Here is a 72,089-nt window from a genome sequence, read left to right on the forward strand (position 1 = left end):
GATGTTTGTGTAATAATCTTGATGTTCTTGATACTATGATTAATTATATGAATGATATTGTATTTTGATTGTGTCTAGAGCCCTAGGGTTATATCGTGAAATTCGTATTCTGATGTTCTTGGTTTATTTGGGTGGGTTATGCATGATCGGGTGTTGAGTCTAGCCTAGGACTTGTGATCAGGACTTTGCATATAGATTTCTTGATGTTCTTGTGGTTCCGGATGCTCTTGAACCGTTATTTGATTACTGTTAGTTCCTGGCATGTTTAGGAATCGTGTTCGAACTTATTTGGTGTGATTCTTGATTTAATTTCGTTAATTGAATACGTGGTGTTGTCGTTATGTGTTTAAATATGTTTGGATATGGTTTCGGGTTCCACGAGAGATCCCGGAACCAAAAGTTTCCTGTGTATCAGTGGAGGGTAGGTGGGGGGACTGACCACCCGCCACCTACCCGCTGCCCGTAGACACTGTTCCAGCGGGTAGCCGACGGGCGGTGGTCTGCCCGCCGGCCACCCGCTGAAATAGTACCCGGCCGCCTACGGGTGGTCCTCCACCCGCCACCTACCCGCTGGAAACCCGGCGTGGTTCGTAGTATTTTTCCGCATTTGATGTTTCCCCGTGTCCCGTTGTACCCCGTTTGTCGTGTATGAGTCTCGTTTGGTGTTTTAGGCATCGTTCTAGGATTTTGTGTGTGATACGTGTCGTTGTTGTTGTGTATTGCCTGTTATGTGATTATGTGTTTATTGATTGATGATGATGAGTATCGTGGTCATTGTGCAATGGCCAGTGTGACTGATGATGATGATTATGATGATGAGATTGTGATTGGTGGAAAATAAACTGTTGGCGGTTGGAACCACTTGTACCCGGTCATTGTACTAAAGGTACAGGCCATAGCGGTGACTTTGCTAAAGGCACACACCCACCTTAGACTTGCTTGCCGTTGAGCATGGGTCATGTTATAAGTGATGCGGTATCATGTTAGAGCTATATGCGCTAACCCCTTGATATTGGCACTAGAGGTGCGGATTATTGAATGGCACTGTGGCACCATCTTGATATGTTGGTGGTTGAAAGGTGGTTTGACGGTGGGGGCATGTAGTTCACTACTACAGAAAATAGCTTGAACTTCGGCTAAATGACCCCATTTAACGTCGGCTAACCTACGACATCGACTAAAGAGACGTTGTAAGAAAATAAACGATGTCGGTTATTTAACCGACGTCGTATGTTTTTTAAAATTAAGAAATAAATATACGACGTCAGCTAAAAGCCTATTAGCCGACGTCGTATATATATATATATTTTTAAAAAGTACATACTTACGACGTCGGCTAATATTGTAACACCCCGTGTTACGGCCTCTAAACCAATTAATTATTTAATCATTTACCCAAAAGAAAGAATTAAATTTCATTAATTAATTAAGAAGAGTCCACCATAAGTCCATGGACCCTTATCCCTATAACCAATCCCTTAGTCCTATAGGAAATAGAATTAGCAAACCCATACCATTTAGACCCTAATTGGGACTCTTAGATATATAAATAGGGACATAGGAGGCACCTAGAACTCACACCACAATAACTTTCACCACACAAGAATTTCCAAGAATTCCCATAGGAGAAATCAAGAAAGAAGAAATCTTAAAGAAAGACCCTTCATAGCCAAGGAATTTAATTATGGCTAAGAGGTAACCCATGTCTCAACAAAACCTATTTTCTTTGCTATAATCTTCTTCTTTGGCTTCCTCTATATGCTTGTGTCTTGATATGATAATTGTGATGTGATCTCGATGATTGATGAGATGATTCTATGTATGATCTTGATAATCTTGATGATGATAAGAGGATCTTGATAATTGTGTGTTGATTCTTGGTAAATCTTGATGTCCTTGATTTTAAAGATAAAGTATGATTTTGTGATTTAAATATGATTAGAGCCCTAGGTTGAATTGGGAATTTGTATTGTAATGTTCTTGATATATATATTTGGGTGGGAATTCGCATGCTCGGGTGTTGTTTATGTTTAGAAGTCATGATGGGATGTGTTCTATGTGATTCTTGCTTTTGATCCATTAATTGTCAACGTGGTGTCGTTATTTGCGTTTAAAAGTGTCTAAGCATGGTTTCGGGTTCCACGGAGGATCCCGGGACGTTTATGTTGATAAAGAGTCAGTGGGGGGTAGGTGGGGGCAGGGGGACCCGCCACCTACCCGCTGCCCAAAGAAGACGCCGCCGGCAGCGGGCAGCCGACGGGCAAGCAACTGCCCGCCGGGCACCCGCTGCCCGGAGGATTATCGCCGGCGGGTGGCCCCCCACCCACCGGCTACCCGCTAGTCGTCGCCCACCTCAGGACTTTGGCTTCCCCTTTTGATGTTCCCCAACCCCCGTGGTGTCCCAACGGACTCCGTTTGTCGTGCATGAGTCTAGTTTGATGTTTCGGGTACCATTCGTAGGATAAAAGAGTCTTATGTATTGCATGCTAGTTGAATCGGTAACCCGTTGGCCTAGGAGGAAGATGCATGAACCCCTTAGGACTATTCTTAGTAAGTGGATGATCACGCATAACTTTATTTATACGCCTTCCCCCTTCCCAATGTGCTAATATGTGCTACTATGTGTTATGTGAGCATGATACCCCAATTTGGTTGCGATCAAATTGGTTATTCCTGAGCTGCGGTTCAGAAGTTGGCTGCGGTCAAATTGGTTACTCATGAGCTGCGGTTCATTCTCCTGGCTGCGGTCAGTGATTCACTTCTTGGGCTGGAGTCCACATGGGCCTCGTGTGCTATGGTCCACCGACTGGATGCGCCAGGCGGTGTGTAGGGCCACTAGCCCGAGGAAGGCCATAGCCCACCGAATGAGTGATTAGGCGGTGTGTAGGGCTCTAGTCGGCTGCGATCCACCGAGTGTATGGCCCAGCAGTGTGTAGGGTCGTAATCCCCGAAGATCATTGCCCACCGAATGAGTCCCTCAGGCGGTGTGCAGGGCTTTGATCGGCTACGACCCACCGACTGAGCTCGTCAAGCGGTATGTAGGGTCGCAGTCCCCAAAAGAGGATCACAGTCCACCGACTGAGCGCGTTAGCGGTGTGTAGGGCTGTGATCCGCCGTTGAAACTATCGACAGTTTATACGGTTGGTTGCAATCAACCCCTTCATGCTGCGGTATGAGGTAGGGTGCTGCGGGGCCGTGTTAGAGCTATATGCGCTAACCCTCATGTTCGGGGCATGCGATTGGTCCCGTGGCGCCACCAAAGTGTGCTTGTGTGACATGAATATGGATTGAATAATGATGTGTATGATTTGAAAGTGAACTGTGACCTTAGATACGTGTTCTTTATGATATTATCTCTATATAACTGATTATCCTTGTTTAACGTGCTCATTCCTACTTGTTGAGTCTATTCCTGATTTTAAAGCTAGAGTCTCCTAAGTATATATCTTCCTGCTTCAAAATGGTTTTCGTATATATATATATATATATATATATATATATATATATATATATATATATATATATATATATAGGGTGCGGATCCCATGAGACCCCTATACTAAAATGAGATGGTGAGATGACATCTCATCCAATAGTACATTTGTAATGGATGGATGAGATTGATTTAGGAATGTAATGTAAAATAGGGAATATTATTAATAGGAGGGTTTAAAAGTAATTGTATTAATGTGTTAATTTTGGTTATAATGTGATTAGAATCTTTTCCATAATTAAATATCACAAGTATAATAGAAATGATTAGTTGTCAACTATGCACAGAAGTTGTTGGAGCCCAACCGTGAGCAGTAAGAGGGTGTTCCGGACGTAACTTCAATCGACGAACATGTCTCAAACCACAGGTAAGAGATTTGCAGACTCAATTTTTGTAATGTGTTTTGTACAGTGGTCTGTGCAGCCAGGTTGTACGCGTGTGCTTCGTTTTGTTTGTTCGGTGTGGGAATTGTTATGTGTTGGTGGATGTATTTATATTAATATGCGAGGGGAAGACGCAGCATTTAGCGGGTTTGTGTGTGTTTTTACTGGAGTGGGTGGGATTTGGTTTGTGGGTGAATTTAGGTTTGTGCGTTCGTTTAATGCGGCGTGTGCACCTTACCCATCCGAATTAGAATGGTTATGCTTGAATTTAAGTAATTGGTTTGTAAAATTAGTATTATAATGGGTGTGCGTGAAATCATGTGATGCATTAATTCCCAATATAGTAGAGTTTATGGCTGTTATTTGGATAGTGCATGCAAGTAGGTCTGTGTGTTTTTGTAACGTCGGTCTGTGCGTTAGTTCACGTCGGTATGTGTGTTTTTATTATTGTATTACATGGCATTCGGTGGACGACCAGAGGGTGTATTTCTACAAGGTGCGTTGTCATGACGTGCAATAAAATGATTTTGATTAAATGTGACTTTCTTCAAAGGTATGGCAAGTATTTTTATAATAATGGATGGCAGTCAGTAAACGGGGAATCGGGTTTGTGCGTTAGTTCCCTACGGCATGTGCGTAAGTGTATTATATGCGGTCTGTGCGTTATCACGAATAAGATATACAGTTCATTACAATTATCTAATGCAATGATTGTGTTGATTGTATGCAAGTGAATATTATATTATTCATAACATCTTATGGACTAATGTATTGGTGTGTTACTTATAGACAACGTTGAAAAATATGTTGAGGAGAGGGATTGTGCTACGGAGGTACCACCGGGTAGCACGATGGTTTAGATACCAGAGTGTGATCCATGTCTGAAACCATTTGAAGGACAAGTATTTGAGTCATTAGATGCCGGGATTGATTTCTATATACACTACGCGGCAAACGCCGGATTTGATGTGCGGCGCAGTTCTGATGAAAAGAACAAATACGGAACAATATTGAGAAAGCGATTGGTGTGCTCTCGAGAAGGTTTTAAGGGGCCGACTGGTATAGCAGCATGTACAATTGAAGGACCAAAACAACAAAAGCGGCAACATACGACTAACAGAGTAGGGTGTCGGGCGATGATCGCATTCAAACTGTGTATCGGGGGGGGGGGGGGGGGGGGGGATACGAAGTAAAAGGTTTCAAAGAAGAACACACGCACAGTTTGTGCAAGGATAGATATAAACCGTTCATGAAAGTGAATAGGAAGCTAGACATTGGACACCAACAATTCATAACAAACTGTCTGAAAGTCAACATCGGATCAAGTAAGAGTTTTGATCTATACGCAGAGATGGTTGGTGGTGTCGCTAATGTGGGAGCTACTAAACAAGATTTCAAGAATTACAAGAGAGAGATGTTGGAATTCATGAGGGAGGGAGATGCACAAATGGTAATATCAAAGTACCTTGCAAAGAAAGCAGATGATAAAAATATGTTCTTCGAATACGAAATGAATGAGCAAGACAACTTGGCCCGACTGTTTTGGGCGGATGGTGTGGCACGGAAAAATTACGGAGCATTCGGTGATGTCGTGTCATTTGATGCTACGTATCAAACAAACAGGTATGTACCGGTTTAATGGTTTGTCATTAAGAATATGAATCAAATAAAACATTAATTAATATTAAGCAGATGACAAACGGGTTGGAAGTCTGAAATTAATACGGTGTGTGCGTGACTATTTTGAGGCTTGTGCATTATGCTGGTTCAGCATTTAAAAACACGTCATCAGTGTAATGAGTTATTTATGTTGGTGGCAGGTACAAGCTCGTTTTTGTTCCATTCACAGGCGTAGACAATCATAAGAGATGTGTAACATTTGGCGTAGGAATGATCGATAGGGAAGACGTGGAGTCATACCGTTGGATCCTACAGAAGTTCAAGGATGCAATGGGAAGTATACCCCCGTTGACCGTAACTGATCAGGATCCGGCGATGAAGGTGGCAATTGCAACGGAGTTCCCCAGAACACAGCATCGTTATTGCATGTGGCATATCATGACAAAGGTGGGTGATAAAGTTGGTACTGAGATGGCACAAAATGGTGAATTCCGGCGTGCACTAAATGCTGTTGTATGGAATGAAAAATCAACAATCGACGAATTTGAGAGTACATGGGATGCAGTTATTGGTAAATACGGGCTAAGCGACAACAGGTGGCTGAAGCGTATGTATGAAGACCGTGCGTCATGGGTGCCTGCATTCTTCGATAATGTGTTCATGGCAGGCCTTTTGAGGACGACTTCACGTTCTGAATCGGAGAATAGAGTATTCCAAAGAAATAGTAATAAGCACCTATGTCTGGTTGATTTTTGGAACAGATTCGAGACTGCAGTAAAGACACAGCGTAACACACACCTTGAACTAAGCGCAGCGTGCGAGGGACAAACCCCACCTTTGAAGACCTCATTGCGTATAGAGCGAGAAGCAGCATCGGGGTACACATTGAAGGTTTTTTACGAAGTGCAGGAAGAAATCTATGCCGGTTGTTATACATGTCGAGTGCGATCAATAACAGAAGATGAGACATCAAAGACATATGTTGTTGTGGACGGGAACAAAGAGACATACACGGTCATACTTGAATATGGAAGCAACACCACGACATGCACCTGCCGATTATACACAAGGATTGGACTGTTATGCCGACATGTTTTTGTTGTTTTGAAGAATGAACAGATAATTCAAATACCTCCACAACACATTACTCCCAGATGGACCCGCGAAGCAGGAATATACACAAATCCCGATACAACCAACGAGAGAGAGGAAGGCGAAGAGAGTACACCACAAAACAACAAAGATGAAAGTAACCTAATTAATGCATTCTACAAATATTTAGCCATGGCACGAGGGAGGGCCGACAAACTTCGACAACTGACTGATGTGATAGAAGATTTTCAAGGGCAAATGCGCGAGGATGGACAGGAAGGGAGTACAGTAAACGGGAAACAGGCGGTTATGGAAACATATTGTGGTGTGCCAGCCCCAAACACAATCGTAGTGCACCTCCCAACGGTGGCAAATACGAAAGGGTCTGGGAAGCGAATGAAATCAGTGAAGGAGCTGGCAATGGCGGAGCAAGTAAAGAAAAAACGAACGTGCAAAACTTGTGGTTTGGAGACCGGGCATAATAGTAGGAGCTGCTCACAAAAGCAGTGATGATTATATGTGGTTAGAATTGAACGCACAAAAAGGGAAAAATATTTTAAATAATGATTTTTATCCAGAACATATGGTTATGTTTGATATTCGCGTTGTGTACACGAAAGTGTGAGTTAAATTTGTTGAGAGTGAAATGTGAACAAATGATAGCGAATTGGATAATGGACAGGATGACGCACAAGCGTAATAAGTAGCACGCACCAACAAGTATGGGATTACAGTATGGCGCACACACCTCACACCAAGAACGCACACTGCATCACAATATGCAATGTGACGTAAGTAAAAGCTAAGGTGTATTCGATCGATATGATACGAATTAAATGGCGAATACTTAGTGTATGAAAATACAAAGCAGCCAATATATATATATATATATATATATATATATATATATATATATATATATATATATATATATATATATATATATATATAATGAATCAAAAAAAATGAAAACAATCATCCAAAAGTACAATTTTGTAACAGAAATACGCACAAACGTCACACCACAAACGCACGCACATGAAAATGAAAACCGAGCAATATTTAGACACCCGCATTATCTGGGACGGAACTGTTTTAGTACGATGAATAAATTAGTACTGAGTAACGACTAATGCGGGCAACGTACATGGGTAATAGTTGCTGCAATGAATGCATTGATACTTAATTATGTAATCGTGTGGACAAATAGAAGCTTAATCATGTGGGAAATTAGTGCAGATGGAGGTTTGTGCATGAAAGCAAAATAGCATAACACAAAAATGACACTTAAAAACAAAAAAATAGCACGAGTCTAACAACTGTATTCGGCATTGTTCATCTAACAAACGGCATACAGTCTAATAAACCAGAAAAACTGTAGAACGTTGTCAAAAGCAGGAATAAGTGCAGAGATTAAACATAAAGTGTCTGTAGCAACGGACGATGTTTCACCGATCAATGGGTCCAGACCCCAAGGCAGCGTTGATATTTGAAACACGATGTGAGTTACCATGAAAAAGTAGAATGTCATACATGAAGCGAACGCGAAGGGAGGCCAACGCCCGTGCATCACCTCTACGTAGACCGCAATCCCACGAAGCATACGATTGCCCAACATACGACTCAAGGTGTCGCATTGCAAACACACCGCAATCCAACTTGTTTTTTCGCATCACGCCAAGGGATACGAACCCTACGAGGAATTAATTCAGTTACCTTCATATATAGAGCGGAAACCCCGACATCGTCAAAAACACAGAGAGCAAATCATGCTGCAAAAATAACTAAATGTTAACAAATTATACACAACAAGTGGTAGACAGCCAAGTACAAAAGAGCAAATGCTACTTGTAACGTACCAGGACCATGGGGGTGACGCCATATTTAGCTAAAGACAGATCATCAGCGGAGGAATTATCAATGATATCAAACCTCACGCACTGGCATAACACTTAAAACGCACCAACCAAATAGCAAATACAGAATTACGCACAGACGTCACTCTAAGAATGCATACACCAATTCCTAGTACAAGATACGGTGAACAATATATATTATAATAAATGAGAACATGACAAGCCAATCAAGATTAAAGATACCTTGCATACCAAAAAAAAAAAAACAAAAAAAAAATATATTTCGGATACCTAAAACAAAACAAACATTAATGAACCCCATCAAATATGACCAACAAAACGCATACACTTCAAATATAAGATTACGCACAAGCCTAGAACGTATAACGCATCAACGAATTAGTAATCACTTTATTACGCACAAACCTCATACGAATAACGCACACTACTTACTACTACCATATGCTTCACAATATTCGCAGAAATGCTCAGTTGCAAAGGACAGATGATACAGTCGAATGAAAATTCAAAACAAAAACAAGAGCCAATTACAACAAATATAGCAAATACAGAATTACGCACAAACGTCACTCTAAGAATGCACACACCATTTCCTAGTAAAGGATACGGTGAACAGTATTATAATAAATGAGAACATGCCAATCGAAACACGATTAAAGATACCTTGCATACCAAACAAAAAAAAAAACACAAACACACAAAATAAAGTTCGGATACTTAAAACAAAACAAACATTAATAAACCCCAACAAATATGTCCAACGAAACGCACACACTTCAAAATAAGATTACGCATGTGATACCCCGTAATTTTTTTATAATATTATGTTGATTTAATACCCTCCGAAATTAATTTGAATGATCCAAAATTATGTTAGCCTACTATTAAATTATTTTATTATATATTATGTGACCCAAAAATATTTTTGAAATTATTTAATTAATATATTTTTCAATGATATATACTTATGCTTATAAATAAACATATATTATTTATATGCAAACATATGATATATATGTTAATGTGTTACGGATGTACATATATATTAAATATGTTAGTACACACTGTTTTGCTATATATAATAAGTATGTAATCTAATCCTCCTCATAATCATCCTAATCCCATTTAATATGTTTCTTTCTGTTACACAACTCTAATCCCATATATACCTATAATCCTAATCTTGCTATAACTCTAATCTGATTATGTATTTTTCTTATCCTAAATATTTTCCTCTATCAATTCTCACCAATCATCTTCTCGCCAAATAGAATAAAGAATAAAAACAAATTAAACGTTAGTCTCCTCCTTCATCAACACAGTCCGGTCCTCCATCATCATCATCATCATCAATTATAGCTCGTAGACGAGGGTCGATGAGTATAGGTGTTTCGGATGTGCACTGAGTATTTCAACTTTTAATTAGCCCGGGTAAGATTTATGTTCACTAAAATCCTTTTACCCCAAATCAAAAATTGATTTTTCTAATTGTTTATGTGATTCATGATTTTGAAAAAAATTGATGATATTTAGTGTTGTAAGTTATTTGATTATATCATGTAGATAGATATATGAGTTTACTCAGTTTAGATGTGTTGAAAACCCTGCATATGTGATATGGTGATTTTGTGGTGATTAAAAAGGAAAAATTTTTACTCAATCTGATTATTGCCTGTGAAAATTCTGACTGGCGCAGCTGGAAAGAAAAATTCGTGAAAAATGCTTCCTAAACTTGTTTTTGCTTGAATGTTTTAATAGAGAACTTAGACTTGTTATAATTGATGTTTGTAAAAAGTTTGGGTTAAAAATATGTTTCGATATTTCCAGAAAAATTTCGTAAAGTGGAGGCAGTGTGCTGCCAGTTCAATTTCTGTCTGGCGCAGTGTTGGGAAATAATTCGGGAAAAATACTTTTAGACCTTGGATTGATTTGAGACTTTTTGTGTATAATCTAGACTCAATGTACCTTGTATCTGGAAAATTTCATCTGAAAATGTGTTACCAATATATTTCTATAAATTTTGCAATTCATGTCATACCTTCGGAAAATTTCTGTCAGTTCCTTATTTGAGGTGTTGAGAATTTGTTTGCTTGAGAAATATCAGTAATGTTGTCAATTTTATAAAGATTGAGGATAAAGGAAATTTATTCTTAAGACTTGTGTAGTATCCTGTTGTGAAATTCTGGATACTTGGGTTATGACCCAGTTTGTTGTGGAGTGAGCGGTTGAATATACCGACTCACTAGGGAGCTTAAAAACTCTCTGTTGTTTTGTGGAGTGAGCAGTAGAAACATATCCTGTCTCACTAGGACTTTTAGTCCTGTTGTTTTGAGGAGTGGTTAGCGGAGTCTACCACTTGGTTATTTACCCTGTTGAGTAGTAGTCAGTAGAAACGTATCCTGACTACTAGGACTAGTTACTACCCATTGGGCTTGGAAACCCATTGGGGGTGTGCACACTTAAGGTATTAGTTCTGTTCCACTTTATTGGGATTTTTGCGCAGTGTTCAGTAGATTTATTACTGTTCACTAGGGCTTATTGAATAAGACCCTGCCCATTATTTGGTTGGTTTAAATGGAATTTTTGAGTAGTGTTCAGTAAAGAGAATTACTGTTCACTAGGGCTTAAATAATTAAGACCCTGCCCATTATTTGAGATTGAATGGGATTTTGTGTAGTGTCCAGTAGAGTGATTACTGTTCACTAGGGCTTGATGAAACAAGACCCTGCCCATTTTGTTGGAATTGGTGTTCCTCCATGTTGGAATAAATATATTACTTTTGAAAGGTTCCTAAAATATCCATTGTGAGAACTACTGATTTGGTATTAAAAATTATGAGTATTGTTGGGAAATTATGGTTGTTGGAAATTCTGAGTATTTCATATTTGAGTTATGTTCTATATGATTATGCTCTATTGATGATAAAAGATTAAATGTTTAAAGGGTCTATGCTTTATGCCAATTATCTGCTCCTATGTACTATGTGCAAAATGTTTTACGGGGTGAAGTAGATCTTACAAGCTTAATGCTGAATTTGTGTGATTCTTTGTTTTCTGTTCTTTAATTGTTTTTGCAGGAACTCTTGCATGAGCATTGGGCATGAGAATGAGCGAACCACCTAGATATATCATGTATTAGTTAGACATTTGAATTGTTAGTTGTTTTTGTACTAATACATATTTTGGGTTGTTTATTGAAGTTGTATTATTAGCCTTAGCGTTTGGGTATAAGAGAGATACCTGAGCGTGGCGGTAACACCCATTTCTTTTGGTTAGTTAATGCTTCCGCTATGTAATTAGTGAATTTTTCAATTAAGAAAGTATAATTGTAAGGAAAATTTGGTATTGAAAATGGGGGTGTTACAACGCACAAGCCTAAAACATATAACGCATCAACGAATTAGTAATCACTTTATTACGCACAAACCTCATACGAATAACGCACACCACTTACTACTACCATATGCTACACAATATCCGGTGAAAATGCTCAGTGGCAAACGACAGATGAAACACTCGAATGCAAATTCAAAACAAAAACAATAGCCAATTACAGCAAATTATGCAGAATCATTCAACCATTTAAGCTTGATATATACAAATTAAATAATAAATTACTCAAACGGGTGGACAAAAATTGAATATAATATAAAATAAGAAAAAACATGAATAAAACACAGTGAACAACAGCCGAAAGTTTAGAAAATAAGAAAACAAAATAAACAACCTGCCAATTAATTCGTTTATAAAAAATAGATAATATAATGCCGCCCCTCCAATTAACGTTGCTATTCATCCTACTATATCCACTTCTACACCGCCACCACACCGCCACACCACACCATTATCTCCCACCGCCGTCGACAACCCATCCCACCGCAAAAAACCCAAAGGCCGGGTACATACCTACCTGGCGAACAAATTAAAAACCCTACTACCCCAACACCGCCACGCCGCACCACCACAACCACAAACCATCCCCTGCATCCCACCCCCCCCCCCCCTCCCGGAAAACCCCACACGGGCCAAAATCCCACCGGAAAACCCCACCCGGACCAAAATCCCACCGGAAAACCCCACTAGAAAACTAGATACCCACCCAAACCCCCGACCACCATCGACAACCCATCCACCGCAAAAAAAAAAACCAAACCAACCCCTGCATGCCCCCACCCCACCCGTTCGAAAACCCCATCCCCCATCCCCCGGAAAACCCCACCCAGACCAAAACCCCACCGGAAAACCAGATACCCACCCAAAAAATACAAGGAAGTCGAAATACCTTGAGTAGACTTGGAAGAAGTACCCCTCCGACGCTTAACATTCCTGCTAGAAAAACCCGCCATGTTCACCACCCACTTGTGCGACTAGAACAGACCGGAAAACGAGAGGACGACACCACTGGGACACCGCTACCGTCGGATTTGGAGAAGCCCTTGAGAGACGCAGGAGGAGAGAGGTGACAGACTCTGGAAGTGAATCGACAAAAGAAATACGAAGAGTCCAATCGCAATTAAAAATCTTTAATTGGTATCATCCCATAAATAACACACGTATAAACCCCCCAAGCACGCTATAATTATGGAATCTGAAATAATAACACAAGCAAAAGACCACAATGTCCCTACCTCCTTTACTAAACATCAGAAAATGGGATTCAAAAACAAAAGATCCAAACCGTTAAAAAATAAAAATAAACGAACCAGATTACATCTCACCGTCTCATCAAAATATGAGTCTCATTGGACCCAATATATATATATATATATATATATATATATATATATATATATATATATATATATATATATATATATATATATATATATATATATATATATATATATATATATATATATATATATATATATATATATATATATACCTATATTGTATTTCAACGCGTTGGAGTGGGTTACTACCATCATTCGCTGAACAGATATATTTGGCTTTCAGGCACAGATAATTAGCTTCCGGAGCACGCTAGAAGATCTTGGATTAGATAGATAGTTTTCCTTTCGGCCTGCGTGCCATGATGATGTTTCAAGGATATTTAGTTAGTTTAGCCTGTGCATCTGAGTTCTCCAGCTCAGATGTGGCATAGCACCCCGCACTCTTATGTTTAGTAATGCTCTGTTTTGGGATTTAATAAGAATTTACCTTCATTATATAAGCTTTAAAAGTTTCGAAATTTTGGGGTGTTACAAATAGCCTATTAGCCGACGTCGTATATTTATTTCTTAATTTAAAAAAACATACGGCGTCAGTTAATAGAAAATTAACCGACGTCGTATAATTTTTTTTTAAAAAATTATATACATACGACGTCGGCTAATAAGCTATTAGCCGACGCCGTATGTATATATTTTTTAAAAATTATACGACGTCGGCTAATAGGCTATTAGCTGATGTCATATATATATATATATATATATATATATATATATATATATATATATATATATATATATATATATATATATATATATATATATATATATATATATATATATATATATATATATATATATATATTGTAACACCCCGTGTTACGGCCTTCAATCTCGGATTAATTATTTAATTAATCCCGTTAATAATAATTAAATATGATTTAATTCGGTTAGGTTTCCTTTAATTAATTAATAAAGGTCCACCAAGAACAGTGGACCCTTGCCTAAATTAGAGTCCTAAGCCTATTAGGAATAAAGAAAGTAAACCCTTTACTATTCAGATTCTAATTAGGAATCCTAGACTTAGTTATCTATTAGGAATAAAGGAAGTAGGCCTTTTACTATTCAGACTACGATAAGGATTCCCTTTAATTAATTAATATGGTCCACTATGGACCATGGACCCTTATCCCTAAAATAAGCCCTTAGTTCTATAAGGAATAGAATTAGTAAACACATACCATTCAGACCCTAATTAGGAGTCTTAAATATATAAATAGGGACATAGGAGGCACCTAGATCTTTCACCACCATAATCTCTCACCACACAAGAAGTTCCAAGAATCCCCTTAGGAGAAATCAAGAAAGAAGAAGGCTTAAAGAAAGACCCTTCATGCCAAGGAATTAATTAAGGCTAAGAGGTAACCCATGTCTCAACAAAACCTATTTCCGTAGCTATGATTTCCCCCATAGGATTTCCCCATATTATTGTGTATTGATGATTTGTGATGTTATTATTGATGACTGATGGGATAATTCCATGGGTGATCTTGATATAAGGAGATTCTTGATAATTATGGTGTTAGGAGATTCTTGATAATTATGGTGTTCTTAACGATTATGTGGAGTTCTTGATAATTATATGTTGTTCTTGATAATTATATGTTGTTCTGGATAATTATATGTTGCTCTTGATAATTGTATGGCGTTCTTGATACTTATGTGTTATTTGTACCAGATCTTGTAATTAGAAGACGAATCGTATTCTCGTTGGCATAAAAGTGATTAGAACCCTAGGTTGTATCGTATGGAATTATTCTTGGTATATTGGGTGGGAATTCGCATGATTGGGTGTTTATTATGTTTAGAAAAGCATGATAGGTTATGTGCCGATTGTTTCCTGATTTTGATCCGTTAATTGTCTACGTGCGTTATCAATTGCGTTTGAAAGTGTCCAAGCATGGATTCGGGTTCTACAAAGGTTCCCGGGGCGTTTCTTGATGAAAAGAGTCAGTGGGGGTAGGTGGGGGTAGGGGACCCGCCACCTACCCGCGGCCTCCTTGGGCAACGCCGGCAGCGGGCAGCCGGCGGGCAGCTGGCGGGTGATCCCTCACCCACTGGCTACCCGCTGGTTTGCACCCCAATTGGGGATTTCGGCTTCCCCGTTTGATGTTTCCTCGACCCCCGAGGTGTCCCAACGGACTCCGTGTATCGTGCCTATGTCTAGTTTGATGTTTCGGGTACCGTTCGTAGGTTGTATGAGTCTTATATATTGCATGCTAGTTGAATTGGTATCCCGTTGACCTAGGTGAAAGGAGTATGAACCCCTTAGGACCATTCTTAGTATGTGAAGGATCACGCATAGGTTTTGTTATACGTTTTCTCCCCCTTCCCAATGTGTTAATGTGGGTTGCATGTACTTGCTATGTGTTATGTGTGCATGTAACCCCGAGTTGGTTAAGATCAATCGGGCTATACGGGCAGTCGGGTGGGCTGAGAACCATACCGGCTGTTAACCAGGCTGGTAGAGACCGGTCAGGTATATAAATATTATATAGGACAAAGGTCCACTATACGGGCAGTTGGATGGGCTGAGAACCATACCAGCTGTTAACCAGGCTGGTAGAGACCGGTCAGGTATATAAATATTATATAGGACAAAGGTCCACTATACGGGCAGTTGAATGGGCTGAGAACCATCCCAACTGTTAACCAGGCTGGTAAAGACCGGTCAGGTATATAAATATTATGTAGGACAAAGGTCCATCAGTCGGTTGCGATCGGCTCCTCCGTAATGTGAGACGGGGCAGGGTGCTGCGGGGCCGTGTCAGAGCTATATGCGCTGACCCTCATGTATGGGCATGCGATTGGTCCTGTGGCGCCAACAAAGTATGCTATGTGATGAGATATGGAGGAGTTGTGTTTATGAGTATATTGGGGGATGTGACTAAGGGATTTATGTTGGGGATTGTTTATGTTGGGTTATGATTATTAATTATGCTCAGCTTTATCTGTCTTGCCTGTTGTGGATTGTATACGCCTATTATAACTGTTGCTTGTGTCTAGCCTTATCTGTGGAGTCATTCCTGGTTTTAAAAGCTAGAGTCTCGTAGGATATATCTTCATGCTTCAAAATGGTTTTCGTATATCTATATATATATATATCTCTATACGTATTGTTTTTCAACGCGTTGGAGTGGGTTACCAGCATCTCTCGCTGAACAGATATATTTGGCTTTCAGGCACAAAAGATTAAGTCACTGGAGTGCGCTAGAGCTTGGAACATAGAAGTAGTTAGTTTCCCTTTCGGCCTGCGTGCCATGTTTATGCATTCATATCATTGAGACATTAGTTAGTTAGCCTGTGCACCTGAGTTCTCTAGCTCAGGTGTGGCATAGCACCCCGTACACTCGTACTCTGTTTGGGATTTAATGAGATTTCACCTTTATTTTATAAGTTTTAAATATCTCGAAAATCTGGGGTGTTATAGTTGGTATCAGAGCCTAAGTTTGACCCTAGGATAAGACTCTTAAGACCGGACTTTAGGACATTAGGCTTGAACTCTAGGCATTAAGGAACCTAGGATTCAGGAATCTTAGGACACACGGTGAGATTGTGAAACCTACACATAACCTCCCCTCACTTTATCTCTCTCTAAAAGAACTCCCCCTACGCTTACCACACCAAGGTAAGGGTGCAACACACTGTCTCATCATTACAATAAATATTGACCCTGAAAACCAGCAGCATGGCGCCAATAAGTAGACAGTCAGGGATCCCACACTCCTCGAAGAATGAATCCGAACCTTCAACAAAATCCTCGGCTAGGAGAATGCCCAGAGGAACGCCATGTAGAGATAACCTCGTTCTACTTCAAGACACGAGGTTGATCTTTGATAGGTCCACAAAGAACTTATGGGCAACAACCGGGGGTTCAACTAAGAGAACCTAGGGGCACGGCTACAAGGACGACTCCACCCCGCACCCGCCATACTCATGGACCTCATGAACCGAGTATTCCGACCCCACCTGGATGACTTCGTCATTGTATTCATTGACGACATCCTAGGCTACTCCCGAAACAAGGAAGGACATGAAGGACACCTCCGCATAACCTTACAAACTCTAAGAAAGCACCAGCTATACGCTAAGTTCTCCAAATGCGAATTCTGGAAAGACAGCGTGACCTTCCTGGGCCACGTAATAACCAAAGAAGGAATTAAGGTGGACCCCACCAAAGCCCAGGCCGTTAAGGAATGGTCCACACCAAACTCACTTTCAGAGGTCCGAAGCTTCCTGGGCTTGGCTGGCTACTACAGGAGGTTTGTACCCGACTTTACCAAGATAGCCCAACCTCGCATTAAACTCATGAAAAAGGAGACCCCTTTCCAATGGGACGACAACTGCGTCGCAGCCTTTCAGGAATTGAAGGATAAGTTAAACACGGCACCATACTAGCCATCCCCTCCGGGGTGGAAGGGTTCGAGGTCTTCGGGGACGCGTCCAAAAAGGGGTTGCGGTGCGTGCTAATGCAAAAAGGCAAGGTAATAGCATACGCATCTAGGCAACTAAACACCCACGAAGAAAATACCCCACCCATGACCTCGAGCTAGCCGCCATCGTATTCGCACTGAAAATTTGGAGGCATTACCTATACGGAGTGCAATGAAAGATTTACACAGATGCATAGAAAGCATCATACAACTAGAGCCTCCTGGCAATAAGGGCCTCACCTTGGAACAAGGACCTTGATGGTTTAAGGCACCATAAGAAGTACATGTAACACACAAAATCGCCAAAACACCATGCGACGTCAAAGGGCAGTCAATCAAATGCATTCCAAGGAAGAGAAACGCATCACCAAGCACTTGGTCACCAAAGGATTGAACAAAGAACGAGCGACAAGCCGAACTCCAAGAAAGTCCAAGAAGGCTTGTCATCAATCAAGCAAGGAAAGGACAAAGTTGGCTTATAACCAACTTCCCGGTGAAGGTGACGAGGTTGCTAATTGGGAACCGGACCCGACCTACTGAACGGAAAGAACATGCGAGAGTCTTGACTCATCTATAACTCATACTTAAGGATCAATAAAACTATACGATGGGTCATCCTATGTATTCAGGTACCTTTTTATTGTGCACATGGGCATGGGGCTTGTCGGGACTTGAATCGGTGCATTCTTGGGATTTTTCCCGAAGAAATTCACTCTTCCTAGTCACCTTCCCGCGGGTCCCCAACGAGACCTTGATGGGACCCTAACGGGTCGTGGACGGGACCTTGACGGGTCCCCAACAAGAGCTTGGCAGGCGGACAACCGCCCACCTTGCGCCCACTGGTATAATGTGCTGATTTCTTAACTCCTCACTTTATTGATTCATGGCACACTTGTGTGCCTCGATTGATGAACGCGAGTCTTGGGTAAAGAACCATGGGTCGCCCAAACATGGTGTCATCGGTAAAAGGCCTTGACACGCAAGACACCATCGGAAAAGCACAACCAATTGCATTACACGTGGGGTTGAAGTTGAACTCTACGATGCAACCGACTAGGGATGATTGGCATAAAGGATTGTGCAAACCAAGGAGGCGAGTTGGGAACTCGTGCTAAGGACTCACGAAGAACTTAAAAGTCAAAATGCTAAGGATGGACCGGGACTCCTTCAAACCATGGATATCGTTCAAGCAAATCAGAGGACTCCTTACAAGTTGTATGGAATCAAGAACTACGTAGTCCGTGGTGCTAGGCAAAATGTAAAAAGCACATTTGTGCCAAGATCTCAAGGGTCATTAAGGACCCACAAGGAAATGAGATGACTCGTAAAGTCACCGAGTCATTCCACAACGAGGTTAGGTAACCAACTGCGCTTCAAAAAGGAAAAGAGCATGCAAGGACACCCTCGCCATTAAAAGTAACACAAAAAGGCACAACTAATCGAACCTCGGGGAAGACATGAAGTCTTACTAAGAATTTCATTCACTAAAAAGGAGATAAAATTCAATAAGATGGGAAAATCAACCCAAAGTTTACCGACTCCCAAGAAACTTTGGGAAGAATTTGGGAAGTACGCCCTAAGAGATTGACTTGGTTGACCAAACTTGGTCAAGACCTTGGACGCATTAAAGAAGTAAGTGTTAAATCATCACGGGAGATTCCCTCAAGATAGGGGAGAAGGATGAAACCTTAGCCTGGGAAGCAAGGTCTAACAAGGATCTTAAAGTCAAGCAAGTGCCAACAGCAAGGAAGAAGGATCATCAGTTCATCAATACGTCGTGATCAAAACGTCAAACCAGAATAGTCACTTGAAGATCGAGGACCGTTAACCCATCCTAGCCGAATTTCCTTCCCTCCATCGGAAAATCGGCCCCCTCCTTATTTCAAAACCCTTTCTACCTTTCAACCACACTCTTAATCCCCTATTTTAACGATTCCATACAAGGTGGCAACCTCACACCCTATGTTGCAACCTTGAAAACTTTGATCCTAATTCCTAAATTCACTTTGTCCTCAGGTTTGAAACCCACCCTCTTAGCCCTTTAAACCTAATCGTTCCCAAAAACCCAGTACGCATAAACATACAATTATACAGTTTCCCCGTAGAATGCTTTCGCTATAGGACCACCGTATTACTTTGGACTCGTTACCCCCGCAATGATTCCCAAGCTTCGGGTACGAAGCTTCTCGTAAGGGGGGGGGGGGGGAGTGTAACACCCCGTGTTACGGCCTTCAATCCCGGATTAATTATTTAATTAATCCCGTTAATAATAATTAAATATGATTTAATTCGGTTAGGTTTCCTTTAATTAATTAATAAAGGTCCACCATGAACCGTGGACCCTTGCCTAAATTAGAGTCCTAAGCCTATTAGGAATAAAGAAAGTAAACCTTTTACTATTCAGATTCTAATTAGGAATCCTAGACCTAGTTATCTATTAGGAATAAAGGAAGTAGGCATTTTACTATTCAGACTACGATTAGGATTCCCTTTAATTAATTAATATGGTCCACTATGGACCATGGACCCTTATCCCTAAAATAAGCCCTTAGTTCTATAAGGAATAGAATTAGTAAACCCATACCATTCAGACCCTAATTAGGAGTCTTAAATATATAAATAGGGACATAGGAGGCACCTAGATCTTTCACCACCATAATCTCTCACCACACAAGAAGTTCCAAGAATCCCCTTAGGAGAAATCAAGAAAGAAGAAGGCTTAAAGAAAGACCCTTCATGCCAAGGAATTAATTAAGGCTAAGAGGTAACCCATGTCTCAACAAAACCTATTTCCGTAGCTATGATTTCCCCCATAGGATTTCCCCATATTATTGTGTATTGATGATTTGTGATGTTATTATTGATGACTGATGGGATAATTCCATGGGTGATCTTGATATAAGGAGATTCTTGATAATTATGGTGTTCTTAACGATTATGTGGAGTTCTTGATAATTATATGTTGTTCTTGATAATTATATGTTGTTCTTGATAATTATATGTTGCTCTTGATAATTGTATGGCGTTCTTGATACTTATGTGTTATTTGTACCGGATCTTGTAATTAGAAGACGAATCGTATTCTCGTTGGCATAAAAGTGATTAGAACCCTAGGTTGTATCGTATGGAATTATTCTTGGTATATTGGGGGGGGGGGGGGGAATTCGCATGATTGGGTGTTTGTTATGTTTAGAAAAGCATGATAGGTTATGTGCCGATTGTTTCCTGATTTTGATCCGTTAATTGTCTACGTGCGTTATCAATTGCGTTTCAAAGTGTCCAAGCATGGTTTCGGGTTCCACAAAGGTTCCCGGGGCGTTTCTTGATGAAAAGAGTCAGTGGGGGGTAGGTGGGCGTAGGGGACCCGCCACCTACCCGCGGCCTCCTTGGGCAACGCCGGCAGCGGGCAGCTGGCGGGTGATCCCTCACCCACTGGCTACCCGCTGGTTTGCACCCCAATTGGGGATTTCGGCTTCCCCGTTTGATGTTTCCCCGACCCCCGAGGTGTCCCAACGGACTCCGTCTATCGTGCCTATGTCTAGTTTGATGTTTCGGGTACCGTTCGTAGGTTGTATGAGTCTTATATATTGCATGCTAGTTGAATTGGTATCCCGTTGACCTAGGTGAAAGGAGTATGAACCCCTTAGGACCATTTTTAGTATGCGAAGGATCATGCATAGGTTTTGTTATACGTTTTCTCCCCCTTTCCAATGTGTTAATGTGGGTTGCATGTACTTGCTATGTGTTATGTGTGCATGTAACCCCGAGTTGGTTAAGATCAATCGGGCTATACGGGCAGTCGGGTGGGCTGAGAACCATACCGGCTGTTAACCAGGCTGGTAGAGACCGGTCAGGTATATAAATATTATATAGGACAAAGGTCCACTATACGGGCAGTCGGATGGGCTGAGAACCATACCGGCTGTTAACCAGGCTGGTAGAGACCGGTCAGGTATATAAATATTATATAGGACAAAGGTCCACTATACGGGCAGTTGAATGGGCTGAGAACCATCCCAACTGTTAACCAGGCTGGTAAAGACCGGTCAGGTATATAAATATTATGTAGGACAAAGGTCCATCAGTCGGTTGCGATCGGCTCCTCCGTAATGTGAGACGGAGCAGGGTGCTGCGGGGCCGTGTCAGAGCTATATGCGCTGACCCTCATGTATGGGCATGCGATTGGTCCTGTGGCGCCAACAAAGTATGCTATGTGATGAGATATGGAGGAGTTGTGTTTATGAGTATATTGGGGGATGTGACTAAGGGATTTATGCTGGGGATTGTTTATGTTGGGTTATGATTATTAATTATGCTCAGCTTTATCTGTCTTGCCTGTTGTGGATTGTATACGCCTGTTATAACTGTTGCTTGTGTCTAGCCTTATCTGTCGAGTCATTCCCGGTTTTAAAAGCTAGAGTCTCGTAGGATATATCTTCATGCTTCAAAATGGTTTTCGTATATCTATATATATATCTCTATACGTATTGTATTTCAACGCGTTGGAGTGGGTTACCAGCATCTCTCGCTGAACAGATATATTTGGCTTTCAGGCACAGAAGATTAAGTCACTGGAGTGCGCTAAAGCTTGGAACATAGAAGTAGTTATTTTCCCTTTCGGCCTGCGTGCCATGTTTATGCATTCATATCATTGAGACATTAGTTAGTTAGCCTGTGCACCTGAGTTCTCTAGCTCAGGTGTGGCATAGCACCCCGTACACTCGTACTCTGTTTGGGATTTAATGAGATTTCACCTTTATTTTATAAGTTTTAAATATCTCGAAAATCTGGGGTGTTACACACACACACACACACACACACACATATATATATATATATATATATATATATATATATATATATATATATATATATATATATATATATATATATATTTAAAATTATACGATGTCGGCTAATAGGCTATTAGCTGACGTCGTATGTATATATATATTTTTTATATTAAAAATGTTTTATGATTTCTAGCTCAACCTGCTGTATCAATCAGAACCTGTGCAGCTAGTTACATTCAACATCAACATCAACATCATCTAATTCAACAAAACTACTAATTAACATCAAACCAATAAACACAAACTAATTTTAAACATAAAGTATCAATTGAACAACGTTTTATTAACCCATTCATCAATAAGAAACTTAGACCATTTGTTTCTAACATCATCAATCTCTTCTTTGTTGTAGGGCAATCTTCCTTGTCTTTCCATGTTAGCCATATTATTATTATTATTATTATTATTATTATTATTATTATTATTATTATTATTATTATTATTATTATTATTATTATTGTTATTCATATTGTATTAGAATAAGTCAATAGTTTACTAGTATGACTAGCCTATTGTGTAGGAGTAGTTTACGTTAAACATATCTACTTAGTATTCTATTGTAACTGTTTTTCCTGAACTAATCAACGAATATCATTCGCATCTGGTATCAGCCAACCAGGTTAGACTCTCTCTCCAAATCCTTTCCCCACCACCGTAAACCACCATCTCTACCCGCCATGGCCAGTGAGTCGTCTGAGAGGACCGTCACCGCCGCCGGTGCTGCGTCGCCGGCGACCGCCTCCAATCCACTGTCCGGGGCACATCACTTTGTGTCCATAAAGTTGACAATGCGCAACTTTCTCTTTTGGAGGACTTAGTTGGTGCCATTCCTCCGTGGCTAGGAGTTACTGGGGTTCGTTGATGGTGATATCCCGTGCCCGCCACCACTCATCGCTGTTACACCGGAGGAATCCGCCACTGCCTCCGCCACCCCGACTTCGATCCCGAATCCTGACTACAAGGCGTGGATCCGATAAGACCAGGCAATCCTGACTTTACTCATCTCATCCCTCTCGGATGAGGTGATGCACTTGGCGGTTGGCCGTTCAACATCCCGCGAAGTGTGGGAGTCCATCACCACGGCCCTGAGCAGCTCCACTCGCGCACGTTGTCTGAGCCTTCTCGGCCAGTTCCGCTCCTTACGCCAAGGGAACAGCTCGGCCGCCGAGTATCTCGGCAGAGCGCAACTGCTGGTGGAATATATAGCGCTCGCCGGGCGACCTATCTCACTTGATGAACAAAATTTGTTCGTCTTCCGCGGGTTACATCCAGAATACCGAGCCATGGCATCGTCTCTTACGGCCGCGGGTACACCGGTAACAATCTCACAACTCTCAGATTACTTACAGGCACAGGAGTTCACACATGCGGAGGATTTTCCAGGATCCGAGGCTGGTTTTGCCGCTCCACCAACGGCGCATTACGCCGGTCGAGGCCGCAGTGTGGGCGGCGGCCGGCATGGCAGTGGATAGTCCGGGGGTCGCAATCGTGGACGAGGAGGCCAAGGTCGGGGACGAGGACGGAACGACACTCCTCGCTGCCAAATTTGCCGCGCCCAGGGCCATACCATCGTGACGTGTTACCAGCGCTACGCCGGACAGTCAGCTGCGCAGGCTCACGTCGCAGTGGCCGGCGACGAATCTGCCTCGGGTTCGATGGCCGGGTGGTTTCCCGACACCGGCGCGTCGGCTCACGCTACACCAGACGCAAGTCTGATGTCCCAATCAGGCGAATACACGGGTGGCGATGTTCTGCGCGTGGGAAATGGTGCAGGTTTGATAATTTCCCGAGTTGGTCAAGCGTCTGTACCATCTGAATCTAAGTTACTAAAAATGTCTAATGTTTTGTTTGTTCCCGATTTATCTGTTCCTTTACTGTCAGTATAGCGGTTTACTAATGAAAATAACTGCTATTTTGAATTTCACAAGAACTGTTTTTTTGTGAAGGATTCCATAACTCAGGCAACACTGCTTAAAGGGCCCACCTCGGGTGGTCTATATAAACTTCCGATGTCACAGTCTCACTTTGCCTACCTCACTTCCCGTACCACTCCCGATGTGTGGCATCGAAGGCTTGGCCATCCTCATGCAAGCGTTCAGAGTCGTGTTCTAAAAACCTGCCCGGTCGCAACAAATAAAGCCGCCTTACTGGAATCATGCAAATCGTGTCGTATGGGAAAATCAGCCAGATTTCCTTTAGATAGGGTTCCTTTCAATAGTCAAAATGTGTTAGATTTGATATATACTGATATTTGGGGTCCTTCTCATGTAATTTCCAGTAGTGGCTATAGGTATTTTGTATTATTCGTTGACGATTTTTCCCGTTTCACTTGGTTTTATCCCTTACGGGTAAAATCAGATACATATAAAACTTTTGAGGTGTTTCGTGTCCTGGTAGAATGCCAATTTTCGCGTTCTATCAAATCCATCCAATCGGATCTAGGTGGGGAGTACCGAAAATTACATAACATTTTTGCTAATCTTGGTATAAACCACAGACAATCATGTGCATATACGCACGAACAAAACGGGCGGGTAGAACGCAAAAATCGGCATATAGTCGAAACCGGATTGGCCCTACTGGCCGAAGGTTCAGTCCCACTACAATATTGGGACTATGCTTTTTAAACAACTACCTGTCTAATAAATTATCTACCGTCGTCAGCCTTACAGTTCCAAAGTCCTTACAGTCTTATACACAAAGTGTCTCCGCCATACACATTCCTTCGTGTGTTTGGGTGTCGCTGCTACCCTCATCTTAGGCCTTACAATCGGCATAAGATGGAGTATCGGTCTACACCCTGCGTATTCTTAGGTTACCCGTTGTCCTTTAGGGGGTACAGATGCGTTGATTCTGGAAAGGTCTATATCTGTCGCCATGTGCGCTTTGACGAACATGTCTTCCCTTTTGTAGAATTGGAGAAACAGGTTGACAACACCGGATCAACACCGGCACTACCGTGGGCGACCAGTCCAATTTTAACTCAGACTGTGTCTACTCCTACGGTGGTGTCCCACGAGGCTATGCCAGGGCCGTCGGCTAGTCCGGTTCCCTTGGCACAAGAGGCGCCACCCCCATTGGCTATTGAAGGGCTTGTCAAGACTCGTGGAGTCAGAGCCCGAAGAGCCCAGACACGAGTTCGGGATCATACAATGCGGCTTCGCCGTATGACTCGAGGAACGGGCGAAGAGTTTCACCGGTTAAGCGCAACTACGGACCCAACATGCTATTCTCAGGCTGTTGGCCACCCGCAATGGCGTGAAGCCATGGACCAAGAGTTCAATGCACTCTTACACAACAATACTTGGTCCCTGGTGCCTCCCGAACCCCACATGAATGTAATCGGGTGCAAGTGGGTATTCCGGACCAAGCGTACTGCTGACGGCTCAGTTGAGCGTTATAAAGCCCGGCTCGTTGCCAAAGGCTTTAATCAGGTAGCAGGCGAGGACTTCTTCGACACCTTTAGTCCGGTGGTCAAACCGATTACTGTACTTCTGCTGTTTTCTCTTGCTGTTTCTCATCATTGGACACTCCGTCAGCTAGACGTTCATAACGCCTTTCTTAATGGGCATCTATCTGAGACTGTCTACATGAAGCAGCCACCGGGGTATGAAGATCCCACACATCCAGATTATGTGTGCCATCATCAGCGCTCCTTATACGGCCTGAAACAAGCTCCCCAAGCTTGGTTCAAGAGGCTGCATGACTATTTGCTTTCTGCAGGTTTTGCACCATTGAAAACGGATGTTTCTCTTTTTCATTACACATCTGGCAAATCACGGGTCTACTTGCTCGTATATGTTGATGACATAATTATGATGGGCAATGATGCAACCCTCATCAACACACTTCTACACCGACTATCAGACACATTCAAAATCCGGGATCTTGGTACGCCCGGGTTCTTTCTCGGCATAGAAACGGTTCAGCTTGACTATGGGATGATACTCTCACAACGTCGTTACATGAATGACATACTATCTTGCGCTGGAATGTCTGAGTGCAAACCACTTGCCACACTTGCTGCAGTTACTCACACTGTTTCCCCGTCTCAGGAACCGTGTGACAATCCGACTCAATATTGCCGCATAGTTGGAGCACTTCAGTACTTAACCATTACGAGGCCTGACTTATCTTTTGCTGTGAATCGGTTATGTCAATTCATGCATTCTCCCACTACTGATCATTGGGGGTTTGTAAAGCGGGTCCTTCGGTACATCAAAGGGACCCTGAACCATGGTCTACGACTGACGTCTTCTCCCTCGACTACCATTCACGCCTTTTCAGATTCCGATTGGGCCGGTTGCCCGGTAGATAGAAAGAGTACTAGCGGATATGCTGTTTTCCTTGGGACTAATCTGATCTCTTGGTTATCTAGGAAGCAGCGCACTGTTGCTCGCTCCTCCACGGAGGCTGAGTACAAAGCTCTCGCTGACGTCTCTGCTGAGGTCACGTGGGTTGTGTCCTTACTATGTGAGCTAGGTCTACATAGTGGGGAACCGTCTACTCTATGGTGTGATAATCTTGGTGCTACCTATCTTTGCGCTAACCCGGTCTTTCACGCCAGGACTAAACATGTGGAAATTGACTACCACTTTGTTGGAGATAAGGTTGCATCCGGAGATATGACAGTAAATTTCATTTCAACCAAGGACCAGCTAGCAGATATTTTCACCAAACCGTTACCTGGCCCGCGCTTTGATGCTTTACGAGACAAGCTCAATGTGGTTGCGCACCCTCCTTGAGCTTGAGGGGGAGTGTTAGCCATATTATTATTATTATTATTATTATTATTATTATTGGTATTCATATTGTATTAGAATAAGTCAATAGTTTACTAGTATGACTAGCCTATTGTGTAGGAGTAGTTTACGTTAAACATATTTACTTAGTATTCTATCTTAACTGTTTTTCCTGAACTAATCAATGAATATCATTCTCATCTTCCAAAATCTACAAAGTTCAAAAGAAATAAAAATAATAAATAAGCAAATATTTTAAACAACATTTGAAGAAGAAATATGTATTATTAAATTACTTGCCTTATCCATTCCTTTGCTTAGGTTGTTCGAAACAATTTCCCACATGAATTTCATCACAAAATAACCACATTCGGTGGTTCCTTTTTGTATAGCACACTACATTTGAATTACAATAAAATTATAAAAAATTAATAAAAAATAATAAGTTTGCAAGTTTTACAAAGTGAATGAAGTACTTACCAAACATGTAGTCCATTTTGGTGGACGAGATTGTTTCTTTCCATTCATCATGCTTGTTGCAGCCATACACCTATTCATATCAGACAAAAAATAAGGGTTGGGGTTCAGCCTTTTGGAAGAATATAAGACATAAAATATATGTAAATACTTGGCATCACTAGTTTAATAATAACTACTAATTCATTATAAAAATTTACATACGTTTCCATTATATGTTTAATGTCTTCACGCGGCCCATGACCAAATGAATCAAATCAAAAAATTTCATTTAATCTAGGACAAATCGCCATCAGCATCCAATGCTCACTACAAATAAGTAATTTATTAGTTATAAGTAAATATAATATACAATAAAAATATATTATATATAAGCACTTTTATTTAAAACGTAATTAATACTTACTTGAGAACGTATGGGGATACATATACATTTTTCTTCCCATACTGCATGGTGGTATTTATGATTTCCTCTCTTTTGTATTATTATATTCATTTTTGGTTGAATCCAATATGGATCTAGGAAGCCACACGTGTCTTTTGATGCCAACTCAAAACTAATGTAAATACCCCTATTCACAAACACAACCAATTATATATAGATTACCAATTATATAAATATAAAACTATTATGCATGAATAATCATAAAGAACTTATTATTACCTTATAAAGAACTGAACTAGAGAAACATCGATGGTGTCCATACTTAAGAAATGCATTATCTCCACACTTTCAAGGTGCAAGTCATACTCAATCTTGCCCATAATACCACGAGCCACATGGATCACAAGATTCTGTTCGAAACGGCGAGCTATTGTAAAAGCCTTTTTGCAATCAGCAGTAAAAGAATCTGGAACAACACTACTGGTATTGTCTTTTAACTGTGAATTATATTACAAGTAAGAATTATTATTTTAAAAAGTAAATTACTTAATATTTTAAAATAGAAATATTATCAGTGTACATACCGCATTAGCTTCAGTACATAACTCTACCAGCTTCTTTGGCCAAATGATAAAGTGTTGAATTGCATCACTTACAAGTTGAACCTCACCGATGGGGAATGGTACATGTGCAGTTGGATCACTAACTTCATTTACACTCACTTTCACATTATTTACATCTAGTACAACCCCATGAACTTGTCCACCACTGTAAGCTGTCCCATATGCCACTGGACGTCTAAATGGATCTTCTAAGAACAATTGACATCGTGCCCCTAAATACAATAATTTTTAATTAAAAATCATATAAAATTTTATTGATAATTAATAATAAGATAACTATAAACGAATACTTACAGCCGGTAAATTACTAAAAGGGTCTGGGGAACTAGCTTTGTCACTTGGAGGTGGTGGCACAGCATCTTGAAGTACGTCATCCACCTGCTTTGGTTGTAAAGGAGTTTGCATAGCACTAAATTGAAATATCATACAAGCTATTTTTGCCTCAAATTGCTCAGTTAATCGTTGACCAAATTCCTCCCGTTCAGAAATATTTTGCTGCTTTTGATTTTCTAATGCTTGTGCAACAGCAGCATCAACCATTCGTTAAACATCTTCAGGAGTCTTTTGGCGACGTTTTGCATGGCCAAATACACTTTTGATGCCATGTCCTCTTCCCATGGCTCTAACACGTCCACAATGCTCATCGGTACCCAATGCAACAGTCAATGAATTCTTTCTTCCATCCTCAACAAATTCTCCTTGAGAAATTTGCAACTCAAGAGCATCCTAACATATATAAAAATTATTCAATAATAATTACTATTACTGTAGTAAATGACAACATATGTACTTACAATTTTTTCCGCCACCAATCTAGTTGAATCAATGCCATAATTTCCTGAATTGTCCATTCTTGCTTTCTTCCATTTTTCGGCTCTACGTATGGGACTTGGAGGACTCATTGTATACGACGGATCTGCATCAGCACATGCTTGTTGTTCTTTCAACTTCTCGTCCATCATCATCTTCTCCAACCTTTTATAACCTCCTCGAGCTAAAAGATGTGGATGAATATTCTTAGCTTGTATGTCTTGATATTTTTTCCTTGTTGCCTACATACATACAAAGTATTAATCATATGATACATCATTCCATATCCCTTGTTCAAAATATTGATAGAATAATAATGATATCTCATATGATTCACCCCGTACGCGACTGATAAAACTCATTCCATGTCTCTTGTTCAAGGAAGTCGTATGTTTTACATGGGTTCTGACCTGCATAGCAACCGTATATATACTAGTAAGAAAACAAGATTATTTATTAGTAAGAAATGTAATTATAAGTACAAGGGTTCTGACCTGCATAGCAACCGTATATATACTTGTTCACCAATTTTGTTTTAAAATCTCTCCACCGGTCATTCACATAGCTTAACCAATGTCTCTTCATATCAATGTTGTCGGGAATATCATAAGTACTCTACAAAACAAGAATATTTATTAGTAGGAAATGTAATTATATTAACTTTTTGAATAAATCTAAATCTAGCTTACCAGGATTTCTTTCCAAATAGTAGTTTTAGTGTTTTCTGGGACATCCGACCATTCTTTTATTGTGATAGGAGTATTGATTCGTCCCACTAATCCAACATAACTTTTAAATTCATTGCCAGCTTTCCCGTAGACAGGCTCGAATCCATCAAGCTCAATTTGTAGTTTCCCAAAAGCATTACGTTGCTTAATGATTTTTTGCATATGAGTGGCACCCCTCTTCTTAGTAGTACTACTTTGAATATTATGAGTACCTTCTATAGTACCACCATCATCTGTGGAATCCATACGCCTGTTTAGAAAGAAAAATTATTAGAATATATAGAAATATTAGAATAAGAAAATATAAAAACATAATAAATATCTAATTAAAGCATTACATATAATAATCAATTCTCCCATATCCCTTCACGATGATCATCTCGTGATGCATGCACTTCATCTATCTCATTATCAATAACGGGGGGCAATATACTTGACGAAAATGGTGGTATTTCCTCAATATCAAACTAACATCTTCATTCTCATCTACAACAGTTTGTCTCTTTCCATGAAGAACAATGGACCATTTTTTGTCACAAGGATCACTAATATAAAAGACTTGTCTTGCTTGGGATGCCATTATAAACTGCTCATTTTTGTGTCCTTCCCAATTAAAATCTACAAGGGTAAATCCTAACTCATCAACTTTTACACCATGTTTATTATCTACCCATCTACACCGAAACACCGGGACCCTAAACGAAACATAATCAACTTCCCATATTTCTTCAATCACACCATAATATGACAACTCTACAAACACGGGATTTGGATCTTTCGAACTACTGAAATGCATTGAATTTGCAACCAAAGTAACTCCACTGTTTTGCATAGTGCTTTTTTCATCTTGAGCTTTTGTATAAAAAGAAAATCCATTAATGTCATATCCATTATGACATAAGACATCCAAACCAGGACCATGTGCTAACCATGAAACAGTTTCAGAAACATTATTCTCTTTAAGAACTTTATTTTTGAACCAACTGATAAAAGTTCGATTATGTTCGCCCACAATCCACATGTCTGTCCTTCTTGGATTTTGCTCCCTAATCAACGCCTTGTGTTCATCTAAATACGGTTCGACTTCACTTGTATTATGCAAGATGTACAAGTGTGCCTGCTCAACATCTTCACGAGGCATAATATTCACTTTGACTCCTCGAGTAACCTTCCCAGTAATTCTTCCTTCATGCCGATTCTTAGAAATTCCTATAGACTCAACTCCTGCCAAATATTCAGTACAAAACTCAGTAACCTCCTCGGCAACATAGCTTTCAACAATAGATGCTTCTGGCCTATATCGGTTCCTAACATAACCTTTTAATACTTTCATGTACCGTTCAATGGGTACATCCACCTCAAATAAGCTGGACCGCAATGTTTGATCTCTCTAACCAAATGCACAAGCAAATGAACCATGATATCAAAAAATGAAGGTGGAAAGTGCATCTCTAGCTGACACAGTGTAACAATAGTTTCATTTTGCAATTCATCTAATTTGTCTGGATCAATAACTTTTCCACAAATTGCATTGAAAAAGAAACAAAGTCTTATGATGGTGTATCTCAACTTTTTAGGCAATATGTCTCTAACAGCCACTGGCAATAGTTGTTGCATTAAGACATGGCAATCATGAGACTTCAACCCCACCAACGTTAAATCTTGCATATCAACAAGTCTACTGATATTTGATGAATACCATTGTGGTACCTTTACTCCACGTAAACACTCACAAAAACTTATTTTCTCCTTTCTTGATAAAGTATGAGCAGCGGGAGGCAAATATGTTTTCTTACCTTCGGAACGTGGAGCTAATGTAGCTCGTATACACATTTCAACCAAATCCAATCTAGCATTGAGTCCATCTTTAGACTTACCTTTTATGTCTAAAAGAGTTCCAACTAGACTATCACATACATTTTTCTTCACATGCATCACATCAATACTGTGTCTCACATCTAGTGTCTTCTCATATGAAAGATCAAAGAATATAGATTTCTTTTTCCACGGACTCTTCTCATTTGTAGATTTTGACCTCTTACCTCTTTGAGATTTAAGCTTCTGAGTCTTACCAAAAGTAACATTGATGCATTCAACTCGTTCATATACTTGATTCCCAGTCAATGGTTGTGGAGCATCTGTATAGTCTTGCAATTGAATGTCCTTTTTAATTTTTGATAAGGGTGAAATTTATCAAGAAATCTCCGATGCCCCATGTATACAGTCTTTCTACCATGAACAAGTTGATGATAACATGTATTATCTTCACATATGGGGCATGCCTTATGACCTTTGACACTATATCCAAACAGATTTCCATAAGCTGGAAAGTCATTGATTGTGCAAAAAAGTATTGCATGCAACTTAAAAGTCTCCTTCCGGTATGCGTCAAACACTAACACACCTTCATCCCATAATTGCTTCAGGTCATCAATTAAAGGGCCAAATAAACATCTATATCATTACCTGGTTGTTTTGGCCCAGAAATCATCAAACATAATAATATGTATTTTCGTTTCATACAAAACCAAGGGGGTAGATTATAAATTATCAACATAACTGGCCACGAGCTATGCTTGCTACATAGATTCCCGTGGGGGTTAATACCATCAGTACAAAGTCCAAGTCTAAGATTTCTCGACTCGTGACCAAATTCAGGAAATGCATTATCAAATGTTATCCATTGAGAAGAATCAGCCGGGTGTCGAAGCTTGCCATCAGAAATCCTTTGATCTGCATGCCATGTTAAGTTCTTCGCATCACTTGGATATGCAAACAGGCGCTTAAATCTTAGAAGAATTGGGAGATACCACAAAACTTTAGCTGGTGGCCTTTTCAAACGTACTTTACCAGCAACATTCTCGCTTGTTTTATAACGAGATGCCCCACATATTGGACATGCATGGAAGTCTTTGTAATCATTCCTAAACAATATGCAATCGTTAGGGCAAGCATGTATCTTTGTATATCCCATACCCATTGGACACAAAATCTTTTTGGCATCATACGTACTATTGGGAAGTTCATTACCATCTGGAAGCATGTCCTTTACTATTTCAAGTAACGCAGTAAAGCTCTTGTCGCTCCACACATTCCCAGCTTTCAAGTTGAATAATTTTAATATAGCAGATAATCGGGAATATGTACTACACCCCGGCCATAACGGTTGTTTTGAATCATTCAATAAATCATCTAACTCATTTGACCGATTGGTAAACTCTTCTCCAACATCGCGAAACATTTCATCAAACTGATCTTCAGACTCATTATCTTCATTGTCAACATACACATTAGATGTCGTAGACACATCGTGTTCACCGTCCCAAATCCATTGTGTATAATATGGATTAATCCCATTAACGATTAGATCATCATATATGTCCTCTTCACCTAACTTTTTCTGATTACAACATTTCTTACAAGGACACAACCACCTGTTATTACTATTCGGAAGGTTACACTTTGCAAAGTCTAAAAATTTTCTAACTCTATCTTCGTATTCCGTACTAAGTCGATTAGCTATCATCCAACTTTTATCCATCATGTACAAGCCAATCTAGATATTAATAACCCTAATTAAACATTTGTTAACACTATTTTAACAAATTTCTATAATAATAACTACTACAACAACTACAATAATTTTAGCATTTACATAGTGCAAACAAGTAGCATTTCATGGACGCAAACAAGTAGCATTTATCCATGACGTACAAGCCAATCTAGCTAAAATAATAATAACCTTAATTAAACATTTGTTAAGACTATTTTAACAAATTTCTATAATAATAACTACTACAACAACTACAATACTTTTAGCATTTACATAGTGCAAACAAGTAGCATTTCATGGACGCAAACAAGTAGCATTTATCCATCACATACAAGCCAATCTAGGTAAAATAATAATAACCATTTGTCAATTCTAGATGCTTTCTTATACATCCTAACTAACCAAAGCACATGCCAAACACAATGTGAATTGAATCTTGCTAAACACAATAGACAAATTGCGTACCCGGGACCGGCGGAGAACAGTGGAGGAAGAGCGCGACAAGGACTGAACTTAGTCAAACCCGATTGACGCCTAACAAAAAATAAACCAATCAAATATTTTCACCTAAAGAAGTGAAATCAAATGAGAAATAGAACATTTACTCATTAATATATTATCATAAAAACATAATAATATATTTAACTCGATTAATTTCTCTCTCTACCTAGCTCATGAGTCAAGAATCATTTTTATCATTGCAACCAAGTATTGATTACTCTAAAGTAAAATATTATTAATACAGACTCATATACATACAAGTGTTCCTGTTGTTGGTCATAAACTCAATGCTTTCATTTGGTGGAATCAATTATGAGAGCAAGAAGAAAAAGAAATAAATAAACAAATCATTAGGGTCCCACTTAGCTTTGGTGGAGATACCATCTTGTTCGGACATGAAAGAAATGAAATTAAAAGAAGTTGAAAATTCATTAACTAGCCAAGAAAAAAGATTGGGCATGCGCTAAGGCAATTCAATGACTTAAAATCATAGCAAAATGGGCAAGAAAATAACCTACGCAGTGAAAATATAGACACCAACATCACCAAAATCACTAAGTGTAGATCCCAAAATTATCAAAAAGTATATTTTTACACAATTATTCCTAAAATTTCGAAATATACACCACAATAATTTATAAAATTCAAACAATATAAAAAAACTAATTACAAAATAGATAAAAAATGATTTTAATATATATATATATATATATATATATATATATATATATATATATATATATATATATATATATATATATATATATATATATATATATATATAAGCTACTTACCGGCAGTGAACGTGGAGGAGGAGAGCTGTAGCGGCGGGCGTGGATGAGCGGCGTCGTCCACGGGGGCGTGGAGGAGCAGCGATACAGGCGACCCGTGAGCGACGTCGTCCGTCCGAGCTTCCGATTTGTAGCGGCGGAGATCAGTGCGGTGGAGAGCGACGGCGGAGAGCGGCGTGGATGACCGGCGGCGGGCGGGCGTGGAGGTATGGTGGTGAGGATCGGCGACGGAGACTAGTGAGGTTTTTTTGTTTTTTTTTGTTTGTATTCAATCGAATGGGATGCCACTGCTTCTGTTCTATTAGGGTATATAAATTGAAAATATACGACGTCGGCTATATAATTAGCCGACGTCGTATATTTTTTAATTTTTTTAAATTCACGATACGGTGTCGGCTATTTTAAAATAGCCGACGTCGTAACTTATTTAAATAAAAAAAATTAAAATAGGTACGACGTCGGCTAATTAAATAGCCAACATCGTATGTTATTTTAATTTCAATTTTTTTATTTAAATAAGTTACGACGTAGGCTATTTTAAATTAGCCGACGACGTACCTATTTTTTTTAATTACAACAATATATGACGTCGGTTATTTACTTTAACTAACGTCATATGTATTTTTAAAAAATAAAAAATAATTTTAAATATTTAACGTCGGATTTTTTAAAATCCGACGTTAAAATAGTGACGTTAAAGCTGTTTTCTGTAGTAGTGGTTGCCCGGAGGCATAAGGGGTGGGGATATAAGGGTGGCCTGGAAGTATTGGTTGGAACTGATATAAGGACGGAGGGGAGCTACAAGGTTGGGACTTGATATAAGGTTGGAGGATGAATTGCGTGCTCTGTTGACTAATTGCTAATTGATTGTATTGAATGCCTTAGTTGATTCTATGATATTGAGTTTGTTAATGTGCCTTGAGTCTTGATCTTGGATTTAAACTAGAGTCTCGTAAGTATATATGTATTCCAGTTTCAAAATGAGTTTCTTATATCTACCTATATTGTACTTAACGCGTTGGAGTGGGTTACTAGCATTATTCCCTGATGGTTGCTACACCGAATGTTTTTCAGGGACAGTGAGTAGCTTCGGAACGCGCTAGTGGATTCGTGGACTTAGTTTAGATAGTTCTAGCCTGGATGAGATGGCCTGCGTGCCTTGATCTTTATTTGGGTATTAGTTATGGTTTATGCTTTGTTAGTTATTTTAGCCGGTCCATCTGAGTTCTCCATCTCAGATGTATCATAGCACCCCGACCACTATGTCTAGTTTATGCTCTGTTTGGGAATTAATAAGAGATTAGCCTTTATTTTATAGGTTTTAAATATCTTGAAATTTAGGGGTGTTACAGTTGGTATCAGAGCCTAACTTCGACCCTAGGACAATGCCTTTAGGATAAGACTTTGGGACATTAAGCTTGAACTCTATGTACTTACATACTTGGGATGTTAAGAGTTAGACTTTAAGAATCAAGGCTGCATCTAGGATAGTACTCTTTGTTTGAGACTTTAAGATATTAATCCGTAGACATAAGTGCTTAAATACTTAGGACTTAAGAATCTTAGGACGCGCGGTGAGGCTGTGAGTTTATCTATCTTTGTCTGCTTAACTTCTCCTCACTCTATCCTGTGTTTAGATTAAGAGTTCCCCATAATTATACAATCAAGGTAAGGATGCGAACCCCTAACTTACCGTTACGATCAGTACTGATTCTATAAACACTGGAATAACGCCAACAAGGAACCAGTCTAAAACCCCCGAGCCTCCTACCCAAAATTCGTTAACCCAGAACCTACAATAGCTGACTCAGGTCACCCAGACGTTGAGCAACGCCATCTTTAATAAAAACAACCGACCTCCCCCGAACGGGAACCCAGACGTGGCTCGCCAAGCCTCGAGTCATCGCTCACCTATCTTCACAGGGGAAGAAGATCTTACGACCGTCGAAGAATGGATCCGAACGTTCGACAAGATCTTTGAAGTAGTGGAATGCCCGGAAGGACGCCGTGTGGAACTAGCCTCATTCTACTTCTGACATAAGGCGGATCCTTGGTAGGTTCACCAGAGACCTGCCTGTAGGCAAGAACCAGGATTCAACTGGGAAACCCTGAAGGCTCGGTTACGGGGACGTTTCTACCCCGTGCATGTAAGGACAACCATGTACGCAGAATTCCTCCACCCGAAACAGGGGATAGCTACAGTGGTGGAATACCACAAACGATTCTTCGAACTAGCTCGTTTCGCACCTGAATTGGTACCCACAGAGGAGACTAAAGTAGAGAAGTTTGTGGCGGTTCTCACCTTTGTAGCTCGAAAGGCTCTAACCGTAAGTAAGCCCAAAACCCTCCACGAGGCTTACGCTAGCGCCGCCAACCTTCACCGAATTCCAACCTCTACAACGGAGAGTACAGGACCAGATCCGGAAAAGGAGTAACGGAAGTGGGAGACCACCTGTAAAGAAAACTTGAACGCCAATTAAATGCAAGGAAGTGAAGTAGTGCATGAACAACACCTTTGCTTAATCTTTAGTGCAAGGTAAGTATGTCATGTTGACTTATGAACCCTTTGCCTCAGCTTAAAATATCATTCGCCCTTGAATCCCAACCTCTTGATATTCCTAATTGTTGAAACCCTTACCTCGAATCCTTGGTTATCCTTGAAAGCAATTAAACACCCGTTATGCCTCTACTTACTCTTTGTTGCATCAAATTCATCCTTGGAAACCTTAAATCGTTATGAGCCTGGAATCATTGCCATTGCTCTCATTTTGTAACCCTCTCTTTCGAACCCTTTCTAAAACCCTACAAGTGGTGTAAACCCCTTGCCTGGTCTAAATGGCCTGAAGATTGATGCTTATTAGGTTGGTGTTAGGATAGTTGTTAAAAAGGACTCGGCGTGATAAGCAGAGACGGCGGACGCGTAGAAAGTACCATGCACTAAGCCTCACTGCAATGAAGAACTTACTTTGGAATAAGGACCTTGATGGTTTTAAGGCACCGTTGTGTCCTGTTGTACCCCATTTGTCGTGTATGAGTCTCGTTTGGTGTTTTAGGCATCGTTCTAGGATTTTGTGTGTGATACGTGTCGTTGTTGTTGTGTCTTGCTTGTTATGTGAGTATGTGTTGATTGATTGATGATGATGAGTATCGTGGTCATTGCGCAATGGCTAGTGTGACTGATGATGATGAGATTGTGATTGGTGGAAAATAAACTGTTGGCGGTTGGCACCACTTGTGCCCGGTCATTGTACTAAAGGTACAGGCCATAGCGGTGACTGTGCTAAAGACACACACCCACCTTAGACTTGCTTGCTGTTGAGCATGGTTCAGGTTATAAGTGCTGCGGTGTCATGTTAGAGCTATATGCGCTAACCCCTTGATATTGGCACTAGATGTGTGGATCATTGAATGGAATTGCGGCACCATCTTGATATGTTGGTGGTTGAAAGGTGGTTTGTCGGTGGGGGCATGTAGTTGCCGGAGGCCTAAGGGGTGGGGATATAAGGGTGGCCTGGAGGTATTGGTTGGAACTGATATATGGACGGAGGGGAGCTACAAGGTTGGAACTTGGTATAAGGTTGGAGGATGAATTACGTGCTTTTTTGACTACTTGCTAATTGATTGTATTGAATGCCTTAGTTGCCTCTACTTGTCATTTGCATGCTTATATGTCTGTTACTTCTTGCATTGCATGTTTAGGATGCCTATTAGTTCTTATCATTATTCTATGATATTGAGTCTGTTAATGTGCCTTGAGTCTTGATCTTGGATTTAAACTAGAGTCTCGTAAGTATATATGTATTCCGGTTTCAAAATGAGGTTCTTATATCTACCTATATTGTACTTAACGCGTTGGAGTGGGTTACCAGCATTATTTGCTGACGGTTGTTACATCGAATGTTTTTCAGGGACAGTGAGTAGTTTCAGAGCGCGCTAGTGGATTCGTGGACTTAGTTTAGATAGTTCTAGCCTGGATGAGATGGCCTGTGTGCCTTGATTTGTATTTGGGTATTAGTTATGATTTATGCTTTGTTAGTTAGTTTAGCCTGTGCATCTGAGTTCTCCAGCTCAGATGTGACATAGCACCCCGACCACTATGTCTAGTTTATGCTCTGTTTTGGAATTAGTAAGAGATTAGCCTTTATTTTATAGGTTTTAAATATCTTAAAATTTAGGGGTGTTACATCTTGTATACTGAAGCGCGACACCTAATATTTCTCCTACATTTTCGGGCTGGCAGCTTTGATCACCGGCAGGTGGTGTGTCTCGCCGGCCACCTCTGGCCATGGCGTGGCCGGGCCTGGTAATACGCCCCTGGGCACTTCAACGGCGCCCCCTGTTCCTGAGGTGGTGCGATGCGGTGCGCTGTGGTGTTCAGAATGGTGTGGTATGGTGTGGAGTGGTGAGGTATGATGGGGGGGGGGGGCGGGGGGGGGGTGATTGCTATAATCTGCAAGCGTACAGAATTTTACTGGTCTAGTCTAGGTCAATTGTGTCTATCTTACGAGTTCTAGGTTCATAATTCACCTGTCAGTTTTTCACCTGGCCAGTCACACAATTCATAATTAAAATACATAAAATAAATATAATCAAATTCAGTTATTAAACTAGAATTAGAAGAATCAACACATGACTAGCAAGGTTTATCAGGGGGTTGGTAATCGACCCTTCCGGCTAGCGCATGACTAGCAAAGTTGGCCCATCGGACTCCCCATGGCATGGCGTGACTAGCGAGGACCATGCACCCTTGGCGCCCCCACCGACTGGGTTTGGTAGGAAGGTGGGTGAGAAGGTGGAGACGTGGGTGAAGACATGAGGCATGCATGGGACTCGTGGACGATGTATATGGAAGACTAGTTGATGTCGTACACTTGTCAACAATTCAGAAGACCCTGTACACTATATAAGGCACCATTCCCTTCCTTTAAGGGGGGTGAAATTATGCCGTGAATCTTGAATGCAAGATGTTACTAATGTTCTACTTGATTTTATATTAAGCACCAATAATATCCGTTAATCAGGTTATCTAAAAATAACAAATAACGAAAAGTAAATGCAGAATATAAATCAAGTACACAATGATTGATTACCCAGTTCAGAGCGCTTCTCTTACGTCTGCGGGGCAACCCGCGTCTGCCCAATCCACTATAAATGTTCACCAAGGAGTTTTATCGTAGGTACGTATATAAGGCTACCAATCATTACTATCACAACACGTTCTTAACATCTACTCAGGACTGTACATGCATGCCGACTTTGTCTTATCCAGTTGATCTAGCTGAACCTGATTCAGCAGGACTGTGCTACCAAGCGTGATCTTCTCAACACAAATAGAAATCAGAATTAATAAAATAAAGTGGTTGAGCAATGCTTCTCGATTTTAACTTTAGAAATCCGTAACTCCAAAAAGGAAACACTAGATAGAGTCTTCAACCACTTTCCCAATATAATAGCCATTCATCACCACTAAGATTATTTAAAAGCTCACCACCACAAATAATACCCATAGGAATAGCTTTCCACGCTGACTTCATTTCGAACATAACACATGCTGATCTTGTTCATTTCATCTTGACACACATGCTGATCTTGTTCATTTCATCTTGACTGTAGGTGTAATATCATAATATAGGAGACAGTCCAAGGCTTTATTATTTTAAACAACATCCTAAGTGTCACATAAATTGCCAACCAATTAAAGGATTAATGTGAACCAATATGTACACTTCTCCCCTTTGACAATTTATTTGGTAAAAAAACTAAAGCATTTTAACTTGGGCAAACACAGGTAAAGTTATTCATTGAATAACGTACTTATGAAAATATGAAGAATCTTATACCATGAAGTATGGAAAATACATCTTATTGACAGCTAAAATTATGCAATTTCTTCACACATCTCTTATCTCAGGGCATAGTTATTTACTTGGTACACTTTCCCAGAAAAAAAAATTCTTTTGAAATTGGGCTAGCAACCGATATGGCATTAAAAATGCTAATGTGGCCCATTCATCAAAATGCGGCAATTTATATCCTACACCACGGCGCGCTTTGCACTATGCGCCCAGATGCAAAACGACGTCGTTTTAATTATTTATTTATTTTTTGAAATTTCCCGCCCCAGTAAATGGCAGTAATTTTTTCTTAAAAAAAAACCCGCTGTTCAAGAATGTACATAATGTTATACTAGAATACACATAATGTTATACATGAATGTACATAATTATATAACAAAATATACATACTCTTTTTAAAAGATAATACACATAATCTAACATAATACATAATAAACATAAACTTTTAACATAATACACATCAACTCTTAACATAATACACACAAATTTTCTGATTCGGATGTACATAATTGTATAAAAAGAATGTACATAATTGTATAAAAAATACACATAACTGTATGAACCAATACACATAACGTTGTGAACAAATACACATAACGTTGTGAACAAATACACATAATCTCAACAACTTCCTACCGCGCCTCCTAACACTACCCCAAAACGACGTCGTTTTGGGAGGCGCGCGGCGCACAACGCTATGTGCGCCGTGGTGTAGGATATAACGATTGTCAAAATGCGGAAAATTATTGTGTGGATCATGGTCCACACAATGTTATGTGGACCATAACAAAAAGCACATTTTTAATATACTAAATATACATTATTTTTGTATTGTATATATATTATACAATATAATGTACATACAGTACAAAAATAATGTACGTCCCCTGAATACAATGTACATTATTTTTGTGTTGAATATACCATATTTTACAGTATACAAAATATGGTTCATACAATTTGTGTGGACCATGATCCACAAAATAACGATTGTTAAAATGCTATATTCCTTTTTATTGTGAATTCATGTTAAATGTAGGATCATGTGAAGCTCAGCACGGCCAGTTGTCTTTTAGAAATCATTTTATGTTACACTAACATATTTCTTTAAGCAAATTATTAGCTAATGTGGTTTCTATGTCATGGCTTACATTAAAATTTTAATTGAGAATATGTCAGACATTGATGATAAAGATTATGTTCAAGCACTCGTAAGTTTTTTATTATTATGTCTCCATGCATCAAAATAAATTGAGTTAATTACTGAAATGGTCCCTTGACTATAGCAAAATTACCAATTTGGTCCTTAGCTATTTTTTTGACTAATTAAGTCCCTCAACTTTAAAAATCTTAACCAATTTGGTCCTCCGTTTGTTTGACCGTTAGTCAACCATTAACTTGGGACCAAATTGGTAATTCGCTATAGTTAAGGGACTATTTTGGTAATTAACTTTATGGGTCGACAATTCGGCTCAGTTTTCTCGAACCGAACAGTACCAAACTAGTTAGATTCGGTAATATACCGAACAACCGAATTATAATAGATTCCTGTATACCGAACGGTTCGGTAAAAACTCGAACCTAACTGAATTGTTCGGTAAAAATCGAATCGAACCGAATACCGTTTGAACTTTGGATTGCTATTTTGTTATATATTAGACATTGGATATGGACTATGTAAACACCATAACACATAATATTGAACTTTTGATAACAAACCATAAAAAAAATCAAATAAAATATTTACGAGAGATACCCGTGAGAATATGAGCTGAACGGCAGAGCAAGCAGCAAGGGACTTGGATTTAATTTTTATTTATTTATTTATTTATTATTATTATTATATTAAAAAAAATCAAACGGTATTCAGTTCAGTTCAATTTTTTACCGAACAATTCGGATCGATTTTTTATCGAACCGTTCGGTATACATGAATCCTATACCGTTCGGTTGTTCGGTATATTACCGAACCAAACTAGTTCGGTTCAGTTCGGTACGGTTCAATTCGAGAAAACTAAACTGAATTGCCCACCGCGAAAGTTAATTACCAAAATGGTCCCTTGACTATAGCGAAATTACCAATTTGGTCCCAAGTTAACGGTTGACTAACGGTCAAATTAACGGAGGACCAAATTGGTTAAAAATTTTAAAGTTGAGGGACTTAATTGGTTAAAAAAATAGTCAAGGACCAAATTGGTAATTTCGCTATAGTCAAGGGACCATTTTGGTAATTAACTCAAATAAATTTTATTCCTTCATTATTTATATCTAGTTTTTACTATTCAAGTGGTTAACGAGAACATATTCATCATATTGTAGTTATGTTGAGTACTTATATATTACTAACTTTTTACAGGTAGTTCCAACAAGTTGATTACGACAAAACAGTTTTGGATTTGCTGCGTTCTGAATGGGCAAATATTGTAACAAGTTATATAGAGTAGGTATGGTTTTGATGATTAGAACTCTGTGAACATTTATACTTGATTTTTGGAATTGTATTTTGAATGTATTATGACATGGATGGTGATTGGAATTGGTCATTGCAGTATTTAGAGTTTTTGTGTATTTTGAACCTTGTGAACATTGTATAACTACACTTGGTGATTGTGTTTGGATAAATTTTTTTTTTAAATATTATTATGTTTAAAATCTAAACAGGTTAAAAACAACGGTTTAAAACCTTTGTCTTTCATATATAAGACAACGGTTAAAAATAGTTGTCTATTCTTGAAATTATCGAGAATACAGTAGGTTTCAACAACACACAATGGACAACGGTTAAAAACTGTTGTCTTTTCGAGAAAAGACAACAGTTTAAAATCGTTGTCTATGGGCGTGACTTTTAACAAAAATAATTTTGACAACAATTAATAGACAACGGTTTTTAACCGTTGTCTTTTTAAAAAAAGACAACGGTTAAAAATCGTTGTCTATGTAAGTGTCTTTTAACAACACCGGTTTGAACAACACTCAATAGACAATGGTTAAAAATCGTTGTCTATGTGCGTGACTTTTAACAACACCGGTTTCAACAACGGTTTTTAACCGTAGAAAAGATAACGGTTAAAAACCGTTGTCTATGCATGTGACTTTTAACAACACCGGTTTCGACAACACTCAATAGACAACGGTTTTTAACCGTTGTCTATGTGCGTGACTTTTAACAAAACTAGTTTCAACAACACTCAATAGACAATTGTTAAAAAACCGTCAGTTAAAAACCATTGTCTATGCGCGGGACTTACAACAACACTGACTTCAACAACAAAAATTTTACCCCTACGACAACGGTGAAATAGCGTTGTCTATATGCATTTTTCTTGTAGCGAGGATATGAGAAAGTTTATAAAGGCAACCTTGATTATCAATTTATCATACCCTTGTTGCCACCAAGGTTAGTTCTTCATTCAGATGCATCTAAGAAGACACATGATGATTTTTTGTGAGAGGTTTTTTCCTTTTTTCTTTACACCTTTTCATTTCTATTCGACTTGCAACTAACACTAGATAGGCAAAATATTTAACACTCTCAGGCCGAACTCAGGAGTTACTAAAACGAGATTTAATTTATATTTCCTATGGTGAATTAGCTTCTAATTTATTCATTGTATTTTTTACTTGAATTGCCACAGGTTGTGTTATATATATGTTGATAAAAGAGTAAATACCCAAAATGGTCCCTCGACTATAGCTAAAGTCACAAATTGGTCGTCGACTTTCAATTTCAACCAATTAAGTCCTTAACTTTGCAATTTTGACACGATTTGGTCCTCCATCTATTTGACGGTTTGTTGACCGTGATCGACGATCTCTAGAAGAACCCTCAGCTCTCGTCGGAGCATGTGGAGGCCTCCAGGATGACGTTGCACCGGTTCGGAAACACGTCGTCTTCTTCGCTCTGGTTCGAACTCAACTACATTGAATCCAATGGGAGGATGAAGAAATGCGACCGGATTTGGTAGAATGCTTTCGGTAGTGGATTCAAATGTAACAGTGCGGTCTGGAAATGCAACCTGAACCTTAAAAAATCGACGATGGACCATGAAATTACATATATATCCTCAAAAATCACAGTCAACAAACGGTCAAATAGACAGAGGACCAAATTGTGTTAAAATTACAAAGTTAAGGACTTAATTGGTTGAAATTGAAAGTCGAGGACCAATTTGTGAATTTAGCTATAGTCGAGAGACCATTTTAGGTATTTACTCTTGATAAAAATAATAGGACTATCATTTGTATTTAGATGTGGCTAGCTGTACGTTTATCTTTCTGCATCTCATGAAAGTCTGAACTTACATTAACATATCAATTCTAATAGATTATGAACTTGACTGAGATTATTGATGTAAAACAATCAGTTTTAAATAGCATACAAGGGAGAGAAGATAGTGAGTAGTTAGCAGGTTGTTGTAACAACCAGTCTAACAATACTACATAAAAGGAATGCGACTAGATCTAATCATATACAAAATATGTCAGCCACAGATATCCTTAACACGCCCCCGCAAGATGGAGGAGCCATCGGAAACTCCAATCTTGGAACGGAACCGAAGAAACAGCGAATGGCCCAACGACTTTGTAAGAAAATCAGCAAGCTGACCCGACGAAGAAATATGCCGAACCACTAACGAACCATTAGCAACCAAGTCCTGAACAAAGAAATAGTCGAGCACGAGGTGCTTCATGCGTGAATGGAACACTGGGTTCTTACACACATACGTAGCGCTGAGGTTGTCACATAGTAGAACCGGAGGCCCCCACAGCTGTAGTCGAAGCTCATGCAGCAGATTCTTAACCCACAAAACTTCTGCAGCAGCATTCGCCAAGGCTCGATATTCGGCTTTTGTAGACGAGCGCAAAACTGATTTTTGACGAGTGGATTTCCAAGAGACGAGATTGGTCCCAAGATACAATAGATAAGCGGTAGTGGACCTCCCATTGGCAGTGCAGCCACCCCAATCAGCATCCATATACACACTTAGTGAGAGAGGCTGCCCGGCACGGAGGTACAACCCATGGTACACCGTACCCTTCAGGTAGCGTAACAACCGTTTCGCAGCTTGCCAGTGCACCTCCGTAGGCATATGCATGAACTGTGAGAGGCGGTTAACTGCATATGACACATCAGGTCTAGTGATGACCAGATACTGCAACAAGCCAAGAAGACGCCGGTACTGAGTTACATCCACCGTCGCAGTACCGGATTGCGCAGGTAGTAACTTGTCTGATGTTGCAAGTGGTGTTGAAAGAGCTTTAGCACCATCTATATCAAAACAAACCAGTATGTCTGTGATATATTGACTCTGAGACAGGAACATGCCAGTGGGTGTTGAAACAACCTCAACACCTAGAAAGTGATGCAATGGACCAAGGTCCGTAAGGGCAAAGCGAGCTGCCAGAGTTTCAACAAATTGATCAAGCCATGCAACATTGTTTCCTGTTAGTATAATATCATCGACATACACCAGGAAATAAACAATAATATCATTAGCAGAATAAACAAACAAAGACGCATCTGCCTGTGACTTCAAAAACCCACAACGCAACAAGAACTGGGAAAGTTCCAAGTACCAAGCCCTGGGAGTCTGTTTAAGACCATATAAGGCTTTGGTCAGTTTGCATACATGAGCTGGAAAGGACGGAGCAACAAACCCGGGAGGCTGCTCCATAAAAACCTCCTCGTGAAATGCTCCATTAAGGAACGCATTATTGATATCTAGCTGGCGCAGACCCCAGCTATTACTCAAAGCAATGGTCAGAACGATATGGACCGTGACCGGTTTCATAACCGGGCTATATGTCTCAAAATAATCCCGGCCAGCAGTCTGCAAGAATCCCTTAGCGACAAGCCGCGCTTTAAAACGATCAACCGACCCATCCGATTTGCGCTTAACAAGGAAGACCGATTTGCAGCCAATCGGAACAGTCGCTCCGTGGGGAACCAGTTGCCACGTGTTGTTACGTTGCAACGCTTCAAACTCCTCATCTATTGCTTTCCTCCACCGAGCATCTTTAAGAGCCTGGGCGACGGTAGAAGGTTCTAAAGCAGGAGGCAAGGGATGGGAAGTGGTGTGGTTAATGACATAACCGGAATACCTAGGATTAGGACAACACTCCCGAGTGGAACGGCGAACATTATTCAACGGTTGAGACGATTCGGAGGTGGAGGCAGGTTGTGAGTCAAACGCGGATTGGGATGCATGTTGGTCATTTTTTGAGACAGTGGGAGACGATGAATTGGACGCAGCCGACGGCGATGGTGTTGGAATTGGTGTTGGAACTGGACTTGGAACTGGACTTAGAATCGGAGTTGGAACTGGAGTTGGAACTGGACTTTGAACTGGAGTTGAAGCTGGTGTTGGAACTGGAGTTAGAGCTGGTGTTGGAACGGGTGTTGGAACACCCACGAGTTGTACCTGTGTAGACAAAGGAGACGACTTGCACAAAATATGACGTGATTCTGAATCATTAGAAGCAGAAGGTAAGCTGGTAGATGACTTCTGTAAATATTTATAAGGAAACACATGGGGCACAAATCTAACATGCCTAGATACATAAATACGATTCGAACCAAAATCTAGACATTTATAACCGGATTGGGTGTCGAGTAGCCAAGGAAAATACATGGACGTGACTTTGGCTGTCGTTTCTTGGTGTTACAGGGACGCAACCAGGGAAAACACAGGCAACCAAAGGGTTGTAATTTGGCATAATTAGGCAATTGTTGGAACAAGACATAAAATGGGGATTGATTACCTAAAATTGGAGTAGGGAGCCGGTTAATAAGATATACGGCTGTCTGAAAGGCGTAGGTCCAGTATGAGGATGGCAAAGACGCGGAGTGAAGAAGAGACATGCCAGTTTCCACAACATGCCTGTGTCGTCGCTCTGCGACACCATTGTGCTCAGGAGTGTGTGGCGGGGTGGTGAAATGAGAGATACCGTGAATATTAAAAAACGGCCCAAGTCTCATGAACTCACCCCCATTATCTGAGTAAACAGAAATAATTGACAGGCTAAAATATTTTTCCACTAGCTTTTTGAACTGAATGAATATTGTAAACACATCCGATTTACGTTTCATGGGGTACAACCAAATGTATTTTGAGAAGTGGTCTACAAAAATGACATAATAGCGAAATTCATCAATGAGTTCTCAGTAGGTCCCCACACATCAGTATAAACAAGTTGCAATGGTTTAGTGCTAACAAGTGTATTTTTAGAAAAAGGCAGTTTATGACTTTTATGAACATTGCAGGAGGAATAGTAAAATTTTCATAGAGACTGGAACATTATAGCGTTGTAACACAAGTTGCAACACCTTATTCGACGGGTGGCCAAGTTGTTGGTGCCACTGAGACAAACAAGCCAACTGCGTAGCATGAACTGTTGGGTGAGAGGCAAATGGTCCAAAATAGACACCATTAATGTTCACTCCCTGTAGCAGCGGAATCCCCGTTCGAAGTTCCTTGACCAGAAAATGAGAATCAAAGAATTAAACAGACACACGATTAGTCTTGCATAACTGGAAAATATAAACTAAATTAGTGTGTAACTGTGGGACACGCAAGACATTATCTAGAGTGAAAACATTAGAAGGAGTGGAAATGACAGATTGACCAATATGGGATATTTGCAAGGAATTACCGTTACCCAGACGTATTTCATCCGATCCACTATACTCGGCGAAAGTTTGCAGAGGAGCGAGACTTGGTGTCATATGGTGCGACGCCCCACTATCAAACATCTAGGGAGGAGAAGCCCTAGTCATTGAATTGGCTGTAGGATATACATAGGATTGCACAGGAGGAACATCATGCTCCTTTAAAAATCGGGCTAGCTTGCGACACACCCATGTTTCATGACCCGTAAGATAACAAAACTTACAGATGATACCTAAGCGATTGTGTTCTCCTTGTTGCCGATTGGAGCCATAATGATTGTTATTGTTGCGGGCCTTCCGGTTGGTGTTTGTGTAACACCCCCTTAATTTCCAAGCAGAATTAAACCATAAACATGCAGATAACTAACCAAAACATCGAACACAGCGGAAGTCTGAACAAGGATTATATAAGCAGGAAATGAAAAGGGTGCTACGCCACGCCCACCCAGAGGTGAATGCACAGGCTAACATATGCATAATCCACAATCTAAATCCATACATAACAAGAGTACTAATGTCTATCCTTGGCACACAGGCCACAACAACTCAAACAACGGGATCTACACTAAAAGGTTCTAGACCGCGCTCTCGTCTACACATCAACTGAAAGAAACACATAAAAGATGGGACGACGCCCGGTCAACGAATAATGCTGGTAACCCACCAATACATGTGAAATATCATACATAGATAGGATATATATATATATATATATATATATATATATATATATATATATATATATATATATATATATATATAAGTTCAAAACCAAGAGCAGAAGTCAACACAAGACTCTATGCACTCACAATAAGAACACGGGAACACATCTCAAGACCACAAGAAGTAAGAACAACTCACAAGAACGGCTCAAGGCATAATCTACTATCACAGAGTAGATTAACACCCGACATGCGTAACACAAGAGAGTAAAGACACAACCATTAGCAACACATTGCCTTTGTGACAACACATGTCACAAATTGAGGAATACACAACCACGGCTACACAAGCCTTCGTGACATCACTCATCACGAATTGATATGCCTTCCTTATACCCGGTTCCAACCTTATGGCTACCCCCAACCTTATATCTAGTTCCAACCTTTACCTCCAGGACCCCTGTACACCAAGTCCAACCTTATTCCCCCTGGAATCGTCGTTCCCCCTCCAACAGTCCCTCCAACAGAACCACCGATTTCATAGTACACGAGGGTACCAATCACACATGGCAACACATGCCCTGGATAACACATGTTATCCCATAAATAACATGTGAACCTTACACAAAGGCCACAAACTCCATAATCACGTCATGGCCACCACGAGGACCACTGCCGTACCTTGGTGACTTGTGTCCCATACCACTAATCGTGTAATCCAGGTACAGCCACACACACCACACCTCAATAGGAATCAATGAACGGATCACAACGAAGATATGAAACCATACTCAATCAAGGAATGGATCACAATCCAACCACAACGATGAATAACACAAGTTATCATTAACGATAGGAAGGTACAAACAACACACATGCTAGTATTTAAACACCGAACCAGCATGCTCATCAAACGGGTAAACTGAAAGTAGTTCCGAAGAACACACAAGACTCATCACGGTTCAACGAAACACAATGTTGAACACTTAGCACGATTCAAGACACCAAAACCTACATGGATTCCTACCATATAGTTCTAGACATACGAAACATCAAGAAGACGCTCAAATAGTTCTATAAAAGAATCACGGGGAACAAATCCCCGCCAAGCCAACATATGTACCCTGCGGGTGGGCCCACGGGTGGACCCTCACCCGTGGTTCCGCCTGCGGGTACCAACACCCAAAGCCACGTTCCCCACGGGTGGGGCGGCGGGTAGGCCACTGCCCGTCGTTCCGCCCGCGGTTACATCTCTGTACCACAAATTATCCCTTCGTGGATTTTCAACACCAAGCTCAAATTCAAGTCCAAAACATGTCAAATCTCACCAAATACAACAAAATGACTTGAATCAAAGGAATAGCCAAGCAATGGCATACAAGAACCCTAAACACAAGCTCTAGATATGCATTTTCACATGACAATGCATAAACACTCACATTTCATAGCAAAATCACATGTAGAATCCAGGAATCATCAAATAGGTAAGCAAAATAGATTTTGTAGAGCATGGGTTACCTCTTGTAGACAAAAACCTTCACTTCACACTTCATCAAGGTCCTAATAAGGCTCACCTTCCAAGCCCACTTCAAGAACACACCAAAAGATTATAAAGATTCTATCTTTAAGGAAAGACACCTTAGAAAACACTAAAAACACAAGATAAACATAAATCTTACCCTCCTAGATGCTCAAATGTATGAAAGGTAGAATCTTGGAGACAAACTTTGAAGATTTGACAAAGCTCCAACTTGGCTTGGGAGAAAAGCTATCTAACTTTTAGAGAGAATGAGGAGTTCAAGTTTGGAAAGGGTAAGGAGAAAGAATGACGAGTGTCTTCTAGGTTAGCTTGCATTACTAACATATGGTGAAATGTCTTAAATACCCTTACTAAAATGAAGAGGTGTAAGGGAACAAGGGAACTATTCACAAAGCTTTAGGTACAACCTTGACTTTGGGTTGACTAGTTAATTACTAGTCCCCGACTATTGAATTTTCAGGAATTTAAGGAATTAAATTACCAATTGAATTAGGATTAATTACTTAATTAATCCCTTAATCGAATTTGGATTACGGGGTGTCACATCCTCTCCCCCTTCAAAGAAGTTTCGTCCCCGAAGCTTGGGTACGACGAATTAAAACAAACGGTAAAAAGGAGCAAAAATGTGACAAGAGTGTCAAGAACATCCTTATTTGGTCAAAACTCAAAGGATTCAAAAGGTGTCAAACATAAGCAAGAAGGTATACTGATTCAAGGATCGAAAGAATTTAACCAACGGAGATATTGAGCATATCAAACTCTAATCCAAACACAACCACCAACTTCTAACCAACAACCAAGAACTAAATAACTGGCTCAAAGCACAAACCACCAAAGCTAAATACTCACTAAAACAAGCATGCAAGAACAAGCACACGAGGCAAGCAACAAACAACTAGAAAGGTAACACAAGCTGAGGGAAAAAGGGAAAAAACGGGGTTACCACAACACCAAGCTAGAAAGACTCGCTCTCAGAACCGTCGGTGCTCTCCTCGGACCCTTCGTTGGCTCTTCCTCAGCTAGAACTGGCCTCAAGCTGGTCCAACCTCTGGTTAACTGCGACGGACGGCGTATTCATAAAAGCGAAACAACTGAACCAACTACTCAAACTACAAGCTAACAACCACGACAAAACAAGAGAGAAAAACTAGACGCAAAACTGAGCAAACAACTACCAACGAACCTACTATAAAACAAGCAAGGGACGCAACAAGGTTCCACAACGAAAACGGTCGGCTTGCGAAACGGATGACAAAGCTTAAGAGATGGGTTGCAAACGAAGTTTTAAGCAACAAAGGTGATCGCCACTAACAAAAGTTAGAGAAATCAAGGGTTCAAATTAAGGTGGTAAGATTGATCGGCTTAGACACAACGAAGTTCAACACCAAAACCGTCGGTTAACAAAACGAGAGACAAGACTTAGAGATAGGTTGACGGTTCACAAAGGTAAGAAAAGAAAGAAAGATAAGGTGATAGATAAAAGATTTACTAGAAAGGAAAGCTAACTTCACACCGAGCCAAACTCCTGCTCAACACTAGCCAACGATCCACTTAAAACGAGACGGCTCAGCTAAGGAACAAGCCACAAACAGAAACTGACACCACAAGAACCCTAAACCAGATCACTCGGGATCACAGAACCAGGGTTGCATCTTCAACTGATCTCTGCTGGCTTCTTCACCCAAAGGAAACAAGGTACTCCCACTACTTAACTTGAGCTCGACATCTGCGTGAACTTGATCCGTCACTTCTGACAAAAGCTTCAACTGCTAGACCCAAAACACGAGTTGGATGTCCTTCTCTCCGGCTCTAGGGTGAACTTGATGCAGGCTAGCGACTTAACACTTGCATTAGCACACCACTTCCAACTCTCTACAAAGCAACGCTTGAAACTTCAAAACTTCGGTCCAGATTAAAGGTTCAAAACAGGAACGGTAACAAAGGAGAAAGGTAATTCAGGGGAAAGAAGGCTCACAAGAAGAGATGTGGTTCAACAGTAAGGATTAGAGTGAAAGGTTTGGGTTCAGAAACTCAAGGACCACGTTACTTAGGAGTAGGATCAAAGTCATCAAAGTTGCAACTTAGGAAATAAGGTTGCCACCTTGCACAGAATCGTTAGAAGCGGGGAATAGAAGAACGAGGTTCAATTCAATGGGGAAGATCAAGGTGAGAGTTTAGGTTCAACAATTCGAGGGCCATGTTGATTAAGAAGAAGAGAATTGTAAACGAGGTTACAAATTAGGGAATAAGTAATCGAAACGGGGTTTAAGGAAGTTGAAAAGGATTTCCCCACGGAGGGTATCCGATTTGAGCTCAAGGATAGCGATAATTAGGAAGGGAATCAAGATTTTCAAAGTCATAACTTACGAAAGATGAGGTTGTAACCTTGAAAAGAGTCAAATCAAGAGAGGAACAAGAACGAGGTTTGAAAGAATTGAAAGGATTTCCTAATGAAGGGTACTAGATTTAGGCTCAAGAATATCGTAGGTTAAGATGGAAATCAAGATTTTCAAGATTACAACTTAGGAAAACGAGGTTGTCATCTTGTATAGAATCAAATTAAGAAGGAAACGAGAACGACGCTCGAAGAGATATGAAAGATTTCTCGGAAAGAGACAGATGGTTTGACAAGAAGAGGATAGAAAGACGACTTAAAGAGGGTTAAGGATTCTCGACTTCAGGATACTTCTTCGGCTCGGACGCGGCTTAACTCTTAGACCTTGCCAGATTTCTTCATAAGCTGATGACACCGCCGCCTTGCACAAGACGGTTTGGAAGGAAAACAAGAACAACGTTTGAAAGAAAAGGATTACTTGGCAAAAAGGTGACTGGGTTTGTCTAAAGGAAAGGAAAGATTAACGAGGGTCAAGGGTAACACTCAAACAAGCTAACGCTCGAAGCTAACACACAGGAAAGGCACGAAGACGAAGGGAGGTGCAAATAGAGGGTACAAGAGCTTACTTCAACGGTTCCCACTTGCGTCTGACTCACGACTGTGGAACTTGTCTTGATGAGGTCCCGCCTTCGTACACATGTCCGGGATGCGATTTCCACTTAGTCCATTGTTGCTTCCACTTTGATGTTTACTTCTCGACCGGGGTCTCACGCTACCAGTTGGTTTTGAGTCCGCTGAAGTCTTCCTCTTAAACTTGCACCCGAAGGACCGGTGACCTTTCTTGCCACAAGCAATGCACTCTATCGGTTTCCTATGACAGTCAACGCTGGGGTGGTCACTTCGACACTTTTTGCAAACGGAGCGCCTTCCCTTAGCCTTGATCATCCGGATTGGTTTGGGAGCCTTACCTCTCTTAGAGTCGTCTCTTTGAAGGCTTCTTGTTGATTCCGCACTATTAGTCATCAAACTCCTAACCACAGGTGTAACACTTCCATCAAGCTTCCTCTTACGGTTCTCCCGGATTCCTTTTTGAACTTGTTGTACTCGGTAGAGGTCGGCTGCACAAAAGTAGGCCTCCTTGACTTGAGCAGGATAGAACTGCTCACGTAACTTAACCTTCAGGTCCTCCCAACTAAACTCCGGATCTTGACTGCAGATAGGCCTTTCAAACATCCACCCCGAGTCTGCTTATTGCCGAAGGTAGAACGTAGCCAACTCCACCTTGCGATTCTCCGGGCATACCACAACTTCGAAGATCTTGTCAAACATCTGGATTCACAACTGCAGAATCTTCTTCACCGGAAAAGATCGGGGGACGGAGACTTGCGACTTGACGTACTATGTCCCGACTCCCATTATGAAGAGGGTGGTTGTTGAGGAGGGCGTTGCTCAGCGTCTGGGTGATCTGCATCAGTTGATGGAGGCTTTGAGCTAACTGTTCGCTGGTGGTTGCTTCTGAAGACCTTGCACGACGCCTCAATGGTCCCATCCTTGACTTCTACAGCAACAACACGATAACGGGAGGAAACTTAGGGCCCACATCCTTACCTGGTGCCTTAACTAAAGAGAACCAAAGCTAAAGGAAAACAAAGCACAGGAAGCACAACAGAAAACGATAAAAGAACTCACAACCTCACCGCGCGTCCTAAAGTCCTATGTCCTAAACACTTAGATTCTTACAGTCGCTTAGGGTCTCAAACCACACTTAACCACTTAGAAGTCTAGACTTTACAAACCTAGGCTTAAACCTAGGCTCTGATACCAACTGTTACACCCCCTTAATTCCCAAGCAGAATTAAACCTTAAACATGCAGATAACTAACCAAAACATCGAACACAGTGGAAGACTGAACAAGGATTATATAAGCAGGAAATGAAAAGGGTGCTATGCCACGCCCACCCAGAGGTGAACACACAGTCTAACATCTGCATAATCCACAATCTAAATCCATACATAAAAAGAGTACTAATGTCTATCCTTAGCACATAGGCCATAATAACTCAAACAACGGGATCTACACTAATAGGTTCTAGATCGCGCTCTCGTCTACACATCACCTAAAAGAAACACATAAAAGATGGGACGACGCCCGGTCAGCGAATAATGCTGGTAACCCACCAATACATGTGAAATATCATACATAGATAGGCTATATATATATATATATATATATATATATATATATATATATATATATATATATATATATATATATATATATATATACATACATACATATAAAAATTCAAAACCAAGAGCAGAAGTCAACACAAGACTCTATGCACTCACAACAAGAATACGGGAACACATCCCAAGACCACATGAAGTAAGAACAACTCACAAGAATGGCTCAAGGCATAATCTACTATCACACAAAATATTAACACCCGACATGCGTAACACAAGAGAGTAAAGACATCACCATTGGAAACACATTGCCTGTGACACCCCAAAAATCCACACTCCAAACCATGAATTAATTGAGTAATTAATTCTATTTCTTTTGAGGAATTGATTCCTAAAATCCTGATTTTTGATACTCAAGGACTAGTATATGACTAGTCAATCTTTAAGTGGTGTTGTACCTTGTGCTTTGAGAGGAGTTCCCTTCTTCCTTACACTTTTTAAGAGTTAGTAAGGGTATCCTTGTCTTTTCACCAAGAGCTAGTTTTAACCTAAACCTAGAAGACTTCTTCATTTCATTCCCTTAAATTTCCTAGAAAATATCTCTACCTTCTCTATAGAAAACAAGAGTAGCTTGTTCTTCAAGCCAAAAGAAGCCTTTGTCAAGATTCCAAGTTTTGCTTCCAAGATTCAATCTTTCCTCTATTTTGGCATCTAGAAGGGTAAGATCTAAGCTTGTCTAGTCTTTTTGGTTCCATCTTAGTTGTCTTTTTCTTAAAGGTTGGATCTTTATGATCTTTTGGTTTGATCTTGAAGTGGGTTTGGCTAGTGAGCTTGTTGTGGTGTAAGAAGAGTCTTTTGGTCTTCAAGAGGTAACCCATGCTCTACAAAACCTATTTTGCTTACCTATATATGATTTCTTGGCTTCTACATGTGTTTTGTTATGAAATGTGAGTGTTTATGCATTTATCTTGTGATATTGCATATCTAGAGCTTGTGTTTAGGTTTCCTTTGTGCCATTGCTTGGCATCTTCCTTGGTTCAAGTCATTTTGTTGTGCTTGGTGAGATTTGGCATGTTTTGGACTTGAATTTGTGTTTGGAGATGAAAATCCCCGAAGGGATTTGTTGTTGTGCAGGGATGTACCCGCGGGCGGAACGGCGGGCGGGGCACCACCCGCCGGGAACATGTGCCTTGTGGGTAGTGTACCCGCGGGCGGGACCACGGGTGGGGCACTACCCGTGGGTCCACCCGTGGGGTACACAGTGGTGTTAGATCGGGATTTATTCCCCGTGATTCGTTTGTCTTGGTCTTTGATCTTTTGGCCTCCCGTTGTTCTTTTGTGGAACTATTTGAGCGTCTTCTTGATGTTTCGTAGGTCTAGAGCTTTATGGTAGGTATCCATGTAGGATCTTTGGTGTTGTGTATCGTGCTAAGTGTTCAACATTGTGTTTCGTTGAACCGTGTGGTGTCTTGTGTGTTCCTCGGAACTATCTTGAGTTTCCTCGTTGATGAGCTTGCTAGTTATTATCTTAATGCTAGCGTCGTTGTTGTCGATGGGTGGTGACCTGTCTCTTGATTGAGTATGTTTCATACCTCTTTTGCAATCCGTTGCTTGTTTCGTGTGAGTGGTGGTGCGTGTGTGGCTCTACCTGGATTGCACGATTAGTGGTATGGGACGCTAGTCACCAAGGTACTGCAGCGGTCCTCGTGGTGGCCATGACGTGATTTCATAGAGTTGTGGCTTAGTCCACGTGTTTGGGGGATAACATTGTGTTATCCGGGCATGTGTTGCCGTGAATTGGTGGGTTTTCATTGGTGGTTATAGGTGGGGGACGACGGTCCCGGAGGAATAAGGTTGGACTTGGCTGTACAGGGGCTTTCTGGAGGTAATGGTTGGCACCGAAGGTACAAGGTTGGGGGTAGCCATAAGGTTGGAACAGGGCATAAGGAAGGCATATCAACTCGTGATGTGTGATGTCACGAGGGCTTGTGAAGCCGTTGTTGTGGTGAGTTCTCTTCTCTCGTGACGTGTGTAGTCACGGAGGCTTGTGGTGTGGTGTTTTGGCATGTGTTGCCGTTGGGTGAGTCTTTATCCTTGTGTATGGTTAACCTTTGTTGTTTAGGATGTGTTCCCGGTTTTATCCTTGTGAGTGGTGAGTCTTGTGTTGTCTTTTGATCTTGACTTTTGACTTATATATATGTATTCCGTTTCCAAAATGGTTTTTATATTATATATCTACCTATTTATGATACTTAACGGTATTGGTGGGTTACCAGCATCTTTCGCTGACCGGGCGTCGCCCCGATGTTTATCTTTGTATCTTTCAGGTGATGCGTAGTCGAGCGCGATGTCTAGAGCCGGTAGCTTAGAACCTGTATCTTTAGACAGTGTTGTTGAGGCCTGTGTGCCAATGTCTTTAGATTGTTCTAGTTTGTTATTTTTGGGATAGTGTTACACTTGCAGATTATCGCCGTAGCGTATACCTAGTGTGGTATACGTGGCATAACACCCCGTTTTGGATTCCTTTTATCCAGTTATATTTTTATCTTTCGCTGTGCTAGTTTTGTGCTTGATCTGCAGGTGTTAAGATTCGTTTTAAGTCTTGTTGTTTTGGGGGGTGTTACAGTTGGTATCAGAGCCTAGGTTTGAACCTTGGTTTAGAGCCTAGGAGGAGTTGAGTCTAGACTTTCTAAGAGTTTAAGTGTGTTTTGAGACCTCTAAGCGACCTTAAGAAGCTAAGTGTTAGGCTTAGGACTCTAGGTTGCGCGGTGAGATGTGTGTTGTTTTCTGCCTTGCTTGCTTGCTTTTTGTGGTAACCTTGTTGTTGTAGCAGAAGTGCGATGCCTCCTCCTCCTCGCGCCCGCTCCCCAGAGACCCCGACCGACGAGCAGCTCGCCCAGAATCTCCATCAGTTGACGCAGACGATGCAGTCTCTCAGTGAAGCTCTGTTGAACAACAATCAAGCTGTGCCGCCTCCGCCTCCGGTTGGGCACCGTGATGTGGGTCTCCTTGTGTCTGGGCATCGGCCGCCTTCCTTTGCTGGTGAAGAAGACCCTGTAGTCCTTGAAGAGTGGCTACGGGTGTTTGATAAGATCTTTACCGTGGTGGGTTGTCCCGAAGAGAGGAGAGTAGAACTGGCAACATTCTACTTCTGCCAAGAAGCTGATTTGTGGTGGGTTCACGAGAGTCCAGCCTTTCTTGAAGAGCCTGGGTTTGATTGGACCGCGCTCAAGGACAGGATGCGCGAAAGGTTCTACCCAGCGCATGTGCGAGCCGCCATGTTTGATGAGTTCCTTCATCTGCAGCAAGGACCCCTATCTGTGGTGGAGTACCACAAGAAGTTCCTAGAGTTGGCGCGCTTCGCGAGGGTGTTGGTACCTACAGAGCTTGCCAAAGTTGAGCGTTTCGTTGCCGGTCTGAATTATGAGGCACGAAAAGCGTTGACAGTGAGTAGACCCAGTTCCCTCAAGGATGCATATCTGTATGCCGCGGATCTGTTTCGTGTTCAGCAGCTTCAGAAGAGTTCACTTGAGTTGGCTAAGAAGAGAGTTGAGAGTGGTGGTTCTTTTGCTTTCAAGAAGCCTCAACCGAGTTCTCCGGCTAGAGTTGTGTCATCTTCTTCTCAAGGACAAGTTAGGATGGAGCCTCCGGTTCAAGCTAAGTCGGTTGGTTGTCGAAAGTGTGGGAAGGTGCATCCGGGCCAAGTTTGCTCTGGCCAGGCGTTTAAGTGTTTTCGCTGTGGGGTTGTTGGTCATAGAGTTGCGGAGTGTCCTCAGCTTGTCGGTCAGAGAGCGTTGCCGCCACCCCCGAGAGTCGGAGGAGCACCAGGAGGGAGTTTGAGTCGTGGAGCTGTTGGAGCTAGGCCGCCGGGGAGAGTTTTCGTGATGGCGCGTTCGCAGGCGGAGTCGGAGGGTCTGGTGGAGGAGGAGTTAGCAGGTAACCCTTGTTTTGAGCCTATCCTTGTGTCCCCGAGAGCTTTGTGTTCTTTGTTGCCTTCGGTGCTACCTTGTGTTTCGCAGTGTCCTTTGTGTTCTTTGTTGCCTTCGGTGCTATCTTGTGTTTCGCAGTGTCCTTTGTGTTCTTTGTTGCCTTGGGTGTTATCTTGTGTTTCGTAGTCGTCTTTGTTTGGCAATCCTTGGCTTGTTTCCCTTGCTTGTTTTTCGTTGAGGTGCTTAGTATAGACTCTTTTCTTGCTAAGTGTTTTCTTTAGTTGGCATCATGTTTATGGTAGCCATCTATCCTTGAGTTATCTTGTGCTTAGCCCAATTCTTTCACCTTTGGATTTGGTTGTTCTTACAACAACTCCTTGAGCTTTTTCCTAAATTTTCCAAGTATTCTTTGATTTGGAAAATAGCCAATCCCTACCAAAATCTTTCCTTGTGTAGCCTAAAAGTTGAGTCTAATGTTTCTTTGTAGCCTTTGAGTTTCAAACCTTAGCCAATTTCTTTTCTACCCAACCTCTAAACTACTTGAGCCAATTATCTTTCTTGGAACCTAACCCATTTTAATTCTTTTTAAACCTTGGAATCCCACTTTGTTCAAAACCCCCAAATTTAATCATCTTTTTTTCCCCAATCTCACCCAAATCCCTAATTTCTTTCCCCAAATTCTCTTCATCTTTTTCCTTCTCCCTACCCGTGAGCTACCCGAAGCCATCCCACCCCGTCGCCCAGCGCCACCTGCCCGTCGCCGTTCGCCGCCGCCTCGCCGCCGGAGCTTCGCCGTCCTGTCGCCGCGCCGTCCTGCTGTGTGTCGTGCCGCCGAGCAGCCGTGAGACAGAGAGAGCTCGAGAGAGAGAGAGAGAGAGAGAGAGCAGCGAGAGGGAGAGAGAGAGCCGCGAGAGTGTGGTAGAAGAAGAAGAAGTTGTGGGCTTTGTTTGTTGAGCTTTGGATCATCTTTCACCATGCCTAGAAGGTCAAGCTTGGCTAGAAAAGCGGAATGGGTGGATGCCCACTACCTTGTGCTTGAAGGTAAAGCTTTTGATCCGGAATCTTTTTCAAGTTCCTTGTTGGATTTGCTTAAGTTTCAAGGTTTGTTGGATGGTTTTCTCGCCATAAGGGCCGAGACTTACCCGAGTTTGGTGAAAGAGTTTTACCGTCACATGGTTGTGACGAAGGAAAGTGAAAGGCTTGAGATCACTTCTAAGGTGAGAGGTGTGAAGGTTGTGTTGTCTGAGAAGAGGTTAGCCCAGTTGTTGAGTTTGTCTGCTACCGGAGTGGCTCAGTACAGTGGTCATTCTTGGATTAGTACGGATACCATGGGGTACCGTGACTATTTGAGCTATCTGTTTGGCCGTACGAGTGGTTTCACTCAAGATTCGAGGCCGGAAAGGAAGTGGTTGTCTGCGGAACAAAGGATCTTGGTTACGTTGGTGTCAGATTGTTTGTTGCCTAATAACAACAAGAGCAGTTTGTTGGGTAAGTTGGAGTGCACCTTTGCTTTCTGTTTGAAGAATATGATTAAGTTCAATCTGCCTGCTTTGATGATGCAACACAAGGTGTTTTGCCGGGATCACAACCAGAAGAGTTTGCCGTATGGAATGGTGTTAAGTTGGATCTTGGTTAAGAAAGGTGTTAGTGTGGATGGTTGTCCCTCGAAGGCTGTGGGAAAAATGGTGTTGGATACCGCCAATCTCTGGAGTTGTAATCTTTTTCAGTTGGATAGTGGTGAGTACATCACGCTTGAAGAGGTTGCTAGGGAAGCACCTGTTGAGAGAGCAGAGTTAGCTGCTGAGCTTGGGATTCATGCCAGGAAGTTGAGCCTTGCAGTTCAGAGTTTGGGTGGTGACGAAGAAGTTGAGGAGGAAACAGATCAGGAAGGGAAGAAGTTCGCACCAAGAGAGGACAGGATGTCGCCTCTTTGCTTCGTCAGCAGAACAGTTTGATCGCCGAGGGTTTTGCGTTTGTGAGGTCGCAGTTTGCCGCAGTGCATCAGAGGCTTGATCGGTTTGAAGCTAGTTCTAGTCACAGAGTTGAAGCCGAAGAAGAATAGTCTGAAGAGGCTGAAGAGTCAGAGAGTGAAGAGTTCTAGTGGTGTTGTGGTAACCCCGTTCGTTTCTTTCTTTGTTGTTTCTTAGCCTTTGTAGCTTGGTGTTTGGTTGTTGTGTGCTTTGTGTGCTTGCTTGCTTTGTTTGTTGCCTTGTTGTTTAGCTAGTGTGTTAGTTGGTGTTTGGTTTAGTTGTTTAGTTCTTGGTTGTTGTCTAGAAGTTGGTTGTTGTGTTGAGGTTAGAGTTCTTGATGCCAATCTATCCGTTTGTTGATCTCTTGCCTATCCTTGAAATCGTAATGTCTTTTTCTTTGCCTTGGAACCTTGTGAGAACTTTTGGAGTTTTTGACCAAAAGGGATATTCTTGAAACTTCTTGTCACAATTTTTTTTCCTTGTTACCTTTCGTTCTTAATTCGTTGTACCCAAGTTTCGGGGACGAAACTTCTTTGAAGGGGGAGAGGATGTGTAACACCCCGTGTTACGATCCCTAAAATCAATTAAATCATTTAATCAATTACCCAAAAGAAAGAATTAAACACTACAAGAAAAATCGCGGTTCGCGACGAAAGAATTTTGTCGCGAAAATGCGAAATTCCGTTGAAAATTGCGTTTCGCGACGGAATTTTACATTTTCGCGACGGAATCCATTCCGTAGTGTCAAGGCTTGTCGTATTTCATTTCGTGACGGAAATAATCCGTCGCAAGCGGTGGCGACGAAAAATGGTGACGGAATTGTCCGTCGCGAAGTAGGCGACAGAAGTCATCCCGTCGCGAGTCCGTTGCAATTTTGGCAACGGAAATGTTTCTTTCTGTCGCCTTCGCTTGAAAAATATTCCGTTGTAAAACTCATATTCCGTTGCATATTTCTGTCGTGAAATATAATGACGGAAATAATTATTGTCGTGATTCCGTCGCTAACCTTTTCGTTGCATATTTTTTCTTCCGTTACAAAATTTCGTCGTAAGAAAACGACGGAACAAATTTCCGTAGTGATTCCATCGCAAGATATTTGGTCGCAAAGTTTGTTTTCCATCACAAAATTTCGTCGTACAAAAATAATGGAACTAATCACTGTCGTGATTCCGTCGCGTTTTGGGCAACAAAAATCTTTCCGTCACCAATTTCGTCTCTATAATGACAATGAATATTCCATCGCTAAAATCATATTTATTGCGATGCTGGTAAATTATTATTATTTTACTATTTTTTAATTTTGATTATTTTGTTAAAACTCTAATATTTGTATTTAAAATGTTAATATGCAAACTAAAATACAATATAATTTGTAATATAAAAGCGATACTACTTTGTAGTTCAAAAATTTAAATGTTGTACTTAATACCAAGTTCATATCTAAACATCAATATAGTAATCCATAAAAAAAAAAAAAATCAATATCAAGTTGAATTCGGTTGTGATGAGGGTGATGATGATACACCAGCTTTCTCACTCTCAAGAGCACCTAATCTTTGTTGTATAAGAACCATAGAAGCCTTCAAATTCTCAATCTCATCTTTCATCTTTGTAGAATTAGCATTGTCTAAAGGCACGAGGTTGATGTTATATTGTCTGATGTGTTAACATTTATTGAACCACGAATAAAGGTACCATATGAGCCAAGCTCATAAACTCTTCTTTTCTTATTATGTCCGCCAATTGCACCATAGTACAATCAACTCTCATCTACTTCACCTCCATTTTGTGTTAATACATCCAGTTGCAATGCAACTTATTCTGACAAAAAAAAAAAAAAAACACAATAACGCATAATTCGAACAATCCAAACATAATCACTTATAATTTAAACATTAAGTTATAAGTTATAGCTGCTCTTTATTGATATGCACTTATAGTTGCTCTAGTTACAGGCTTTTATTGGACTAAAAGATTCCAATTATCCTTGCAATCTTTTTTGAACTTTACATGAATATGACTGTAAAAGTATTAGTCCCCATCTTATTTCTGATTCACTGTATTCATGAATTAGACCTGCCTCAATTGTGTAATAAATTAACAGACATTATCAACACTTATAGCAACACTACAACAACACAGGTATGTAATTAAACATCTCTTCTCTTTATCATTGTAGAGAAGATAGCTATATCAAACTACCAATAAGATAGAATGATACTCGTTTTTTAAAGAAATGTGGGTTTTAATTGAAAATAAAATCAAATTTCATGGTTGTGTTTTAAAAAGTTTTACACCAATCACTAACTATTATTTTGATTCACATTTCTAGTGTGTAAACCCATGAACCAAACACATCCATAGTATTTTCCTAAATCTACTAACAAATGGATTTAGATTGCTGATTTAGAATCAGGCAAGTAGGAAATCGGCCACCTGAAGAAAGGGCAAAACATAAAAACAAACTTGACAATACTTCATTTGGCAAAAAAAAAAAAAACAAAACATAATTAAGATTTAGTAAACACAAATGTTGCAAAAAGAAATTCCCACATTTTTACTGAAATTAATTATCAACAGGAAAATCACATCTGCATAAAATTAATCCATCAAAACTCACATTCACAAGAAGAATTACACAGTGCAGGTACATACGCGTTCCCTCAAAATATGCCAATATCATCTATATCATTCTCAGATGATTAATTATAAAGTTAATTTTACCATCTTATTTCTTTTGTGTATATTTAGCAAACACATTCAATTTCTTCCAACCTACAAATTAAAAAAAAAAAAATCCTCTAATTTAAATCACAAATGTGAAAATTAGAAGAACAGAACAAACTCCTTAATACAACTAAACCATTGTCCATTACTAAACTAAAAGACAATCAAGACATACCTGCCGGTTGGTCATCGCCTTGCCGGAAGTTGATGTCGCTGCTGGCTTGATACACGTAGCCACTCGCCAGTCGAAGTCTCAACTCTCAAATGAGTGTTGCAGAGTCGCAGCCGCAAAAAGCCAAAAAATACTTCTTTTTTTTTTTTTTTGTATATCCCAACAAAAAGTGGAGAATTGCAAAGGGTTCATCACCAAAAAGATACATTTACACCTAAATTAAAAGAATCACAAATCTGAATTACGAATGGTATCATCATTTGATTTTGATGTCATTTTCCTTTACTACCTACAAATAAGAATAATAATTTCACAAATTTCCAAGACAGCCTTAAAATTTACCCAAAAAAAAACTCGGCATTGAATTCGCGAATTCCATATCAAACCCGAGCCGCAGTGGCCGGAGCGGCGGCAGCATTTGTGGTGACACCAGTCAACAAGGAGATGATACCCATGGCGTCAGAGCCTGAGCCTGTTGCTCGTCGAAGTAGAAATATTTGGGGACGCAGAAAGCTTAATGGGCGCAAACAATGGCGACGCTCACGAGCAATGAGGTTACCAGAAGGGATCCCAGGTTGGTAAGGAAAAGGACGAAGACGGTGGAGAGAATGAGGGCGGCGACAAGGGGAGTTACTCTGAGAAGGAGGCGACGAAGATTGGGCGGCATCTGTGGAAATTTAGAATTTAGAATTTGGAGGGAATCGGCATCACAGCTGTGGAAATTTAGAATTTGGAAGAGAGGCTATGGAAATTTAGAATTTAGATATTACGTAGTTGTAATTTAGAATTTGGAGGAGCCGTTTGGTTCACAAAATCTTGGATTATCCACTTAGATGTTTGATTTGGATTGTGAAATATAATATTACCTTGTTTAATTAAGTTTTTTTATTTTAAGTTATATGTTATTATTATTATTTTGTTTTGGTAAATTAATAAATATTTCAATTCGGTTAATGATTAAAGATTTTTTAAAATTTTAGTTATCAATAGTTTGATTATAAAATATTGGTTAACTAAATTAACATATCAATTAAGTGTATAGTTAGTGTGTGTGTCTATATATATATACATATATATATATATATATACACACACACACTAAGTGTAGTGAGTGAAGGTTGGTACCCTATACTCAATATTTCTATCAATTCATATAGGTGTGATTGAAGGTTTGTAGTCTCTGCATTTCTATACTTATTGAGTTGTACATCTACACTATAAATATTATATCATCATTTTTAACAGACAAAATTATCTTACACTATTAAACTTTGGTCAATATACATTAAATTATACCATAATTATATTTAATCATTTATCATATACTCCGTATAAATTTGTACGTTAACAATTATTAATCATACCATAATTATTAACCAAATTATCAACTATACTTTTTAATATATAATATGAATTCTACAACTATAAATTTTATGATATTATATATATATATATATATATATATATATATATATATATATATATATATATATATATATATATATACTAGTATTTTATATACGCGATGCGCAAAAAATATATGCCCAATATTAAAATTAAATATTAAAATCTTAGTTATATTAATTTTTTAAAAATAATAGTGTGTGTGTGTGTGTGTGTGTGTATATATATATATATATATATATATATATATATATATATATATATATAATTGTATAATTCATATTAATATTATTCAGGTAAAAATTATAGAAATGATAATTTACTAAATATAACTATGGTAACATTTTAATTAAAACCTAAATGAATTCAAACTTACCATTGAAGGATGTAAGAAAAAAATATTGTGTATGCATGTACATGGTAATAATAATGTGGAAAGATAACAGAAGTTATAACAGCAGGGATATTTTTGTCCAAAAAATTATGTAGTACAACTTTTATAGCACAAGGTACAAAAAAAGTTAACGGAAAACATGGACATAAACCAAGGGTATAACCTGGATTGAAGCTTATTATGTTTTTATTTTATATATATATATATATATATATATATATATATATATATATATATATATGTATGTATGTATGTATAAATTTTTAAAATAATTATAACTATGATTTTAACATTGAATACTAATGTTGGACATTACTAATTATAACTATTATTTCTACATCTTTTCTATGCGCGATGCGTAAAAGTAAATGTCTAACATATATATATATATATATATATATATATGTATATATATATATATATATATATATATATATATATCAGACACGAAGTTAAAATAGGCAAATGTTTAGTAAAGTTTTAAATATAAAATAAAAATAATTATTTTTTTATATAATCAAAATGAGTAATTTAAACTTCTAGTAAAAGTAATACTAAAGATGAATAGTTGTAAATAGTTATAATCGATAATAAAAAATGATGTCTTAACAATTTTTATATTAAATTAAATTTATAATTCAATATTGATTAAACAATAAAACTTAACTTAATTTTTGTTAAAAGTGAAATTTATTGTATTATAATATATTTATTGATATTGTGAAATACTACATATGTCCCTAATTCCTTGTCACATTTGCTTTTTGCACGATTTTTATTGCAACGAAACTAGTGTTTCTACCTTTCCAATTATGCCCCTTAGAAGTAGGTGTCATTTGTACAAAGTATAATTGTACTTACCTCATTAATTGCCTATAAATTTGAACAAGTCAGTAGGTAAATTGAGAAATGTAAAATTATAGTTAAGTTCAATTTTAGAAAGAAAACACTATTTCAGGACTAACGAAAAATGAAAATAAGATAAGTAAAATAGGATGGATGATGAAGTGTTTAAAAAAGTTATGCAATTTAGTTATAGCATATGAATTCATATGCAATTTTAATTTTACATTAGATTTTGAAAATTTTCTACTTATAATACCAAACCTAGTGCAAAATTTGATCATTAAAAACTTATAAATTTTACTTAAAAGAGTTATATATTCTCGCGACGGAAAGAGCAATCGTCGCACGTTCCGTCGCCATACTCAAATGTGAAATCTATCTTTGCACCAAACATATTCGTGACAGAATCGATTCCATTGTCTCATTCTGTTGTCAAAATAAACTTTACTAAAAAAATTAAATATTTTAGTAACGAAAATAATGATCATCGCAAGTTCCATCGCAGACCTCAAACGTCAAATCTATCTTTGCACCAAGCATCGCAACAAAATTAATTTTCGTTGCTAATTCCATCGCCGTAGCGCGATGGATATGTGGGGCATTGCATTTTTCGTCGCCAATGTGCTAACATATTGGCGACGGAATCGATTATGTCGTCTCATTTTGTAGTGAAAATAAATTTTACTTAAAAAATTAAATATTTTAGTAATGGAAAGAACAATCGTCGCAAGTTCCGTCACCAACCTCAAACGTCAAATTTATCTTTGCACCAAACATCGCAACAGAATTAATTTTCGTTGTTGATTTCATCACCGTAGCGCGACGAAAATGTTGGGCGTCGCATTTTCTATCGCCAATGTGTTACCATATTGGCGACGGAATCGAGTCTGTTGTCTCATTATGTAGCGAAAATAAACTTTAATTCAAATTTTAAATATTTTCGCGATGGAAAAAATACCGGTCGCAATTTTCGTCGTCAGCCTCCGTCGTCAATTCCTTGGTGCAAAGATTAATGGGAATATTTTCCACTTTGCGACAAAATATCACAACGGAATTTATTCTCGTCGCCGATTCTGTCGCAAAACCGCGACAGAACCATCAGTCGTTGCCTTTTCCATCGCCATTGTGGTGACAGAACTTAGTTCCGTTGCAAAATTCGTCGCCAAAATGTGGGCGCCAAAATTTTCTATTTTTTTTCTCATTTTGCGCCAAAAATCACTATGGAATTGAATTCCGTTACCATTTCCGACGCAAAATCATGACGGAACACGTTCCGTTGCAAAAATCGTCGCAAATCGACAACGGATTACATTCCGTCGCGATGTTTCCGTCGTAATTCATGATTTTTCTTGTAGTGAAATCACAATAATTAATTAGGAAAGGCCCACCATAGTCTACGGGCCCTTATCCCTAAACCCAATCCTTAGTCCCAAAAGGAATAGAATTAGCAAGCCCATAATATTAGTTCCTAACTAGGACTCCTAAATATATAAATAGGGGACTTAAAGAGGCACCTAGAACCCCCCACCACAATAAAACGTCTCACCACCCAAAGAGCTCCAAGAATTCCCTTAGAAGAAATCAAGAAAGCAAGAAAGCTTAAAGAAAGACCCTTCATAGCCAAGAAATTAATTAAGGCTAAGAGGTAATTCATGTCTCAACAAAACCTATTTTCATAGCTATGATTCCCCTCTTAGGATTTCCCCATATTATTGTGTATTGATGATTTGTGATATTATTATTGATGATTGGTGGAATGATTCCATGGGTGATCTTGATGATGAAAGGTTCTTGATAATTATGGTGTTCTTGAGGATTATATGATGTCCTTGATGACTGTAGGATGTCCTTGATGTTTATGTGATATTCTTACCGCATCTTGATATTAGAAGATGAATTGTGTCCTTGTTGATTTAAAAATGATTAGAACCCTAGGTTGTATCGTATGGAATTATTCTTGGTATATTGGGTGGGAATTCGCATGATCGGGTGTTTATTATGTTTAGAAAAGCATGGCAGGTTATGTGCCGTTTGTTTCCTGATTTTGATCCGTTAATTGTCTACGTGTGTTATCAATTGCGTTTGAAAGTGTCTAACATGGTTTCGGGTTCCACAAAGGTTCCCGGGGCGTTTTTGATGAAAAAGAGTCAGTGGGGGGTAGGTGGGGGTAGGGGACCCGCCACCTACCCGCGGCTAAGTTGGGCAACGCCGGCAGCGAGCAGCCGGCGGGCGGGCAGCTGCCCGCCGGGCACCCGCTGCCCGGAACAGTAGAACACCGGCGGGCAGCCGGCGGGCAGCCGGCGGGTGACCCCCACCCACCGGCTACCCGCTGGTTTGTACCCCACTTCGGGACCCCGGCTTCCCCGTTTGATGTTCCCCCGACCCCCGTGGCGTCCCAACGGACTCCGTCTATCGTGCCTATGTCTAGTTTGATTTTCGGGTACCGTTCGTAGGTCGTATGAGTCTTATATATTGCATGCTAGTCGAATTGGTATCCCATTGACTCAGGTGAAAGAAGTATGAACCCCTTAGGAATATTCTTAGTATGTGAAGGATCACACATAGGTTTTGTTATACGTTTTCCCCCCTTTCCCAATGTGTTAATATGGGTTGCATGTGCTTGCTATGTGTTATGTGTGCATGTTACCCCGATTTGGTTGAGATCAATCGGGCTATACGGGCAGTCGGGTGGGCTGAGAATCATACCGGCTGTTAACCAGGTTGGTAGAGACCGGTCAGGTATATAAATATTATATAGGACTAAGATCCACTATACGGGCAGTTGAATGGGTTGAGAACCATCCCAACTGTTAACCAGGCTGGTAGAGACCGGTCAGGTATATAAATATTATATAGGACAAAGGTCCACTATACGGACAGTTGAATGGGTTGAGAACCATCCCAACTGTTAACCAGGTTGGTAAAGACCGGTTAGGTATATAAATATTATATAGAGCTGTGGTTCATCGGTCGGTTGCGATCGACCCCTCCGTATTGTGAGACGGGGCAGGCTGCTGTGGGGCCGTGTCAGAGCTATATGCGCTGACCCTCATGTATGGGCATGCGATTGGTCCTGTGGCGCCAACAAAGTGTGCTATGTGATGAGATGAGAAGAATTGATGATATGACTGTTATGGAAACGTGACCATAGGGCTCTTGCTAGTAATGCTTAAATTGTTATTATTGGTTGTGCTTATCTATGACTGTGCCCTATGTGAGAATTGTATATGCTTGATTATGACTGTTGATTGTGTGTACCCCTATTTGTCGAGTCGGTTCCCTGATTTGAAAGCTAGAGTCTCTTAGGATATATCTTCATGCTTCAAAATGACTTTTCGTATATCTATGTATATAACTATATGTATTGTATTTCAACGCGTTGGAGTGGGTTACCAGCATCTCTCGCTGAACAGATATATTTGGCTTTCAGGCACACAAGAATAAGTCACTGGAGCGCGCTAGAACTTGGAGCGTAGAAGTAGATAGCTTCCCTTTCGGTCTGCGTGCCATGCTTATGCATTTACACTATTGAGGATATTAGTTAGTTAGCCTGTGCACCTGAGTTCTGTAGCTCAGGTGTGGCATAGCACCCCATACTCTTGTATTACGTTTTGGGATTTAATGAGATTTCACCTTTATTTTTATAAGTTTTAAATGTCTTGAAAATCTGGGGTGTTACAGGATGTGACACCCCAAAAATCCACACTCCAAACCATGAATTAATTGAGTAATTAATTCTATTTCTTTTGAGGAATTGATTCTAAAATCCTGATTTTTGATACTCAAGGACTAGTATTTGACTAGTCAATATTTAAGTGGAGTTGTACCTTGTGCTTTGAGAGGAGTTCCCTTGTTCCTTACACTTTTTAAGAGTTAGTAAGGGTATCCTTGTCTTTTCACCAAGAGCTAGTTTTGTAACCTAAACCTAGAAGACTTCTTCATTTCATTCCCTTACATTTCCTAGAAAATATCTCTACCTTCTCTCTAGAAAACAAGAGTAGCTTGTTCTTCAAGCCAAAAGAAGCCTTTGTCAAGATTCCAAGTTTTGCTTCCAAGATTCAATCTTTCCTCTATTTTGGCATCTAGAAGGGTAAGATCTAAGCTTGTCTAGTCTTTTTGGTTCCATCTTAGTTGTCTTTTTCTTAAAGGTTGGATCTTTATGATCTTTTGGTTTGATCTTGAAGTGGGTTTGGCTAGTGAGCTTAGTGGAGAGCTTGTTGTGGTGTAAGAAAAGTCTTTTGGTCTTCAAGAGGTAACCCATGCTCTACAAAACCTATTTTGCTTACCTATATATGATTTCTTGGCTTCTACATGTGTTTTGCTATGAAATGTGAGTGTTTATGCATTTATCTTGTGATATTGCATATCTAGAGCTTGTGTTTAGGTTTCCTTTGTGCCATTGCTTGGCATCTTCCTTGGTTCAAGTCATTTTGTTGTGCTTGGTGAGATTTGGCATGTTTTGGACTTGAATTTGTGTTTGGAGAAGAAAATCCCCGAAGGGATTTGTTGTTGTGCAGGGATGTACCCGCGGGCGGAACGGCGGGCGGGGCACCACCCGCCGACCTACCCGCGGGGAACATGTGCCTTGTGGGTAGTGTACCCGCGGGCGGGACCACGGGTGGGGCACTACCCGTGGGTCCACCCGCGGGGTACACAGTGGTGTTAGATCGGGATTTGTTCCCCGTGATTCGTTTGTCTTGGTCTTTGATCTTTTGGCCTCCCGTTGTTCTTTTGTGGAACTATTTGAGCATCTTCTTGATGTTTCGTAGGTCTAGAGCTTTATGGTAGGTATCCATGTAGGATCTTTGGTGTTGTGTATCGTGCTAAGTGTTCAACATTGTGTTTCGTTGAACCGTGTGGTGTCTTGTGTGTTCCTCGGAACTATCTTGAGTTTCCCCGTTGTTGAGCTTGCTAGTTATTATCTTAATGCTAGCGTCGTTGTTGTCGATGGGTGGTGACCTGTCTCTTGATTGAGAATCTACAACGCCTGGCCCAAATTGCCCAGGTACTGAGTACTACCGTTCCCCAACCCTCACCAACAAACGAGAACTTGGAAATCCACCACCAAGTCTCGGCGCATCAACCACCCACCTTCTCGGGGAACGAAGACCTCACGATCCTCGAGGAATGGATCGGAACTTTCGACAAGATATTCCGGGCAACCGAATGCCCAGAAAACCACTAAGTCAGAATAGCCTCCTTCTACCTCAGACACGAGGCCGACACCTGGTGGGCCCACGAGAGACCCACATACGAACAAAGCTCCAAATTCAACTGGGAAACCCTAAAAACACGGCTGCGAGAACAA

At 40.1% G+C, this 72,089-nt stretch overlaps 1 protein-coding gene and 1 long non-coding RNA gene across 2 annotated transcripts; one reads left to right on the forward strand and one right to left on the reverse strand.

Annotated features, from left to right (window-relative positions):
• The first annotated feature begins 5,227 nt into the window (after positions 1-5,227).
• Positions 5,228-7,098, forward strand: LOC109156097 (protein FAR1-RELATED SEQUENCE 5-like). Its single transcript, XM_019303929.1, has 2 exons — positions 5,228-5,499; positions 5,697-7,098. Exons 1-2 carry the CDS (start codon positions 5,228-5,230, stop codon positions 7,096-7,098), a joined length of 1,674 nt encoding a protein of 557 aa, XP_019159474.1.
• A 1,357-nt stretch (positions 7,099-8,455) lies between these two features.
• On the reverse strand, positions 8,456-33,887 carry LOC109156313. Its single transcript, XR_002049997.1, has 3 exons — positions 33,874-33,887; positions 28,854-28,859; positions 8,456-8,528 (listed from the first exon to the last, which is right to left on the reverse strand). It is a non-coding gene; the product is annotated as an uncharacterized LOC109156313 (long non-coding RNA).
• Positions 33,888-72,089: the final 38,202 nt, after the last annotated feature.

This window comes from Ipomoea nil, unplaced genomic scaffold (genome assembly GCF_001879475.1).
Source record: "Ipomoea nil cultivar Tokyo-kokei standard unplaced genomic scaffold, Asagao_1.1 scaffold0276, whole genome shotgun sequence".
Lineage (NCBI taxonomy): Eukaryota > Viridiplantae > Streptophyta > Magnoliopsida > Solanales > Convolvulaceae > Ipomoea > Ipomoea nil.

What these genes read in the sequence shown, in the direction of transcription:
- LOC109156097 (XM_019303929.1), top strand. Translation starts at nt 5,228, where the DNA reads ATGGTTGGTGGTGTCGCTAATGTGGGAGCTACTAAACAAGATTTCAAG. An exon ending in GCTACGTATCAAACAAACAG is followed by an intron (nt 5,500 to 5,696) that starts GTATGTACCGGT and finishes TGTTGGTGGCAG; the next exon opens with GTACAAGCTCGTTTTTGTTC.